Source organism: Agelaius phoeniceus, chromosome 3, assembly GCF_051311805.1.
Source record: "Agelaius phoeniceus isolate bAgePho1 chromosome 3, bAgePho1.hap1, whole genome shotgun sequence".
Taxonomy (NCBI): domain Eukaryota; kingdom Metazoa; phylum Chordata; class Aves; order Passeriformes; family Icteridae; genus Agelaius; species Agelaius phoeniceus.
In genome coordinates this window covers 73308828-73369775 of record NC_135267.1, presented here as the reverse complement: position 1 = coordinate 73369775, position 60948 = coordinate 73308828, and the positions used below count along the sequence as shown (strand labels likewise).

Here is a 60948-nt window from a genome sequence, read left to right as displayed (position 1 = left end):
CGTGTCCCACAGGGGCAGATTCGCCGCGATGCCCTAAATACGGTGTGTGAGAGAAGGAAACATCCAGAAATCGCTGAAGACTCGAGGGTGCGTGTCCGTGTGCGGGCTGGCAGGAGGGCGAGGGCGGCTGCAGAGGCCGCCCCGGTTTCTGCATTTGTCTCTAAAGCGTTTCGTATCCCCAGAGACGGCGGCCGCCCGGCGCAGGGCTGGATTACGAGAATCCTGTTCTGGTGACGGGTTTTTTAAGCAGATTAGGGGAAAATGGAGAGAGGTCCGTGTTGTTGCAGAGGCGTTCGCCTCCCTCCGGCCGGCCCCGGCTGCTGCGCATCCTTTGCTCTCACAGCAGCAGCACGGGAGGCAGCGGCTGCCCCGAGGCCCGGGGCGCCGCACGCAGAGGCGCTGCCGCTGCTGCCGCTGCTGCTGCATCACTTCTGACGCACTGCACGGACTCGCAGGGTTTCAATGGGCCCCGACAGGCGCCGAGCTGCCCCTCAGCCGGGCGGAGGGGAGGCTTTCCCGGAGCCTCACCCGGGCCCCAGCACGCCTACTGCTGGACCCAGGGCTGCGGTGCTTTGGTGTGTTTATGATCTATTTCATATTTGATCTAATTTTCACTCTATCTCATCCCGTTCTCTGCGCCTCACGGCCCCGTCCCCCCCCTCCAGGCATCCCTCCCCGCTCGGGGCGGGGCCGGACGCCGCTGTTTGGATTTAAACGTAGCAGCGGGAGGGGGCGGGCTCGGCCGGTGGTTCCCGGCTCCCGGCTGCGGCTCCCGGCTCCGCCATGGTGGTGCCGGCGCGGCGCGTGAAGACGGAGTACATGAAGCGCTTCAAGGAGCCCAAGTGGGAATCGTGCGGCGCCTGCTACCTGGAGCTGCTGCACTACCGCCTCAGCCGCCGGCTCCTGGAGCAGGCGCACCGGCCCTGGCTCTGGGACGGCTGGGAGCAGGACAGCGGCAGCGGCGGCGGCAGCACCGCCGGGTCCCCTTCGCCGCCGGGCGCCGGCAGCCCCGCGAACGCAAGGGAGGAGGAGGAGGCGGCCGGAGCGGGAGCGGCGGCGCCGAGCGAGGCGGGACGGGCCAGCCCCGGTAGGGAGCGCGGCGGTGGCGGGGGGGGACACGTGTGCCCGGGCGGCCCCAGCGCCCTCCCCGCGGCGGGGCCGTGCTGCCCTGCCCTTCTCCGGGGTCGGCACAGGTGGCTCTGCCCGGGCCGCCCCGCCGCGGCTTGGGGCCGATCCTCGATCCCGGGGTGACCGTGCGGGGGCACCCGGCCCGTCTTACCCGCCCCCAGGACACGGCCCGGGGGTGGCAGGGCCCGTCAGCCGGGCCCCGCTGCCTCCAGCCGGACCCTGGCTGGGCCCGGGGAGAAGCCATGGCTGCGGCGTCGGAGGTGTCTCTTTAAAGAGCCAAGTGGTGGCAACTCTCATCCTGAGTCACAGCCACTTATGTAAACTGTTGCCATGGGAGCCAAGCATCTCTACAATTATATAAGCGGGTTCTCCGGCAAAAGCAGCGGCAAGTTGGACTGTGTGCCAGTGGCTGGCTCTTAACGCAATTGCTTTCCTGGACCTGCACACGCAATCTGTCTCGGCTGAACGCTTGGTTCTTAATGCCGCCTGAGGTTTGATCTTGGGTGCGCAGCTGAGTGGGGTCAACTAAGTAGCTTGAACAGGTGCTGAGCTGGTAACATTTTGTTCTCTTCTAGCACAGAGTAATTCCCTTCTGTTGTCTCACGGCCTAAGAGAGTGGTTAGGCAGATAATAACACGGTCAAGCTTCTCAAGCTGGTATTTTTTTAAAACCATAAGATACAGTTTCTTACCTGCAGTGAAAGAATATCTGGCAGCCATTGATTGGTGTTTTGAAATGCCTTTGAATCAGCTGTCTCCCTGTTGTACAGCAGCAGGGAAAATCCTTGAGAACTGTTCAGTTAAGCCTCATGCTGCCTGGCTGTTGTTGTTGTGTGTTTTTTTTTTTTCTTCCCTCCCCGGAGTTAGATGTGCTTGTCTGGAGTGGGGAAACAAATCCGATCCAATGCCCTTTGGGACCTGAGCTTTCCAGAATGATCTGTGTTCTGAGATTCAAGACTAAACTGCATTCATTGACCTTAAGAATTCCACATTATACAAAAGCTTTAGCTTCTGTTCCAAAGGCTTGGTGTTTCAGGGCATACTAGTGATGTGGCGTCCTGCAGTCAGCTGGGTGGGCCTGTGGTACCCTGGTCTCACATGGGGTGCCCACAGCTGCTGGGGTAATACATTCCACCTCCCCAAAGCTGTTGTCCTCATTTCAGTTGGGATAATTTTGTGCCTGGTAGCTGGTACAGTGCTGTGTGTTGGATTCAGTATGAAAATAACACTGATAACACAGCTGATGTTTTTAGTAGTTGCTCAGCAGTACTTAGCCTAAATCAAGGATTTCTCAGTTCCCCATGGTCTGCCAGCCAGCAGGTGCACCAGAAGCTGTGAGGAAGCACAGCTAGGACAGCTGACCCAAATGGCCAAAGGGATATTCCATAGCCAGAACGTCCTGCCCAGTCTATAAACTGGGTGGAGTTGCCCAGGAGCCACTGACTGCATCACTGGTTTCTCTTGGGTTTTATTCTTCCCTTCTCATTATTATTATTATATTTCACTTTATTTCAATTACTAAGCTGTTCTTATCTCAACCCATGAGTTTTTCTGATTCTTTTTCCATCCCCCTGTAGAAGGAGGGAGTGTGTGGCCATGTGATTCTTCATTGCTGGCTGAGGTTGAACCACAATAGCTGTGCAGTGATGGAAGCACCCCAGCTCACCAGTATGAAACAGAGTATTAGTGGCCTAGTTTTGCTTTCCTCAATCAGGCCTTGAGGAAGCTAGACTGGGAGCATGTGTGGAAGAGCTCCACAGTATCTCAGTGAGAAGAACTAAGGAATTGCAAAAGATTAGGGAGTGGTTGCATGGGAAAAGGCGATGCTCTCTAAAGGCTTGGCTTTTAGTGAGAGGAGGTGGAAGCTGTTGAAGCTGCACTCAGAACCTGGCATTCCCAGCTTTTCTGATGCACTTTAAATATGTACAAGTCTGGGGCAGTTGTTGTAGGGACCTGAATTTATTTTCATTCTTGTTGAGCCTATGGGTAGAGCACATAAACCTGCCACAATCTAATGGCACAGGCAGTTGCCAAGGCTAGAGACTGCTGGCCAGGGTGCTCTGCTCACTCATTAGCCTGCTGCTTGATTCCTTCCCTGACTCCTCCCTAGGGAAAGGTCCAGCTGGAGTTACTTGGTAGTCTGATTCTGGCTGGGATTTGGCAGGGAATAACAGCTGGCTAGCTGTGTCTGTGGTCAGTGATGGTGCAGTAACATCCAGTGCATCCAGTTGTGTCCTCAGTCCTGCAGCGGTGCCAAAGGGACTGTGCAGCACCAGTGGCCTGCCAGGCTGCAGGGTTTTGGGCAACCATGCTTCTGTAACTGATACACCTTCGCCATGGATGCTGTAAGGGAATGCCTAAGGTTTTGCTAGGTCCTTGCTATTTTATAGTGGGAGAAAAATCTGTACTTCACATTCACTTTTTTGCCAAATGGCTTAGAATAAACATTTCTTAACTTCTGTGAGTATTTAAGAGCTTTGTTAAGTGTTTAGCAGAAGGACTGAAAACAACTCTGGTTAGGCAGCTGGATTTAGTGGATATTTATTGTATCCTAATGCACATATAAGGAGGTGACCCATTTAGTATTGGACAATCATAAGGATACACTTTTCTTCTCCTTAGTGGCTGGCTAATTAAGGCGTGTGGAAGAGATCACATAGAAACTACCACTCTGAAGCTTCTACTATTAAACTGCCTTTTTTTTTCCTTTACTCTGAAAGAACTTAATTACACTGAAGTGCTGTGGGGGTAGCTGAGTGTGCTCATGTTGATGACATCTTTTGTCTTCTGAATCTGACATCCACCCACATGCTGGAACATCCTAGCTGTTACCTGGCTACTGCTGCTTCCTGCTGTTTTGTGGGGAACCTGATTCTGCCTGAGTGGTATTGACAGTGCTTGTTGCCAATATGGCAACAAGCTGGTCAGCACTAATGTTGTTTAATATCTGAGGTAAACACAATTCATAATGGCACATGCTGCCCTGGTTTCCTCTTTCCTCTCATTGAAATGAGCCTGTGTGTGTTTGTAAAGGTTGTGAATGCTCCTGGTGTGTGAAGAGGAAGTGGATGTAGGCAGCTTGGCTTTAATGTTCAGTGGTGTTGGTCTAAAGCACTGCCAGTGCGAACCCCTGGGGCAGCACGTGGGACAAAGGTGCTTTGTCCCTTTTGCACTGAAGCTATGGCTGAGTGATACCAAGGTGTGCTCAGAGGCAACTTTGGGGTAATTCCTTCTGGCCCTCCACTTGTGGCAGCTGTTTGTGGGATTGTTCTGTGGAACATGCCCAGGCACAGATGTGCTTTAAACATAATCCCACAAAATCTTGACCTAAATGAACTGGTGTAGTTGTGGTGTAGACACATCCTCAAAGCTGTCAACAGAACCCAGTGGGCTGGTAAGTAGAAGACAGAAGCTCTTGGCAGCAGTGCTGCTGTCAGACCTGTTGCTTGTGAAATAATACTGCTGCACACACATGCAGGATGAAGGCATCTTTCAATCCTCATTGCCATTTTGCCTTCAGCATTTTTGTGCAGTGGTTTTAAGTGACAGCAGTGACAAGCTGCCATTGAAGAAGTTGCCTCAAAAGTATTTGGAAAGCGACTGATGTGGATTAGTGGAACTAAACAGAAGATCCAGTTTCAAACTTGTTTCCTGATCTTGTCTGTCATCATGTTGCAGGGGCATTTGCTGGCCCATGTATGTGGGAAGAAGCAGTTTGTAGTGGGGGAAGAAGGCAAGGGCATCAATTCAGGGGCTTACAGTACTGTTATTTAAAGTTGCTCCCATTTTTTTTTCCTTTGGAAACGAGCTTTGCTATCAAGCCAAACCAGTAATTACTTTCCAAACTGCTGCAAATGAAGCTTTCGTGAATCTAATCAGCTCTGAGCTGCTGTGCTGCTGCTAGCTCCATTATTGCCTCACACAAGAGCTGCCTTGAAATTATGTTGCAATCTGCTTCATCTGTAGTCATCTGCTTCATCTGTAGTAACTTACTTTCTACCCAGCTGTGGTTTGTTGATACCCACAACAAACCCACAGGGTTATATGGCTCCTTGAAGAGGTGTAGGAGACCTGCCCCACTGGGGAGGTGTCGGTACAAAAGCAGGAGACTTGCAGTTCTGCCTGCAGCAGTGCAAGCACCAAGTGCCTCTCCTGGTGCTGAGGTATTGCTGTAAGGAGGCCAGCACCTCAATGCAGAGATAACACTGCTGATGACCCTGTGACCTTGGGTCTGATCAGAAGGCTGTTGATATCTGCAGTAAGTCATCAGGGCCTTTGGAATGGGGGTCCTGTGTGGCAGTGCTGTGTGTGACAGCAGCTCCCCTGGGCTCTTCCCGCCTGAGCCAGGAGCGGAGCTGTTACGCAAGCGGGGCGATGCAGCAGCGTTTAAGTGACCTCTTCTGGGCAGGAGGCTTTCAGTAGCCGTGTTGGGTGGGCCTGTTCTGCCTGTTAAGCACTTAATCCCCTCCTGCTGTCCATCCAGTGTGCTCTGCTTAGCATCCATGATGCAGTTTTAAACGTTTCTAGCTTTTCCCCTCTCCTGTCTAATCCCTGTCATGCTGCAAGCTGGTCAGCTCTGAGTTTCCTGTGTCTGCTGGAGCTGGTGCTCTGCATGGGAAGGAGATGGGTAGGGGTTGCTGGTGCCTGGACTTCCTCCTGAACAGCTGGGTCTAAGTCCTGCTTCAACTGCTGCTCTTCTGACTTCGTGTGAAAAGTGATGCCTAAGATAATAGCCTGGATATAAACTGTAGTTTAAAATAAAAGGCTTAAATAACTGTTAGACATCTTGTGCCTTCACCAGCTGAGTTCTGTGTAAATGGCACTGTAGCAGTGGGTTCATGGAGAGCCCTGCTCTAATAGCAGGTGCTCATAAGTGCTACAGTACACTCTGGCATATAGCATTTACTGTAAGGCTGTGCACAGGACTCTGCGTGCCATTTCCCATATGCTTTTATTGCTATTTTGGGACAAGCTGGCTCAATCATTTCTGGACCAGCTGGAGCTGTATCCTGGTGAGTAGCATCCCCAGGCATGGCTGTTGCCTTGTTTTTTAAAGCTGAACTATCTATGTAATTGCAGTGCCCCCACTTTCCTGTATTTTTAAGTCTCTAAATGCCACTTCTGCTGTTTATGAAGTCAGTGTTGCTCCATCCCCCTTTGCAGAGAAGGAAGATGACATTTTCCCTTGAATGGAGGATGGAACAGCTTTCCAAAAGGAAAAGCAGTCTTGTTGCAGAATTGACAGCAATATGTTCCCTTTCAGAGTTTAATTTTCTCAAAAGAGTGCTTCCTTCTGATAATGGACCTAGGCAGTCCCTCCTTTGGAGTGGCTGTGCAGGGAGATGCTCAGATAATATTTTGTAAGGGGATAACTCTGTGCTGCCTAGCTCTGTTTGCAGCCATGATGAATGAGCTGCCTTGTTTCAGAGTGAAGCTGTGTGTCCCAGAGCACAGGGAAAACAAGCATAACAAGTCTAATACTACACTGAGCTCACTGCTGCTGTCTTTTACCAGCCTTGTCTATAGTAACTGAAACTACACCCAGCCAATATTTAGGTATGTAAAATTCATCTAGCCATTACTCTCAATGTGCCACTACTTTGGTCTTGACTAATTAATTTTTGGTTGTTTTGTGATGTCATTCAACTGAGCTCTCAACAAATACAGCTCTAAATACTTTAACATTGCTGGCCACTCTTTACCAAATACTCAGCTGCACTGCAGTATCACCTGTAGATGAATGCTCACCTGCACATCTTGGAAGATGGTAACAGGCAAGTCTGAACAGGGCCCAGCACCAGGGCCTCTGTGCTGCTTGGCAGCACACAGAAATTGTGCTGGCTAGGCTAACAGCTAGCAAGGGAGCATAAGGCTTGCCTTAGAGGAATTCTAGGGCATGGAACAAGCCTTTGTATCTTTACCCTGCAAATGTGAACTGAGTGCTAGAGTAAATGGATGCTTAATCAGTGTGCCAGGCAGGTAACTTCTATTTCATCAGAACTGGATGGATATAGAACTGACATTAAAGCAGTGTTGGATTGGGCATGCACATGCTTGAAATCACAGCAATTATCAGGAATGGTTGCTATTATGTCACAGGATTGGCAAGCCCTTCTGCTTTTAATGATGAAAGCACTTGGGTAAAAACTGCACTGCTTGTCTGTGGTCAACATGTCACTATGTGAGCAAGCCCTAAACCAGAAGAACTCCCTATGACAGTGAAGGATTCCTTCTGTCCATACCAGTGTATGCTGGTGATGGCTGAATGTGCTGAGACTTGGAACAGAGGTGGTGTGGAGCTGGTCCCCACTAGAAGCAGAAATAAACTGGCAAGTTTGGTGTGTTTATGTCAGCAGAGTTTGAGTGATCACTGTGTGAGTCTAGCAGAAGACAGCATCTAATGATCAGACTTGAAAGGAATTGGTTACTAGTGGACTCCTATACTCATAGGTGAATGAAAGGCACGTGTCTTGTAGGTGATCACACACTATGGGGCAAGAAGATTGGCTCTTATGGAACAGCTAGCTGTTCCTCTGTGATTTTATTAATTAATATTTTATATAATGCTGATTCAGTCTTCAGTGATGATCTAAAATTGCAGTGATTCAGCCTTTAAATTCTACTTTCTACTTACACAAACCCTACTTTCCATACCCAGTGCCTGGAGGACTATTGCTGACCCCTTGCTATGGAAGGCTTAAATGTGTGGGATAAAGGAGCCTTGGGGAGTAATGCCTGCAGAGTGTGGCACTTTAAATGCACCACATAATTCGCAGATCAGGTAGCAAAGGTGATGTCTACTACTTTGTGGGGTCTTGCTTCATACTCTCCTCTCCTTCCTAAGCAGAAAACCATAACAGAGATAGGTGTATAAACAGAGCTTGAAAATGAATCACTTTTTTCAGAGGAAGCTGATAATATGAAGGATTTAATATTGCACACAGTCTTCATCTCTGACTGCCTAGCAGCATCTATGGGGCATTCAGCACTCCATCTGTTTGCTGTCTGAGAGATGCAAGGATGAAACAGTGAAGACAGAAGATCACTGGAAACACTAAGTTCTTCCTGGGGCTGTTGGTTATCTGTAACCTCACCAGTGAAAGGCATTTTTAAGTATGGGAAAGCTGTATTGTAGTCACTAAAGAAAGAATGAAGACATTTAAGCAAGGTATATGTCTGTTGCTAAGGGAGCAATGACTTCTCGAATTTCTAAAAAAAGCACAGCTTCAGTGATGTATTTGAGAGGCTGTGCAAATCAGACATTAATATGTTGTTATTGGGAGCTTAAAGCATAATTTTTCTTTTCTTCTTCAGAGAAAGAAAAAGAAGATCAAGAAAAGCAGGAGAAGGAAGAGCAAGAGAAAACTGTAGAACATACTTCTGTAAAGGAAGCAGACAAAACCAGCCGTACAGGACGACGTCCAAGTCGAAGTGCCTTGTCCAGTCGTAATGATCGAAAATCAGCCAAAAGTCCCCAAAGGACAGATGCACCAAAGGAGAATAAACATCCATTTGCTCTGTATGGGTGGGGAGAAAGACAGACGGATACTGGGAGCCAGAAAACTCACAATGTCTGTGCTTCTGCTTCCGTGAATGAAGTAAGTAAGAGCTTCTGTTTCATGAAAAGGCAGTGACTCCTTAGTGCCTACAGATGTCTCAATAGCTCAGTAAAACTTCTCAGGGGTCCCTTTATTTGAATATATGGAGATTCCAGCAGTAGGTTCTAGCAATAAACCTGAAGAGTCTCGAGATGTCCAAATAAGAACTCTTTACTCTTTGTTTGGAAGCTTCTCAGGTTTGACTAACACTTGCAATTTCTAATTAAAACTACCTGTCCTGTTTGTGGCTGTTACAGTGTTACCAGCAAAACTGGCTGTTCTAAAAGTATTTCTGCACTCTGAACTTCATGAGAACAGGGGAAGAGCAGGCAGTTAGCACCAGGCACCCCACAGCAGGCAGGCAAATAAACACTGGGGCAGTGCTTGAGCTGTGAAAGAGAGACTTTTGCTGGGGCACTTCCTAGACTAGGAGCCTCACTGAGATGGTACGAGTGCTCTTCTGCTAAGATGTCTTGTCTAGCAGCCTGGTTTGGTGGCTTGCCAGTAGGAAATGTTGCTTGCAGCAGAATGGTCTATCAGATGGCTGATGGATTACAGGGCTGGTGTAAATATTACCAAAATAGCACAAATTAAATTCATGTGGCATGGGCAGCACCAGCATTCTGCTGTACTGGGGCTCTGTTTCCTAGCTTAGAAACAGCAAGGGAGTGTTTTAACAGATCCATTTCTGTCTTCTCTATAAACTCACCTAGGCTGCAAAACCACAATCATTAATGCATCCCTGCCAGTGTCTTGTCCATATCCAGATGGAGCTGGCCTTTGAGTGGCTGTTTTGGAAGGGATTTGAAGCCCAGGCTTTTCCTTCCTGAACAGCTCAAACCTTTGAGCAAAAGGAGGAACTTGGGCCTTACAGCTTTGGAAAGAAGCGGCCTTTCCTGATAATGGACACTAATGCTAAATTGATAAACTTTGGTCAATGCTCAAAATAGTTGACTGGTGCTTTATGTTGAAGCCTAGAAGAGGCTGAAGCCTGACATGAGCAGTTATTTATAGTGTATCTTAGATATCTAATACTTCTTACACTAGAAACAGTAATGGAACATCTCAGCTTGGATCTTGAGGTTGGACTGAACAGGAAGAACATTTCTGAAACATTCCCAATTATGTGGTGTTTTGTCACTGAGGGTGTTTCTTTATGTAGGAACCAACTATTTCTTGCCTGCTGAGGTTACTTTTTCTTGCATGTTTGAAAGGTGTTACTTACCCCTTATTGAGATGGGAGATAGGATTTTCAATATGATGATAGACACACACAAACATAGAAACTGGCTCTTCATATTAAATTTTGGGGGAAATATGATAATTTATTAATATAAAAATACATGTAACGGTGTGTTCATTGGTCAAAATGAAGATCTTTAGTCTCTAAGGGATCCCTAGGGTTTGGTCTTACGATTATGGCTTAGGGATATTAGCCTTAAGGGATGCTTAGGCATACTGAGGACCATTTTTAAATGATAGAAACAGAGAACTGAAGTTTTTAGAATTCATCTGAGTAAGACTATGAAACATTCAAGATTTTTGCAATCATTTAATAGTTGGAAGTGTGGAAGATAATGCAGAACAGAATTTAAAGCACTTCTCATGGAAAAAAAAAATCTATGTTCAGTTAATAGTACAAATTAGAGAAGAAAATATGACCTTGCTCACAATCCCTGTTCCTTCAGGATAGGGACTGGGGCAAATAAAAAGTGATCCTTGTCATTCCTGAGGGATTCCTAGGCTGTTCTCCTTCCATAATACTAACTCTGGTCTTTTAGATTCACGAATCTGCCCTACGAGCAAAGAACAGGAGGCAAGTGGAGAAAAGGAAGCTTTCTCAGAGGCGAGTGCGATCAGCAGAGGCAGAGAACACCTGGCGAGCAAAGCCCTCCCCAGCAGACAACCCCTGGATGACAGAGTACATGAGATGCTACTCAGCAAGAGCTCTCTGAACCTGGATTCCCTTAGGCATCCTCAGAAGAAGTCGCGCATATCAGGACACTGGTGCAAGGAACCAAACCACTTATGCAAGGTTTTTATAGGGAGTTTCCAGCTGTTAAAGTATTTGTTACAATGTTTTTATCTTGGCTACCTACCTCACAGTGGGGTGTATCCTTGGAGCCATAACATTTGAAGAGGCTTTTAGCTATAACTACCCAAACTTTTAAACAATTCCCCTTTTGGGAATTTTTCTAATGCTTCAATGTTTTGAGGGTGGGAGGAGAAACCTTAGCATACAGGGAGTCAAAGCAAACACTTTTTTGATGATCATGGTTACAAATAATCTGTTTTCCCCCTATTTAAAGTTCAAGTCATGGGGAGATGGTATTGGGGAAAGACTTTAAAGGAGTGATGGAGGTGCCTTTGTATTTATAAAACTATTTAACACTTTTATGACAATAAACATATGAAGACAGGCAACAGGAAGCCAGTGTGTCTGGTAACTAGCACTAATAAATGTAGATGCTTTAGGCAGGCAAATACCAAGTATTGTCTGTACACAGAAACTTTAAAGACGACAACAACAAAAAACCCCAAACAAAACCAACCTTGTTTGATTAGTGAATCAGCTGATGCTAACTTTTATCACTGTTTCTAAGGTCATTAGAATAAACCACTCATTTTCAGGGCAAGAAACAGCTACAGGATCATTTTGCTGTAGCTGTTCCTGTTGTACCAAATAACTAATGTAGACAATCATTATCTGATAGCTGCCACTCAATAAGCAGTTACTTGTTCTACAAATATAGAGCTGTACCACTGTACTAACCTTGTGGTCACACTTAGTCTGTACTTAATCATGTAAATGCATTTATTGAAGGAGAGGGCTGGCTCCTTTCTGGTGAGGTCTATTTTTAACACTTCAGAGTATCTATTATGCTCAGTAGGGGTCAGAGTGCAATATGCATTCTTCTTGGAGGTATTGTACAGGTATATTGTTAAAGGATTTAAACTTGAAAATTGTATTGATAAGACTCGTAGATGATGTCCTGAGAAACTTGCTGCCTCTCGAAATTGGTGCAGAACCCTTCACTTATGGGGGGATGGGGAGGGGGTAAGGGCTAGGGAAAGGAGGGGTGTATCCTTTAGTAAACAAGAACATATAATGAAGTTTGAACATTTTTGTTTTGTAGGTCCTACTTCTACATAGTAAGACAGTCATTGTGACTTCCTTGGTGGTTTTGTTTCCCTCAGGTGGCTGTAAATTATCTTTTTTTCAGTTTGCTAACTACGCTTTAGGCAGATGATTGCTGTAGTTGTGAGCTTTGAAGTTTTGTTCAGATGTGTTGTGTTAGTTACTTATGTTGGTTATCTCAGTTTAATTGTTTTAAAGCTTGTGTTTTACAGGCTGGACACATTCCCACAGGAAGCATACTTGCACCTCTAGAGCAGAAACCTGCACTAGTTTTAGCTTCATTCCACAATCTCAGTGATTAAGGAGGACTCTGGAATTACTATTGCAACAGAGCATGCTTAGTGAAAAGTCTGATTGTGTTCTTGAAGAAAGCGATTGTGCAAAGGGTCCAAGCACTGCTGCCTCCTAGTGTCTTACATCACTAAAGGTTTTGTTACTCACAATTTTAATTTTGTTAAATTAAATCCTAGAATCCATGAAACTACAAACTGTTTTTTGTTTAACCTGCCTTTTAAGCACAAAACTATAGAAATACAGACCACTCTTGTTGAAGGCTACCTATTTAAGATCTTACAGCTTTTAAGTCTGGGAAAGCACAGCATGATTAAGAATGTTTTATATACAGCAAAATCCCTGTAGGGGATTTTGACTGCTAAGTAAACCATAGGCTAGAACTTCCTGAAACTTTAGAACAGTGCCCAAATCTGGGGAAAACTACTCCAGAGAATGCCTTTATTCCATATGAGATTCTTTTCATTTCCTTTCATGCTGTGTTTTCCTCTTTAAATAACTGCTGTAAATATGCTTAGCTTGCTTCTGATGCTGTTGCAGTTCCAGAAGCCACCCAAGCTTTACACAACAGTGTCAAAGCACCAACTCAGTAGTGTTTAACAGCCTTATTCAATAAAACTTGCCTGTTCCTGTTGCCCACACACTTTCTAGGCTTTATGTAATCACAGCAGATGGATTGTGCCCTCAGTGCATTTTGTCACATTCAACAGTTTCCTTGACTGTGTAGGGCAGGACTCATCTTGCCATGCTTTTGAAGATAGCTTCTACAGTTCTCTCTTCCCACAGGGAAATGGAAGAGCCAGGATGATTCTGTGCCTGCCTTAATACTTGTGTTTGGATAAGAAGTATCTCCCATTAGGTGTTGGTGTTTTCAATAATTATAGGAGGCCTAAGTGTCTTCTGCCTTGGATACTGGGAACTAAAAACATCTCCAAAAGGCCTGTTCAGGTCTTCAAATCAGAATTTTCAACAGCATCAGGGTTGCTGTATACTGAGGAAATTGTCTAGTCCTAAAATCCTTGTCAGGTCAGGAGCCGTTCCCCACAAAGACGACTTACTAAAAGACAGCAGATAAGGTCTAATAAAGTCTTGTGAGTTGTTGTTGTGCTTTTTCAAATGGTCTGTAGCCAAAACTATCCTGGGTGCTATGTTAGTACTATCTGGGTTTAAGTAATACAATACCTGAAGTGAGGGGTAAATTATTCTGCAAATCAGGTAGCCTTCCTGCATTTGGGTAGTAATTGGCTATAAAGGTACTATTTTGCTTAGACTATATGAAATACTGTAGTTCTGATCACTGCGAGCTCTGTGTGAAGTATTTGGTCTGGAAAACTGCTAGTGCTTTGATATTAACAAATGAAAAGCCAATAGCATTGTAAAGCAGAACTTTCCAGATGTGAAAGCTTTAAGTGTATTCCATAGATTCCTACAGGAGGTGGCCATTTGCTTCAAATTGGACTCACTGAAAAGTAGAAAACCTAGTGAATGTCTCCCTATCAATTAAGGAATTTCTAAACATTGTCTTGCATGGACTCTTGAATTTAGCAAAGTGGTGAACACTTCTCACTCCTGTTTTAGAAGTAAAACTTTTTGGTAAGAACACAGTAAATACTCAATTGTCCAAAGTTTTCATTAAAATGACTGTTTATTCCTTTGTTTCTGGAAGTACTTAGCTAAGTGAAGCAAGAGTTTTACAATGTGTAATGCTGCAGTTTAACTATAGTGTTGTGAAGATAGTGTTTACAGTGTAAAATGTTACCATGAAAACTGCATAAGAATGTCCTGTAAAATACAGTAGCATGCCTGTTCAGTCACTGATGTCACATCTTTGCAACTATGAAATAACAGACTTTTTCACAGGAAGCTGAGATAGTAGTCAAGGTGATAGCTAAACTTAGAGAGCCAACCTTAACAAAACTGAGGAACAGCTTCTGGTATGAATTTTATCCAGGTAGCACATGCAAATTTAAATTGAATTTTTAACACATAGGGAAGTGTATCTGTTCTCATTTTTTATGGTATAATGTAGTGCCACTGAACTATAAAGGCCTCTCTGACTTTTTTTTTTTACTGTGATAGGGACCAAATGCTAGCAATCTGAGGGCCTAATGTTTGGTAACCTGGATGTTCCAGTTTCTTTTCCAGCTCAGTTAGTGCACTCAGCAGCAAAGCCATAAATGGAGCCTGACTCAACACCTTGACAAGTAACCCCATGAAATTAGGGGTACAAGTGACCGGGAAGCTGCCTCAGCTATTGTTAGCACTGAATTCACTTTAAAAACAATAGGGAAATACCATCTAAGCTTGAAGCAATATGTGTTTTTTAAAGTTTTTAAACAGTATTTGTTTTTAATGCTTCTGTATTGTCTATTTTAATAGTGTAGTCTCAACCTGTACATGTGAATAAAATCAGTGACACAAAGTGCCTGGACTGCTTGTACTGTGCTTTTTGGGATCTCATTTTTTTTTTCCCCCCTTACAGGGTACTTTAGTCCCTGCATACAAACTGTGGCTTCTGCTTGTCCCAGATATTCTCTCCTGGAATGTGACAGGCTTCTGTAATGACTAAGGTTCACTATGAAGTTACATTACAGTTACCATTCCAGCCTCTTATGTTCCTCCTGTAACTCTCCCAGAGATTCTTAACATCCTTTCCCAACCTGAATCACTGTTTTCCCCTTACTATGATAAGAAAAAACCCCAGCTGTACTAGCTATCTTAAATGCTATGCCTTTGAGAATATAAATGTAAAGCTTTGGAGGAAAAATACAGCTTCCTGTTTTCTCTCTCTTATCCTATGAACAGGTATACTCATGCCAACAGGAAAAATTAAGCTTTTAAAAGCTGGCTACACTAAAGTTCTCTATGTCAAGATTCTTCAGTAAATGAATGAGACTATTTTCATGGAGGATTTACAATGTATTTCTTGAGATTTTTATAGTGTCAATTCTTCCAGCATATAAAACATAATGGAAATGAGGTGTACAGACTAATGAGGCTTTTCTATGGCATTTGCTTTTTATAGGTCTTAAGGGAACTCATGAGCCACACTGCGCTACCTATTTGAATACAAAGAAAGGATAAGATGAGGCAACTGTGAATCCTATGTGAGTTGCCCAACAGTCATGTTATTGAGACTTCACTTAGACAAAGCTTGTACAAGTACACAGGATTTGCTGGAAGAAAATCAAGGAAGATTCTTTATTTGGTGCTAGATACAAGCATTAAATGAAATAGTGTAGGCCAACAGACTCATTAAAAGGCAAGACACAGGCTTTAATAAGACATTTAAATCTCTTAATGGGCTGAACAGCTAAAGCTCCACATCCAATGAAACCTCAGATATGGGTACCTGGTGGTATTTCATGTAAAACTCCCACCCATCCTGCTTTGTAAGAATTTTACCCTGAAAACATATGTAGCCTATTTATGACTTACTGTTCAGGTGAGCTAGGTGTCAACTATAATGCTAAAACTTGAAATATATTCCAGGGCTGATATTGGCATGATGTTTATTTTTAGAAATAAAAGACTCTCAGAGGAGCAATAGTAAACAATAGAGTTTGCACTGCTGAGAGCTATTGCTTCCAACAGTATTTCTCTAAGGAGCTGCAATTTTAGAAAATTTCTTTTTAGAATGTCAGCAAGATATGCAGCATAAAAGGCTGAGATACTACAAAACATGCACATTAACCAGGTTAATGTGTATACAGTGAGAATATACATTAAAAATGGTAAAAACATGTCCAAACTCATTATAATGACACTAGACTTTCCTTCCAGGGAGGAAGGGGACAGCTTTAAGACAGTTACTGAAAGAATAAAAACTGCTTACTGCTTTGTAAACCAGAGACACTTGACCAAAATGATCATAAGAACCAAGTATAAAAGAGGCTTTCTATGTAAAAGGGACAGAAAGAAGTAGAAGAAAATCCCTGTGAAACCCCTGAAATTTCTATATATAAGCAACAGTCCTCTGCTCCTTTCCACTGCTACTGTAATAAGGGAAAGAGGTTTTGATGAGTAGCCAACAGCCCTTCCACCACTCTTAACAGTGACAGCAGAACAACCTCCAGCTCTGCTTGTGCTGTGTCAATGCCCAGCTTTAGTCAGTGTGCCAAGAAACCTGATTGGGTTGTGGGATGGTGTGTGGTGGACTAGCCCACCCAGGACCTCATCTTTCCAGAACTGTTTGGGGCTTTGGAGCCAACACCCTCCTCAGCTCTGGGGGACAACACATCCCAATTAATAACTGGCTATTTGGACTGGTGGAGGAGACAGCTCCATCCAACTTCCTGCTCCAGAGGACTTGCTTTTGGTAAGTATTTGCAGTTCTGAAAGCCAAACTGAACTGAACAAGGATTAAGACAGGTAAGCTTCTTTGGAGTTCTCTGATGTTCTTGAAAATGCAGTTATGCTGCTTCAAAAAATACTTCACACTCTTACCAGCAAGAGAATACCATTAGGAATAATTGTTATCAGTTTTGTAACAAATCCAATCCTAAATACAAGAATCAGAGGAGTGACACAACATGAAAGTTTTTGGACCCAACAGCCTTTTTAAACCTAAACCCAGGCTTTTCAAGTACAAAGCATGCTTAACTCCATTTAATTCAGAAACAACTCAAGGTGCATACTTTTCAGATAAGCATCTATTTGAACCAAAAATGTCAGGACAAAGGGAATAAACAGAACTGTAATTTCATGAAAGATGGTATAGCTCAGTGTAGCATTCTTGCTCTGTTCTTGTGCTTTAACTTGCCTTTTCCAACTTGACTATCAGGATACAGAAGTATGGGTCATAACCACACGTTAAGAATTGATCCTGTCAAGAGCTTGTTAGAATGTGGCAAACTGAGTAGGAAAAAATAAACCAACAACCTCTCACTGACAGTTGCCAGTGGTTTTATAATTCAGGTTGTAAATACAAACTATTGTGCAACAAACAAACGTGACAAAGCCTACCTCCGTTAAATTTGTTTATATGATAAAAAAATAAAATATTAAACTGCTTATAGTGCAACATTCTAATAGCATACATAAGTATACCATGCTTTGTAAATTTACTGTTACATTATTTACAGTACATTGCAATGCTTTAAACTAGAGGTGAAAGAACAAAAACAGATAATGGAAAACATTTACATACAGGTATGAGCCTTAATATTGTCCACCAAACTAACCAGTTCGCTTTACAGACTTGTGTGTTGTGCACATTCCTGCCCCCTACCACAGGACACCTTTCTGTCAGTGGTCTGCTCTGTTTGTAGATAGTGGAAAGATGTTTTTAAAAACTGCATAGCCTTCAAGCTTTTCTGTTTCTTCAAACACCATTTGCAAGGACAGCTATAAAATACATAAGAACTCTATTAATTACCCATATCTGATCAATCTGAAAACTGAGCTCTTGAAATAAGATCAATAAATTTTCATTTCTGTAGGGCCATACCAAAGCTGAACTTTAAAGCCCTTTTCTAGCAGTCTCTTAGTTGAAGAATGGAATTGTATAAGATGAAAGCAGTTCAAGGATACATTATTTAAAATTCTGGGCTTTAACTGGGAGCTAAGCTCCCAGAACACAAGAAAAAAAAAAAAAAAAAGAGAATGTAGAATTATGTGCTGCCTTATTTAATGTTCCATAAAGCTTCTGCTGTGTGCACTGTTCAAGCTGATGAATGAATACAGTAAAAGCGATGCACGAGCTATGCCTACAGTACTTATTTGATATCACTGTCCTTGTACTAGAGAAATAATGATTAATTATAGCAGAATAATTAACTACACAGGGAGAAAGGACTGTCCTAAGAGCCACTGCATACTGTAAGGAGTTATGTAAAATCCAGTGACTATTGAGAAGTGTCTCAAGGACAACTGTCTTCTAAACATAAGCAAGACTAACCATAGAGCTGTTTTAGGAGTTTGTGACTTATGTCTCTTCTCCTACAACTGCTAAAGGGAAAAATTCTTTCCTCACTTTCTCTGAACAACATCTTTGGAAGAACTTTAGAACACTGCACACATTTCCCAGGCTGTAACAGCCCCAGAAGAACTACTTTAGATGACAACACTGCTTAAGCAGCAAATAACTACTATTCTCTACTATTCTCTTGTTTACATTTCTGCTTAGAGCAGACCGGAATCAGAATAACTTTAGGATGCTTTTAGGTAGGGGCAGAAAAGTCAGTGGAAGTTTGAAATTTAGTGTTATCTTTAATTTTTGAGTCTCAGTGTTTAAGCCTCATTTTCAGAAAGACTTTATAATACCTTAGGACAAGATACTGTACCATACATTTTGTGAATGCTTACTTGTTTGTTCCCAATGCAAGAGAACGGAATCACTTTCTCTACAGTGCATTAGGCAGCTATTAGGCCTATAATGCATTTCAGGAATAGAGAATTTTAAAATGCTTTCCCCAGCATTACTCAGATTAAGCTAAGATTTGGAAACACTTCAGTAAGAGCTCTAGTCTTCCCAGCAGATGAAAGATGAAAAATCAAAGTATAAAAATACCAATCCATTCCACTGTGCATTATTTCAATAGATTCTCTGTAACTTACGGGCTAATTGTGAAAAAGACTAGCACCCAATACAGCACATTTATGAAATATGCAGATTTGCCCATCACCCCAAGATTTTTGTAGCCTTACCTTCTGTATCTAAAGTAAGTATTTGGGATTTTGTGTTTTGTTTCTCTAACATCCACATTCTTGAGCACTTTGTGCTTGTGCTCTGCGTGGTGATCTCAGCTGTCTCAAGGCAGCATCTCCATACTGAATACCTGAGCCCATTCTTTCTGGATCCAATTCTCCTGATGAGAAAGAAAATGGTCACAAGAATATAGATTATGTGCAAATAATACATTCTAAATTAACCATTAACATTAAAGAAAAAACATAATTATATTCTGATCTATTTATGGAGAGATTATCTCAGTTCTATCTGCTTTTAGGCAATTTCAAACCTGAATCATTTTCTCCTTTAATTTAACCATATGCCCTTGATCATGATGACAAAGCAATCTCAGAGTTAGGCTACAAACAAGAAATGCATTTGCACTACCTTGAGCAAAAGAAAGGTCTAAAATGTTTTCTGTGAATACAGTTAAAAACTTCCTGCTTTCAGAGGCTCACAAGCAAAGAAAATAGGACTGTAGATACCAAGCCAAACAAAAATGGATCAATCTGATAAAAGGATTCTGAAAGGAACTGCTCCCCAGGGAAAATGATCAACCTTTACAGCTTCTGGTATCCCCTTCTGCCTACTTCATACCCTCTTCAGAACTGTTCTTATGGCTGTATGGTGGTGTGGCCAAGAGAGATCCTTATAGTCTCCATTTTTGCATGTTTCAATGGATGTGTGCTGGCACAAAAAAAGCCAGAAGCAGTTCACAGAAAATAAGACTTAATTCTGTGGTGGCAGTGCCTCTTTAAAGCAGTCATCAAACTACAGTATCGTGAAAAACTAGCTATACTTTCTTTTTTCATTTGGGTTTGGGGTTTGTTTAGGTTCTTTTTGTTTGTTTGTTTAAAATGAAAGCTGCTGTCTGGCACTGATTTGATGCAGTAATCAGAAAATTCATTTGAACATATAATATCGTATTATTTTAATCTAAAAACTTGCATTTGGCATTGGAAACGTGTAATTAGAATCCAAGACAGACTTTCCGATATGGCCAATACTTAAAACTTTAAAGATATCAAGCAGCTAGAAAAAAGAAAAACTGGAATGCAAATTAGCTGTAATGATATCTAGCACACAGGAGCCTGTCTCCAGCAGAAACCTGCCCACTTGTGTTGAGAAGCTTCTGGTATATTTCTAGATCTGCAAAAGTAAAAATGATTTCAATTGAGAGGCAGAGAGGTCACTTCAGAGAAACAGTTGCTAGGAAACATCCCTGAAATTTTTAGTATTACTGTTCATACTCTCTTGACTGTATTTCCTGTTACATATGAGAAGCAGAATTTAAGTTATGACTGCCCTGATATTAGGTTTTTATTCTGGACTACAAAAACTGTCTAATGTCAGGCTTGGTATTTATAGGGATGCAGCAAACCACAGAACACAGAACCAACACTCAGACCTGACTTAAGATAAAGAGGTCTAACCTACACTCAGACCTGATTTCAAGGTAAACATCACCCACAATTCACACCACCACCCCTTTTTGGATATACAGATCTCACTTAGACATCCATTCCTATTAAAGCATATGAGAAGCAGCTAGAAAACAAGTAGGTTATTTTACCAAAATGAAATTTTGGGTTTTTTTGGTTTAATTCTATTAGAGGACTTTGAATAATGATATTTCCAAGTGCACTTTTATTAATTTTCAGATAAATGAAAAGATTTTATAAATATAAAGCTTAATTTACCTGATTCAATTTTATTGAGTATTTTCCTTGCACACTGTACAAAGGCCTCTTCAACATTTTCCCCCGTTAGAGCACTTGTTTCCAAGAACATCAGCTCTGCATTTGACACCAAAAAAAATCCTCAAAACAAGTCTGGAATAGCAGGCATAGTAATTCAAAGCATGAAAGCCAGGAACAATAAAAATATTTTTACAGTCATCTACAATCAAAAAACATGGTCCAGAAAACTAACTTTTGATGACAAAACCACAAAAAACATCCTCTAAAATTTTAGGCACCCTAGAAAGCTGGTATCCAAAGATAACCTGGGCTGTGCATGCAAAACTGCACTTGAAACCAAACTTCATACAGTTTCCCATAAATGGAGGTTATATGCAAAAGCATAGCCAGTAACCAGAGTTGGTAGAAAAGACTTTGATTGATAAAAGCAAAGCCAGATTTTGCTGATGGGAAGACTGCAGCACAGAAGCTCAGACCAAGACTGGCTTTAGCTGACACAGAATCATGTCCTCAGACTTGAAATCCTGAATACTACAGACCAGGTAATAGTTGTCTGGATCCATGCCCTGCACTAAACTCAGTTTTCAATGAATAAAACTCATTGCTTCAAACTGCAGCACACCCCATACAACTTTGTTATCTACAGAGTCTTTAAGATGCTGAAAAATGGGAATTCATGTCCTTCATTTTCTCTTCAGCTACTTGGAGGCAAGGCAACACCTGAAATTGTATGACATTTCCTACAAAATTTATCTCCACATAGAGGGTATTCTTAAAGGAGCAGCTGTGAGTGAAGAACCACTGCAAATGAGACTTAAGTAGTACATGTAGTTTTCACTGCAGGCACCACCTCTCTGGGCCTCAGGTACTGACAGAACTCTTTTCTGTAGACAGGATACAAAGTACAGCCTAACTGCACAAAAATGTAAATGATCTGAAGGATTATGCATCTTTGAATGCTATATGAAGGTTTTGTACTTACCATTTTCCTGTGCAAACCGGGATGCTTCTAAAAAAGTGACTTCACGATCTGCATCAAGATCCTTTTTGTTTCCACACAGTATTATCACAATATTTTGACTTGCTAACATTCTTGCATCCGTCAACCAATTAGTAAGTGCATTGTAGGTTTCCCGGCTGTGCAGGAAATGAAATCCTTTATTAGGACACACTCACTTCTTGTGAACAGATCACCGAACCAAAACTCAGACAGCAAATCTGTGTTTGCGGCAAACAAAATGCTGGTAGTCAGGCAAGGCACCTACACATCTCAGTGTGCCAGTGATGAACTGGGAAGAACATCAAATTCCTTCATGAAACTATTTAAAAGCTTGAGTTTTTAGAAATCAAAATAAAATTAATCACAATATATAAACACGCAATAATAAAATAGTCACAATTATAAACACAATTATAAATTGTAAAAATGTGTTAATGTGAAAAGCTAAAATTTTAAGCTCATTATCTAGTTTTAACCTTTTGTGCATGACATTTTGGGATAACAGAATGAGATATTGTTCCACTTGGAATCCAACTGATACTTAAATTACCAGTGGGATTGTAAGAATTTACAAGGCTTGTGTAGATGTGCTTGCCTGAATTTTCACAGCAGTGTCAGGACCTACACTGCAGGCAGCCACCCTGCTGTTGTAGCAGTGGTCAGGGAGAAAGCTTTCAAGCACTAACACTGACAGATGATTCCAGCTGCCCTTAAGCACAGAACACAGATTTCAAAGCCTGCTGAGAGAACCCTTCACTCACAGAACAACAAGCAACAACCCAGTGAACCACCCAAAACACATCTGACAAATATCAGTCAATGGTGGCAGGAAGAATGTGAACACGTGCAATGGTAAGGACTTTTATTGGCTGCCTGTAATATTAAAACTTTGTAAGATGCAGAGATGAACAGAATTTTGGCCTACAGTTAAAGAATGTGTAGGCAGAGCTAGATTCTCCAGAGGATGAGCTTCTATCCCAGCACACTGATCAGAAGTTTCCACAAGAAAGGGTGCACCACCTTGGTTAAGGGTGGCTGAAGTCTGCTCTTGTTTCTGTGGCAAGGCTTGCTGAGCCAGTGGCTGCATGTGGTCCAGCATTACTAGATCAGCAACTGGGGGGCCAATCCCCACAAATTTGTGTAACCTTATAGGATTGTTCCCATCTGACATTCACAATATCTCATGTAAGCAAGCTCCAAAGCCTAAATATGCACTGAAACAGAAGTACCTCTTATAGTTACTTTCTTTCCTTCCTGCCCAATCTTGATTAGAGCATTGAGTACTTGGGGAGGAATCACTGTGCATTAATTGGATCTGGCAGTCTATGAGGAAAGGAAATGCTGGCTTTCTTACCTGGTTATATCATAGACAAGCAAAGCACCTGCAGCCCCTCTGTAGTAACTCCTTGTTACAGACCTGAAATAGAATCACAAATACACATTTTTGTAGTGTCTTCACTGTTTAAAATCTGGGTTAACATAACACAATCTTTATTATGAAACAGAATTCTTATTTACATATTTAAAACAAAACATGTTTTTAGACAATGTTATCAGCTGTGCAGCAGCAGACTAATTACAACCAGGATTTTGATGAAGCACTTTGATTAAATATAACTGTATGAGGAGTCTCAGAGTCCATTATGACCCACATGGTGCTGAAGGTATACAAATCATCATAATACATGACCAGATACAGAACTGGAGGCTGATATCTGGCCAACACACTGAAGAGACCTCGTTAATGAAGACTATATATCACAGCCCAGGTTTATTTAGTCAGAAGTATATCCAAATGACTTGTCTGATAGAAGACATTTACCTGGATTGCTGCCCAAAACTCAGACTTCCACCATCATTCTCACCTTTGTTTATCAACCCTTCTCCCAAAACAAAGAGACATCAGACACACACTCCATCCCCCCAAAATATATTTAAAAAATTGATGTCCTATTTGATGGTGAATGTACCCATGAATCTATTAGATTTTTACTGAGTTTTATCTATGCCTTAGATGTAGAACACTTAAAATACAGCATTAAAAGTACACTGATTGTTACAAGCTGATAAATTGATTGTTTTTTCTCTAAGAAACTTTAGACATCTCACTCTTTCTATAAATGTATTTACCCCAATGGATTTGACTGATTTTTTTCTTCTTTAATAAAACAATATATAATTATACTGTGCAATTGCTTTCACGCAGATTTTGAACAGCTTACATCTTCCTGACATTTACTTATTCCAACCAATAGAAGGTCTCCTAAACATAGAGTTAAGTGCATACTCTTAGTTAAAATAGTTAATTATGAATTTGGCTGGTGAGCAAGATTTTAGGCACCTATTCCACTCATATACCTTAACAGAAAATACCCAATGAAAGACAGGGCAGAAACTCAGACCCTGCAAGGCAGCATTGCTCTACGAAAATCCATGGATCTGTGTCACTGTGTCCAGGTTGGAAGGTGAATATGAAAGCAGACAAACAATTCCACTGACCAAAAAGCTTTGCCTCTTACAGGCAGAGATAAATAATATCCACCACTCACAGCAGCAATTGTACTAACACTTAATAAAATGGCCGAAAGTCATACCTGAACCGCTCTTGTCCTGCTGTATCCCATATCTGCAATTTGACATATTTACCACCAACATTTATGATCTTTGAACCGAATTCCACTCCTATAGTATGATTTGAGTCATCTTTGACTATGAAAAAAGAAAGAAAACAAAACTTATTTGAAGAATATTTAGAGTGAATAGTTTTTACAAAAACCAATTTGGATATTATCAAAAATTCCTCAGCGTTCAAATTACAAACTTCCTGAACCATCAAATTCAGTGCAGCTCATAAGCTCACTGCCACCACACAGAAATGAATGTTCTTACAATTTTTGACAGTTTAGTACTAAAAAGGCCTGCTTTAAATAATTTCCAGTTCACTTTAATAGGTAGCAAGATACTTTTTGTACACTTTTTTCCAACTGTGTTTTTTAATACTTTGATGCCATTTATAAATACAATGAATGAGAATGCACACAGTCTTGACCATGAATATACAAGAGCCAATTCTTCTTTAATGCACAAAGTTAAGATACTTGCTCTATGTATGCTCTTGATATCACAGAATCTCAGCAATTTACAGCTGCCCTTACTGGAAGCAAGGGCTTGTTTCAAGTTCACTCAGAATCAAGCCATGTTCCTTAGTGCTTACACATCATTATTCTTAAGTATTCCTCAAGAGATAAGGTGAATTACTGTTTGATTGAAAAAGACAAAGTCACCTTAGATTTACAAAGGTTTCTAAATGCATATTTTTTTTTACTAAATCTTGATGCCAAATGTACAATCCAACAGAAATTTTTCTTTTATGTTCATCTCTGAATAACATTCCCTATTGAATCTCTATCAGTATTTATCATAGACCACAGTCCTTAACAAAGAAAACAAAGTTACTATTTATCTCAAAAGATGCTACAGGCTTTCTATATCTACTTAAGCAATTCAGCTTTTCTTTAATTATTTTTTCTAAAGATCCAAGTCTCTACTATATATCCAGGGAATCTTGCAGCTGCAAATTATACCTCTCACAGAAAGTAAGTCTGTATTTTCACTAACATCTTGTTATATTTATTTGAGAATAACAGAGAGTAATGCTCCATATTAGGCTTTAGATTAAAGTCAAACAGTGAGAAATAAGAATTTACAGCATGGTTCTGAACATAATTCTTTACTAAAATCCTCACCTACACAAATAAGGGAATTAGGGAAGCTTCCCTACCAATGACAGGTACTCATATAGGCAGAGCCTTTACCTCTGGTACAAGGCAGTGGAAAACTCTTACTATCCTTCATATGTACTTACATTTCTTTTCAATGAATTGGTGTAGCAAACAGGATTTTCCAGTTCCAGCATTTCCTATCACCAAGAACTTAAACAGGAAATCTGAAGATTGAAAGAAAAAAAAATTGCTAAATTTTAGTGTGGATACACATTTTTGTTACAAGCCCAAACCCACAAGCCAGCTATTCTCTTGTAGCTGTTATTTCAAAGAGAAGGGAATAGATGACAAAATTAGCAAAATAGCAATAAATCTGAAGAATTATCCAGTCTCTGCCATAGTGATGTTACACAGCAAGAACTAAGAACTCTTCTTTATGGAGTGTCAAGAAAGACAAAGCAGAAATAGCTGAATCTGAGTTCAGTTAAAATAGGCTGAACCACAGGTAAATGGTTAGCTTGTATTCCAGTAATGTGTTTTAAGAGCATGTAAGGTATTAACTATCATCAACACAAATATATAATGCTATAATTTCTCAAAATCTAAAACTCCAGAGAGGAGTGGTTGTGGTTGTTTTGGGTTTGTTTGGTTTTTTTGTTTTTTTTTTTTTGGTGTGGTTTTCTTTTGTTTTTAATTTACATTAATTTGAAATTCTCTATTAAACAGTTTAATACTCATACTTTGTTTTTAATCCCCACACAGCTGGAACAACCACAGTATTTCTCTGCAAAATTTAGAGGGAAGAAATAAAAATTTTATTCTGGGATGCCTAGTTTTCACATTGCTTCCACATGTTAAATTAATATACATGTATTTCTGTTACCTATTTATGAGCCATTTATGTCAATGTTCATTGGTAATACACGTTCAAGATTTATGGCCCATTTCTATTGTTTCAACAGTTACATAAAATGCTTTAATGCTACCACCACAAATCTGCTTTCAGTTTTGCTAAAGACTGAAGAAAGCTTCTCTGTCTTACAGCTCTCAAAACTTATAAACTGATTAGAAAGCTTACAACTGCTTCCCCTAATATACTGCCATCAAGAAAACCTTTACAGCTCATGCAAGATTCCCTATTTATTTTTCTACTAGCAGCAGAATTCTCACTCTTTATTGCACTGTTTCTCTAAGAAATAGAAGGAAATGCAAGGAAAATTACTTAGTTTGCAAAATCAACAAAAGTAAAAACATTCATTTTGTTAAGAGTGTTCAAAGCTGTCAAATGGGCTACATGGGTATTGGCCCAGGGGATAGCAAAATAAAAAGAAAAATTATGCTAACTAAGTCAAAGAACTGATAAAATCCTCTATCAGGACCTCATTTGAGTACTTAGTTTCAAAAATCAAATTCAAGATGCACACAGATCTATGTGCTCATTCCATTTAATGAAGGAGCTACTTGTTATGGTATATCAAACACTCCCTAGCAATTGTAACAAGAACAAGCAAGTTTCTCAAAGGCTAAGAAGATTCCCACTCTTAAAAAGACAGGGCTGTGAGTCCTGGAAATGTCTACTGTTCTTCACCTTCACCTGTCTTCTGGATCTTATTCATATTTAAAATGAAGTAATGTTTTACTAAGGATTTTTGCTTTTTTTACATTTTGTCTCTCTTGTTTCAAATCCTGTAACAGGCTTGGAATAGATTCTGAATTTTACCCTTCTCAGAAGATGGCTGTTTCTTGCTCACAAATATGACCATTTACATGCTCAAGACTTTCTGTTCCAAAATCCTTTCATTTGTCACGCCCCCACCCAGCTGCTCATGCTTTCTGGATTAAAAAAAAAAGTTACAAAAAGGATTTTCCTTCAAGTTGTGAAAATTTTGTTAACTCCTCTAAAGAAGGGCCCTTCATGTCATCTCAACAGCAAAACACGCTGAAGCTGAGAAGCCTTCACTCTATCAAGTCTTCACTGTTAGCATGAAATGTAGATATCATAAATAGCCCAATGTGTTAGGTTAAGAAAAAAAACAATCTCAAAGAAAGCCAAGTTTCAATTTTTATGGATCAAGTATCACTGGTTAGCTGCCTTTTACACCATTTTGTATATTTAAACTACTGTGTGTGTGTGTGTGTAATCTCACTGGTTTTATCACTTTCAGAGTACCTCAAAATGCAAGATATTCTGAGACACAGACATTTTAAATAATGTTTCTGATTCTGTCATTTTTCCAAACATAAATCTGAAATCCAATTAAAACTGGTCCTACTTTGTATCTGGTGAATGTCAGATTTCCAGACAAATCTGCTGTTTGTCAGATTTTCTCCTTAAAAACAATTATAAAATTTATGTTTACCTTCCTTTTTCTCAAATGAAAGACTCTTGTTATTGACAGTAGTACAACAGCTACTGCAAACCTAAAACAGGGAAAGGCTAAAACCAAAACTCTACTCCCCCATTAATTTGCACTGTAACTGCAAGCACTGGATGTCAGGTGTGGCTCAGGAAGGTGAATTTGTGCAGCCCACAAACCCACAGTGAGCAGCAAATGGAACACACTGCTCCCTTCTGCACAGACAGGCTGCAGGCCACTCAGGCCTTGGCACAGCCATGTCTCTGCTCTGGAGGAGCATCACAACAGCAGGGTATTTTCCCCTGAGGTGTTTCAAGTTGAGGTGCTTTATATTTTGCTCTGAAAGCAACAGTGCTATTTGGGGATTTTATATGAATGCCTTTAAATTCATAATATCTTTTAGCAGCACTTCATAACAGACTCCTAATTTCTATGCAGATTCTACTGTGCCAGATAAATTTAAAAGAGATTCTCTCCTACAAATAAATCGCTTAGATGCCAGTTCCATGCCTGCTTACTTAGTAGACAAAAAATAAATTTCTACCTGACAAAATAGCAAATGGGCTTTTTAAGATGAAACTTGAAACTAGTCACAATTAACTTTTTCCACAGGATGAAAATAAGAGAAATGTGTTTTATTCCACCAAACTAAGAGAAATGTGTTTTAGTCCACTTCATAAAATGAACATGTCAGCTTTCTAACAAAAGATTTAAAACCTTTCTGCACCAAAGGCAGCAATGTTTCCAAACACATGTAGACTTTAAGACACTGTTACCTTCACAAATATAACCATGCTTCTGTCCTTTAAAACTCCAATTTGATGTTAATTATTCAAACTAACAAAAAGCTTTTAGACTTATGTTATCAGTTTATCCATAAGCACTGGAAAAACATGGCTCAGGAAATATGGAATACTCTGCACATTTAATAAACTGCAAAGAAGGACAAGAAAAAGGCTTTGCCAATACCAAATGTTAAAAATACCAAGATTTACCAAACTTTTAAGTTCACAGCCCAGCCTATTAACAAATAAGGTAATACCGGGTAAGAACAGAGAGAACATTTTTCATCTTGTTATTCTGCAACTTCTTTCTTATAACGTCATTGTGTATGACAACTGGTACCATATCAACTACATTTGTATTACTTATTTTAGCACATGATTTAGGATATGAAATGTTTTCATTTAGGATATGAAATGTTTTCATTTAGGATATGAAATCTTTTCTCTTAATCTGTTCTCTTTAAGATGTATGTAAAATTTAGCACAGTTTGGAAGCACAGAAATCAAATGAGATTGGGCAGACAGCTTCTTTCAGACCATCACTGTGGACTCAAATTTATATATTCATTCTTGGCAATTTCAGCAAATGCAACTCACATTCTAGTGTTTGCACTACTGCTTAATTGCTCTAGCTTTCCTTTTTTGTGTCCTCTTCCCAGAGGAGTTCATTCACTTCATTTCATAGCTTTTTTTCATCTCCTTTTTTTCCCCTATTGACAAAGCAGCTCAGAGCTCCAGCATTCCAGTCAGCTGCCAACGCTGTCACCCTAGAGAAACTTTTCTTTTGAATTCTGTTGTTCCTCCTTCATAGAAAAGCTGAAAAGCAACATCATTCAGATGTTACAAATGCTTGCTGCCATGCTGGCTACTGAAAAGGTCTAGAAAAGTTAAAGCACTTTGCCTTTAAATAAGATCGTCTTTATACAGAAGGGATTTAGGATCAAAACTGAACTCTGTGCTAAAGGGAAGAAAGGTTACAAAACATGCACTACAGAAATCATAAGGAGATGAAAAACAGCATAGCATGGCTGTTTAAGGAAATAAAGCATTATAAAGAATCAGCTTACTTCCCTCTGAGAGCTACATGCATCACCTGATCCCAAACAGGGTAGGGGGTTCAGGAAATAAAACATTTTCTAGCACAGGCAAAAAGGAATAAAATTGTGGCTTCACCCTAAAGATACACCAGCAGCACAAGCTGCTGAACTACATAAATGACATAATATCTTTTGTGTTTGTTTTTTTCTTTTGGGGGTGGTGGTGCAGTGTGAGCTGAGGGGAAAGGAGAAGAGAGACAATTGTGGGCTTTGACTCAAGCACCAGCAAAAACAGATGGTTGATGTGGCAACCACCCCCAGACATCCAACCTCCTCCTTTGACTGAAGTCTGCTCCAGCAGAAGAAACAGTCAAACTGCTTCTGAGATACTGTAGCTTCATCCTCAACATGCAATGAGAATTAAATTGTTTCCTTCACACTGCTAATCCTCCCAACTCCTTGCTATAGAGTAGAATTTATATTCACTCATGCTGACCCTTTGGAAACTCTCCCACTCATGGCATAGGGCAGGAGGAAAGAGTGCTCTGAAGCATTCCTGCTGGCACATGTTGCCTCTAAATGAAAGGAGGAGCTATTCCCATTCCTTTCTCTAGCAGAAAGTTAACAAGATAAACAGGTAGAACCTGGCTCAATTCCAATCTGCAAAAAGAATGCTCCAGAGAGGGAAGTTCTGCTTTCTTATAAGCAAAAGAGCTATGCTCTCTAAGGAATAAAATCAGATTTGAAACAAACTGAAGACCAGGGTGATAAATGCAAATACCATGGGGTAAATGGTGTGGGATGGGAAGGTGAGAAAAGGACAAATCAAATTGTCCAGACCAAACAGAATTATTTTCAAATGGATGGAAAGACTATACATTCTCTGCCAATGACAGAGATGGTAAACTTATGTGACCAGATTGGGATTTTTAGATGCTGGTGGAAAAAACACAAGGAACTAAGGAGTGAAGAGATTTGACTTGAATTTTACACATTGCATTTATTCAATGCTAGTACAACTTCCATCCTTCTACCATCTAAAATCCAAAGGTTGCTTTGCATTTATTTATTAAGGATAAGCAACTTTCTGTCAGGCTGTCTTTACCACAAAAACATGTATATTTTGCACTGGGAAGCGAGCTAAAACATGCATGTGTTGTTATATGGCAATTATCTACAGAAAGGCCATTACATCTCAGAAAACTTCAGTTAAAAGAGTTTTCCTATGAATAAGAGATCTGTTTCCAATGTTAAATGTCAAACTTCTAGAAGAATGACCCTTTTCTCCCAAAAGCAGCAGGAAAATGTTCTTTCTAAACCCAGTCTCAAAATTAATGGAACTATCTTGTATTCAAAGTTTGGTTTTGGCACTTTGTATGGGAATAAATTGAACACATAAGAATTATTGTGAATAGATACTGAATTGAACACATAAATAATTGAACAGATAAGAAAACTAAGAACAGAAGATACACAATTGATGTAATAGATCTGCAGGAGTGAAAATATGAATTGTAAGCAAAATTTAGTGTCAAGACTGAGAAGCTGCAGAACTCTGAAAAGAAGGAAGAGACAAGAAACTCAATAATTGACAGAATGAGTTGTGAAAAGTGAGTGAACAGAAAACCTTCAAAGAAGAGAGAATTTGACACAGGGGAAGAAACTAAGGGAGGAAAAAACCCAGGAGACATGAAATTAACAGTGGTTGCCAGTGGAAAGACTCTTTATTCCCTATGGATTGAGAAAAATATTGAAAAAAATAACCCCCCTTTCAACAGAAAGAGAAGTTGAAACCTCACAGCAAAATTAAAGTCATATAAAAGACAGACAGCAAAATGACATTGGGAAGAAAAACACCAACCCAACCACCAACCAGTTTCCTGAGCCTATCTGTATGGGATAAAAAGCTTGAGGTTACATAATTAAAATGATAATAATTCAGGTGACAAGAAAAATCTGATTCATGACTAAGGATTTACAAGCTACAAGGATTCCAGGAGGGGGATACAGTGACCCCTCGTCTCAGTCACCAGGAGGAAACTGACCTAATACTTCTCCCATCCTCCATGGCCATTGTAACAGCTGGTCAGCAACAAACCGCTCTTTGTTAGGACAGTGAGCACATGAAATCCAGAGAGATCATCAAGAACAGAAGATCCATAATTTAATCACATGGTACTGCTAACTTTGATTTGTCAATGGGGCTGCTACATATGTGGCCAGGACACTGCAGAATTAGTTACTGACTACTGTTATGGTCAGAGATTGTAGAGCCACTAGTTAAACTTTATGCTATAACTTAGCTTTTCTTCTTCTGTGTTCTCTAGAAACTGATGCTCTCAAGCCTTCTAGCTCTGAATTTTTTGTAGTCTTTGTGTGCACAGGACAAACATGGAAACTCCAAAAGGTAATAATCAAACAAGAATTAAACAAATAACAGGAACAACTACAAAGCTTCCATTTAAGGGCTTGCTTTCTCAGATACCAAAATAATATGAAAGTAACCACAGTTCCAGTGGGCTTAGTATCCCTATTCTGCATCACTGGAACAATGCAAAAAATGTTTCAATGTTCTGGTTTAAGATATCTATCATCTATGTGGCTTACCCAGTATTATTACAGCATGAAAGGAGGAGCACCATTGAAATGCTGTCATTTCTGGTTTTCTACCAACTCTTTTGGTAGAGACTACCATAAGCATGGCCAAAGTGATCCCAGTTCTAGATCACAGGAGTACAAAGCATGAAGAACTTGTTTAAACTCAGATCTAGGTGGACAAAGCACTGCCCTCTGGTTGCTACATGTAACTTTTACATGTTTCTAGAACAGATGGAGAAAAGAAGCAGGGTTTGAGTATCCTAATGTTGGCACTTCAAGGGCTGCCCCACACTCTTGCCTCATTCTGCCCCTTAGTTCAGTGCATTTGCTGTACACCAAAGCACTGACCAGTAGGACAGAACATCAAGCACTGATGACTACAGTATTGAAAATAAAATGACAATCAGGTCACTTGGCCTACTCCTGATGGACACCCCAGCCTCTAAAAATGGTTTCCAGAGTTGTTGTGTCCAGTTTTGCTTTGATTACTCAATTATTTCCTATTCAATTCTGATCCGACTCTCATGGACTAGGAATATGAAATTACCACATGGCTTTAGAAAATATTTATATATACACAACAGCATCTTTATACTGGAAAATATCACAGAACTGTATGTATTGAAAGGGTAGAAAAGAAATCTATTCAAAGCAGAGATTCAAGTAAAATTATAAAGAAAATAAATTAATACTATTCAGTTGCTTCTCATCTCCTCCACCTAGCCAGCAATACCAGCTCTGCTTGCCTCTTTCCCACTTCTCTTTGATGCTCCCAGCGACGCACTGGACACACCCTGCCAGTGCCTGCACTCCGACTTACTCCATCGGATGTTCTCCTACCAGCAGTGGTCAGACACCCATTCCAACACAGGGACAGACGAACATACCCACTGATCTTCTTCCCCCCAACACACTCTCACAATCAACTCCTCCTGACGCCTGCACGTCTAAGACAACAGGACCGAATCCTTAACTTGACGGCAGAAGCACCGGCCGTCTCCAGGTAAAGGCAGGGGCAGCTTTTCCCAGCGGACAAACACGGCAGGTTTCCTGCTGGACTCCCCGGGCCACCACAAGCAGCGCCCAAGCCGCTCCCTGCAAGATAACTCCGAGCGCTCCTGCCGGGCCGGCCACGGGCGGGGCAGGCGCTGGGGGCTCAGGGCAGCGGCGGGCAGAGGGGCCCGCCCGAGCCCGGGGAGCCCTCACGCCACACCGGCTCCTTCCCTGCTCCTCAGGGGGCCCTGCCCGGCCCCGGGCCCGCTCCCCCGCAGGGGAGGAGGGAGACGGAGAGGGGGATCCCCTCACCCCGCCCCAGGATCCTACCGTAGGTCTCGGACATGGCACTCTGCGACATCCCGGGAGGGGTGACCCCCGCCGCCGCTGCTCGCTGCCCGCCCCGCCCGGGGTCGGCGCTGCCGGCGGAGGGAACCGAACAGGCCCCGCCGCCCGGGCCCGGCTCAGCCCCGCCCAGCCCCGCCCCGCCCGCGCCGCTGCCGCCGCCGCGCAGGCGCACCCGGCCCCGCGCGCGCCCCGCCTCTCCGCGCAGGCGCGGCAGCGGCCCCGCCCCCAAACACGGCGCACGTGCCCGGGATGCTCCCGCCCGCTCCCCTCACCGGGAAGGCGGTGTCGGGAATGTGCTCCCTCAGCGCCCTCTGGAATGTACCCCCTCAGCGCCGTGGGGATGGCTCCTTATCCGTGCGCAACACCGAGTCACACACCGAGACGCTATTCCCGCGGTTCTCCGCCTTTTATTCCAGTTGGCGCCAAGCAGGGAGCCGGGCGGTGGCCTGCGAGAGTCTGATTCCTCGGTCATCGAAACCTTACGCTATTTATACATTTTAACAAAGGTGCCAGCGTTCCTTGGTTACAAGTTACATAGCTTTTTTAAAAATTAGCTCTCAAACCCCTATTTGCTCGTCATTCCTCTCCTTTCTCGCGGTAATTTTTCCTCAGGGGCGGTTCTGCTCTCGCTCCGAGCCTGGGGTGGGTTTTGGCTAGGTGTTCAGTGAGTCGTGATCTCCCACTGCCGGAATTGCCTTTCCCCCAGGCACTGCTCGGCCCTGACTTCACTCCTGGCTGGAGTGCAGACAGCCCATTCGTCCTGGGCTTGTCTTCCCTTTTCCTCGTAACAAAAGATTGGCCGAGCATATAATGTTCACAGTGCAATTGCTTAATTGTAACTGAGCATTAGCTACTGATAACAACAACAAAAAGTTGCAAAGTTTGGTTCAAATCTTCAGGGGCAAGACGCCAGCAGTGCCTGACCTGCATTACTCTTTACTGGGTTTTTTTACTCCCCTGCCAGCTCTGGTTAGTCTGGCAGCAAAGGGCAACGCAGCTCCCACCACAACAGCTTTTCCATCCTAAATGATACTTCCTGTGTATCCTCCACGTTTTCCTTTCTTCCAGTCCTTAAAAAAATCCCACTTCTCTTATTTCCTCTTCTGTTATTTCTGGCTTTTTTTTTATCTTGCTCACAATTTCCTATCCTTTTCACTTCTCCTTCATCTCCCAAACTGTAGGAAAAACTGCCTCTGCCTATCCCAGCCACCTCGTTGCCAAGTCCTTAGCTGGTCAGAGGTCAGCTTTGAAGCTCCCGTCTCTAATCAGTGGAACAACATGTGCTGAGCCAGCACCAAGAGCCCCTCAGAGAATTTGTTGATTGTTCTTGTTGTTGTGGGTACATACAGACAAAGAAACTCACCACAGTTTTCAAAGAACCAACTCCTTAATGAGTTCATACTGTTAACAGTAATTGGAGGTTGTATAGACAGGTCCCCAAAGTCAGCACAGCCCTGATGCACAGAGGATATTGAGGCCTAAGATGTCACATGTGAATGTTTCTCTGGGGCATCTGCTCTCCAAAATCCCGTGGAAACCTGAAGAGCCTTCAGATGAGCTGCACAGACCCCAGTATGCCACAGATGTGAGCTTTGTGTCTGAAAGCTGTCCCCCAAAATGGTACATTCTGGGGCTCAGGTTGAGCTTTAAAGAAGTTTGGTCTAATATCACCAAATCCCTGATAGATGTTGGTTATTTTTGCTCAAACCCCCTGTCCCCAGCCCAGAAAACAAACCCAACAAATCTAAAAAATCCCCACCAAACCCAAAAAGCAAACTGAATGTCTTAACCAAAAAAAATCCCCAAAGATATTGAAGTAAACAGATTTTACTAGATTACCAAAAATATGTCATGTTATATCCATGTTATATGTGAGAACAAGGAGATTTAGACCTCTTGCACTGTATAAACTTTAGGTTAAGGGGTAAATTAGTCTTGGTTTTTTTTTTTTTTATTCTGTGTATCTTGCAAGGTGACTTTGTTTTATGGAGTTTATATTTCATAAATGTGTCATTGTGTTAATACCACATTCCTTTGCTTCCAATCACTCCTAATGATGCACCTATCAATAAAACACATCAAAATTATAAAGGTTTCCATAAAAGCTATTAGTTTAATATTGAAGAGGAAAGTGAAGGTTGGGAGAATGTTAAAGCAAAGACCAGAGAACATGAGAGATGAATAGGATTTGATGGCTTAGAAATTTTGCCTTGAAGAATAAATTAGAACAAACAGTAACATTCAGAAATAATAAAGACTGCACTAGGCTAGAAAATATATAGCTGATACCTCAGTAATTCGAGAATGTTGTGCCTGTATATTAATAAAACCATTCTTGCTGAGTAATAAGCAATAAGTAGCTAGAATTTGCCTTGTCTGTGTCTATCTTAAGTACAAAGGTAAAAAACAACAAAACCCAAAGCCAAATGTTTATTTCACATGATTTCTGTTGATTACATCTGCTAGAAAATTTTGGCTTATGTAAAAAGATGTCTATTATGTCAAATTGGATCCGCACATGATGTACTTTCTCAGATTACTGTCACCGCAGTTACTGTGCCTAAAAGTGGTTGTGGTTGTAAAATTGCTGCTCAGGAGGTCATGTTAAGGTTTCCCTGAAAGTCCTAATCTCATTTTTTGCTAGTGTTTACTGACCAGTGTACCATAATAGGACTGGAAGAGGACCCACAAGATCTCACGGGAACCAGACTCAGAGCGGGGTATGCTGTGAAGTCTCTGCCAAAATAAAATTATATGACTCAGGGCTTTGCAGATTTGGACAAAGCTTTTGATGACCTAGCACTGCAAGGGGCCAGATCCTTTTGTTTTCTTTTGCCTTTCCTTTCCTTTTTTGTGTAAGGGAGCAAAGTTCAGTTTGTAACTAAAGCTGGGCTGTGTTTTTGACTCAGCGTCACCGTAGGCTGCAGTCTGGGACTGGAGATGGGCTGGGCTTTTCCTTGGGGGAGTGGCAGGGATGCCTCGTTCTGTCTGAAGGTGGCGCTACAAGGCTGTGTGGAAGGCACTGCAACAGCCGGACGCTGCTGTTGTCTCTGTCAGTTGTGGCTGTGTGGCTCGCAGTCCTGCCTGGCATGCTCAGGTAAAATGGGAATGATGTATTCTGCTGCTCTTCCCTGTTCCTTGCACGCTGAATACGGAAAGCAATCCAGCATATGTGGAAGCTGCTCGATCTGAAGCAGCAATGAATGTGACTCCAGCAGCCCAAATGCAATCTGAAGTTGAGTGATTGATACTCTGAGGAGCCTCTGAGATTGCCATGACCTCCTTGCACGCAGTGCCCTTGGCCATCTGACTCCATCTGAACAGCTGGGGTCATCTGAACATCGTCATCTTCAGCTCCCGCTGGAACTTCCCTTCATCTGTGAACACTTTTGTTAATGTGAGTGCATGCAGCTCACACATATCAACTACTAGCACTGAAATCAGCACTAGGCAGACATTGCATCACTCTCGTTCAAGTACAAAGTGACTTCTATGTATTTCAAATAACAAGAAATGTAGCAGTCTTTCTCACTAGATTAGAACCTTGCTTTTAGAAGAACCTCAACACGCTTCACATGGTGTGTAGGTAGTCTGATGTCCTGATCCTGAGGGATCCAAGGAGAATCTGAGGGTCCTCAAGGGACTGAGCACCTAGGAGGTGTAAACTGGTTCAGTCCCATTTGCCACAGCAGTGCTGAGGGTGTTTACGCTGACACCTCACCAGGGAGAAGGTGACCTCCCATTGTACCAAGGCTGTCACCTGCTCATGGCCATCCCGAGGCACAACAAGAGAGTGATCAAACCAGTCTGATCCCAGGGAATCACCCTGTTGGGGTTACCAGGGCAGCCTATAAAGACTTATATGCACTCTGTGTTACACCACTAGAAATATCACAGACGAAGAAATATGATATATAATTGTAATTATGTATGGAAATTTATGGGTTGGGTGCTTCTAAAATCATGGGCTCATCCCTCCACTGCTAGCCCAGAGTGATGAGAGCTGATGAAGGAGTCTGCAAAGGTACACTGGAGCTGTAATTGAACTCCTTTATCTTGCCCCATGGTGAACTCTTCCAAGAACAAATATGAAGACCACAAGCTATGCTACTGAAAGCTGGTGACAGCTCTAGAATGCCATGATGTGTGCTAAACATCTGCTTTATTCCTTCACCATGCTCTCTCCACCAGTAGGTGTAGGTAGTAGGAGGCACACTGTGTAGCCTGATATTGTGAAAAATTACCACAAGATGGGGTAAACTCATTTTAGGATAGCTTTATGCTATAGCTCAGAGATACAAATTTGCCCTGATGTTGGAATGTATACTATGTCTTTTCTTTTCATGCAGAGCCCTGTTTTAGGTGTTGTGTCCAGGGAGGCACTTTTACTAACATAAAGCTGTATAGATATGGTATATCTAGAAAAGAAATGCACAGAATAGAAAAAAAAAATAAAGTAAATCAAAATACAGGCCACAGCTTTTACAAACAGTTGGTGATTTAATTTTTCAGGAATCACAGAAATGGAGTGAAGGGGCCCAAATATTTATTTCAGCATGTCAAGGGATGCACAGGAAAATGAGAATAACAGAAATTTGGGACATGTTATTAGCATACATACCATGTTGCCAGTGTCTAGAATACAGGCAGATTGATTTGACACCCTTGTTTTATGAAGTTAGCCTCATGGTGTCACCAATTAACTTCTCTCTCTTGGTGAAATGATGATAATGGGGTGTAATTGGCTGCATATGTTCACTTTTAGCAATAGGAAATGGCTGAGGGGTTTGATATTTTTAATACCATACAATTGAACTAGAAGATTTGTAAAAAGATTTCTCAGGAACACATGAGGTCATGTTCATGTTCTCCCTTTCATGCTTAAATCGGCTCTCCCTGTTCAGAAGTACTCCTATATAAGGAAAAGGTATCTCATTTGGGTCCTTTTTCACAAGTGAATATCCTTGAAGACACAACATAGCAGTCTGGATTCAATTCTGATTCTTTGGTTTCATGGGATGCAGCACCAGGAAGCAGTTAAAGCTTTCTGGGATTTGTCTGTATCAGTGTAGAATGGGAGGTACTTCTGGAGAGGTCTTCAGCCCATGGATCACCATTGCCTGTCTGAGGGCAGATTGGATTACCTTCTCTCCACTGGCCCTTTTTTAGGTGGGAGCCCAATGCAAGCCTTGAAAAACTAACACAGACACCTAAGAGTAGGAACTGTCAAACCCTACCCCAGGGAGTTTGGTTTCCTCTTCCTTTCTTGAGGCCTTGCTTGTGCTGATGGAGAAAGCCCAGTGATGGGGCACCAGACTGGTAGAGAAAACCCATGGAATTCCCTGAGCCTGTGCCCTTTGTCTGTCCCCTGCCTTTCTGTCTCTCCAGTGGCCCATTGCTGCCAGCATGCTCTCAGCATCTTCTGCTTGCACCTAGTTTTGGAAGCAGTCAGGAAATGTGGGTTTTTTTGGCTGATGTTACATCATTTTGAGCTTTTAGGCTTGCTGCTGGCAGTTCATCATTCCATTGGAATTAAAATGGACAACATTTTGTTCAGGTTTGATGAGTAAAGCCAAATTTCAACATGCTTATCTTCCTCTCTTATCTGTTGCATTTCATGATACACACAGCCTGTAGTGGCATCCTTGCCTGTAAAAGCTGTTTTCATTAAACAACCTAAACAGACTTTAAAACTCTTGGAATACATTTGTTTTGTTTCCTGCACAGATGTGGTTAGAGGGAGACCTGGTGGGACACACGCTGGCAGTGCTAAGCTGTGCTCAGTGGAGAGAGCTCTCTGACCAGCAAAAGAGTTTTCTGGTCACAAGTTTCTGTGCTTTTCAGCCTCAGAGTTGTTAAAATAAGTTGCAACTGCATGTAATGTATTCCTGATACTGCTCTCCCTCTGGAAGGGAGTGATGTGCAGCCACGAAAGCAGCCATGCATCCTGGGAAAGGCCAGCTCCCATGTAAGAGGCCAAAGCATGTCACACTGCACATCTGTCATGGATCTAAGGAGAGCGCAGCAGCTGGAAAAGGGCTGGGAGAAGAGAAGGCAGTCATGTGTGAGGGGATGCCCCTATGGCTAAAATCTTGCTGTGGTTTTTTCTGAGCCTGGAGATGTGATCTGTGCCAAGATGGTTTAAGAAGACTAGTCTGCAGTGCAGTGTTAAGGCTTTCATTGCTAAATATGTGATAAATTTCTCCAAAGCCACAGAATGTTTCTGTTCTAAAAGCTGCAAGATCAGAATTTTCCAAGTTGCTATTATATACTTAGAAAGAATTCCACAAAAGAAAATCTCTTAGTAACTGACACGTTTTATTGGATCAGACTTTGGGTTATTTCTTTTTTAGGCACACATGAAATTCAGAATACCAGAAGTCTAAAGTGGATTTTTATACAGAACAATTTTTGCATAAAAATAAATGTATTCACCTTGCATTTGCTAGGACAGAGGTAATTGAGCTGCTCCATGTGCATGAAGTGTGCAAGCTCCCTTGTGCTGCAAAAAGGACCACCACACACGTTCACGAGTGTTTTAAGGAAGAGTTTGTGCCTAAATATAGTGGTATCTGTGTAGGAAGTGTATCAATTCCCAAAATGCAATTCTGTCTCTGGTAATGAATGCCATTTTTCATAACTGTGCTTCTGCCTGGCTCACTTTCACCTGTAGATAACCTTGTAGCTAGTTTTGCCTTATAGCTATCCTTTTCCATAGCATTTTTATGAAAAGAAACTTTTGAAAATACTTGCAGCTTATGGAGAAACTTCCTTGATTTCTTGTTTTTTTTTTTTAAAAAGAAATTCTGACATGTTGATTGAAATGAATGGGCACGAATTTCCACCAGTCTATGGTGCTAGTGGCTGAGTATTGCTATTGATGGCTTACATAAAATGTGTTTTATGATCTTATCTAGCTTCCAGGTTGTCACTGCCACACAAAACCCACACAGATCTGTTATCACCAGTTAGAGCAGAGTTTGAAGACAAATGAGGTAGATATTTTGCAGCAGATGTTACAGAATTTGTAAGTCTGTCTTGAGACTTGACCCTCACTGTGTTTCTCTTTCAAAGTCAGCTCAGTGTTTTTGTTCCTTGTAGTCTTTCAAGTGCGTTTTCTCTACAGCAGTGCCTACAAATGGGTACATCAGAGGCACCAGCTCCTCACAAATGACTCTTGCTGCTACAAGTGCCCCAGAAGGCCTGTACTAGTTTTTGCTGGGGTAGAGTTAATTTCCTTCACAGTGGCTGTGTTTTATATTTGTGCTGAATGCAGGGTTGATAATATCGAGATGTTTTTGTTATTGCTGAGCAGGGCTTACACAGAGCCAAGTTTTCTACTTCTTGTACTGCAACACCGGTGAGGGAGCTGGGGGTGCCTGAGAGGCTGGGACGATTCATGTCCAGGGCAGGTGACCCCAAATAACCAAAGTGATATTCCCAACCATATGACATCCTGTTCAGTATATAAGGTGAGGGGAAGAAGAGGAAGGTGGGGGGGATCTTTGGATTGATGGCATTTACCTTCCCACATAACTGTTATGTGTGCTGGGGCCCTGCTCTCCTGGGGATGGCTGAACACCTGCCTGCCCATGAGAAATGGACTTAATTTGTTGTTTTGTTTTGCTTGTGTGATTTTGTGCTTTTTGCTTTCCCTATTCAACTGCCTTTATCTCAACCCATGAGTTTTCCAGCTTTTCCCCTTCCTGTTCTCTCCCCAGTCTCACTGGTTGGGGAATGAATGAGTGGCTGTGTGGTGCTTGGTGTTTGGCTGGGACCAAAGCACAGCAAGAGCAATTGCCTTTCTCAGCCATGAGGTCAGGTATATTCTGCAGTTCCTCCTTCTGCTTAAAATCACGTGTTTAAGAGTGATTCTTTTGTATTAAGGTCCCTTTGGATCACTCTGGAAATCTAATTATCCTGGAAGCAGATATAAGTGGACGACTCAGAGTCCAGAATAGAGCTTGTGGCTTTTCTGCAGCTGTACACCATGTGGGATCAGGGATAGTGCTTTTGTTCAGTCAGAGGCAAAGAAAATCAGAGCACATTCCCATTAAGGCATTCCAAAACAGACACCTGCCTACACCTACTTGGATACTTGCACGTGTCCATCTGTCAGGACAGCAGTGAGCCCAGAACAGTTGAATCCTCTTCATAGGCACTGCTGCTGTGCCAGACATGGTGTTTGGTACCTGACCTCTGTAACCAGAGGTGACCAAGTGACTCCTCAAAGAGCTACCACACATCTATCTGAACAATATCTTTGCACTCCTGACCACACTTTCCCCTGATACATGGATTGCCCTGCAGTAGGCAGCTTGAAAACTCTCACAGGCCTTCCCCTTTTAAGGGACAGGTAGCATTTGCCAGTAAAGCTCTTGGGCCTTTCCAAGGAAGGTCAGTCCATGGCAATAGGAAAACAATGACTTTAAAACACAAAGAAGAAAATCATGCAGAGTTCAAAGCACAAATGGAGCTCTTTGATTGCTGTGTGGATGAATTGTTGCCCGAGAATATAGATGTTTCTTGTCCAGAAGCAAAAGAACAGAAGAGGTTTTCTGTGCTCGAAAGTAAAGCGAAAAAGAAATGGAATGGAACAAAATTTTAGTCACACCTGAAAATACCAATTGCAATTGATTGTCTACAGGAACACCATCATCCTTTAAAGCTTTATGTATTTGCAGGCTTGTGTCTATTAGGCCATGAAAGCTCTGTGTGTTGGTTTCAACAGTGTCTAGATGGACAAAGTCAATTAAAACAATCCAATGTAACAGAAGCAAGGTAGGTCAGCTTCTTCTGGGAGACCAAAGAGGATAATTTTGTAACATCACTTTGCTGATGGGGGGATTCCCATGTTCTACATATCACTGACTTTGCATAATGTTTTGGCTCAGTATTAAATTTTACTGCTGCTGAGACTTAAAATCCCTCTCTCAGTTCCAGAAATCAGATTTATGTCTGCATAAGGTCCTTAAATATAAAGCTAATGTAAACAGTGTAGGACTTAATGGAAATCCTATAAATGTACCAATGGATTTCTTTCCTGAAGCAGCAACAAGGGTTAGTTGTGCAAAAGGTACAATTGATCCAGCATACCTCTATATTTTGTAATGTGTCTTTTACAGCAGTGTTTAAGCACCTTGTCATCAATGGGATTCACACTGCTTAAGACAGAAGACTGGTTTCAATCCCTCTTCTAAAGACCAAAGCAAAGTTGTTTAGGATGATCTCCTAGGTGGTTTCTGCTGCATACTTATAAGAATGATGCATGATGGGATAAGGGTATATAGTACAAGCCTGAATTGTTTCTCATGGGAGAAAACTCCACAGCTGGGATGCTTTATACTGTGTTCTTCTTTCATCTTCTGCATCTTGTGCACAATTAGGTACCTTTCCTCTGCAGAAGGGCTCAGAATATTTTCATCAGTAGTAGTTAAAATGTCACTCCATCTGATATTGCAAAAGATTTTGGGAGATTTGCCTTAGCTTGTCAATGCTAAAATTATATTGAAAGGCTTCTGTCAAGATTGAAGTTCTTAGACTGGACTTCCAGTTGTGATCTAATAGGATAACTCAAAGGATGCTCGTGGGTCATAGTGATAGGAAAAGGTCCTGCATCTGAATAAACTATTTGTATAAACTTTAAAAATTCCAGACACAAATCAGGCAGAAATCCAGAGCCAGGATACTGAAGTGTTCTCTGTTGGAGACATTAGCAAAACTTGCACTGGATCCTCCTCAGATTAAAAACCCAACCAATTAACACCTCTTGCCTTTGCCAGCTTCATTTCTGATTCATCATTGGAAAATTATTAGAGAAACCTCGAGGATTCATTAAAATGTAAATATAGAGTTCTTTATGTTCTTTATTGCTATCAGCAAAATGGTGTTTGCCTGGGCTATTCCAACACAGCCAGGCAGTGCTGAGCAGTTCAGAAGTGTCATCATTTAGGAGGGTGTACTGCTTCTAAATATACTGTTTAGGCCCTGCTTTCTAGATTTTACACTGCCCCTTTCAAATTAACATCAGTCAAGGTGATTAATGTCTTGTCGCTCTACAAATGGTTTCCACAAAATATAAATCATGACCACATTTTCATATTATCTTGTCTTTGTGACTAACCAAAAGGAATTCTAGTAAACTTACAAGACCAGCACATATTTATTTTCCTTCTTAGCCAGGAAAATGGTTTATTTTGACTTTTTTGAGTAACATACCTGCACACTTTGCATTAAAATTCACTGAGATTAGATGAATGTCTCAATTCTAAATATTACCAACCTGTATTTCTAAAAAATTAGAATATTCCTTCAGGGTTGGAAGAATCCTGGCTGGGCTAATACTAAGATTACACACTGATAGGCAGCCTTTCTTTGGAATTAAATTTTAGTACATCTTCAGTGTTTGATACTGTTGGTAACAACTTCAGTCCTGTAATAGTAATCAGATTTTCTAGTGGCATATCACTATTAATTTCTGTTATTAAAGTATTTCTATTCAACCTGTGGTTAATATTCCAGTTTAAATCATAACTTCTGCAGCCACAATATCCTTAGGGGTTACTAAAAATTTTGGTGAAAACTTATAGTATTTGTTGAACCTTTCTGTTGGGCTTTGTTTTATTTTAAACAAGTATGCCAATGGTGCCTTTACTTGGGTCTTTTTCCTTGCCAGCTTTTTTTGGGGGGTGTATCACACACCATTGACCAGAACTTTTCTGATTAAATTTTCTTATAATTGGTTTGCACAGCTTGTCTTTTAGTTGCCCTCTAAACCCAGCAGATTTTATATAAAATTCAAGCTGGAGAACAATGCTTGTATCTTCCTGCTAGTCACTGAAAAGAGAGGCTTTGAATTAGTCCTTGTTCTTAAATATGCTGGTTTTAAAATGACCATAAATGGATGATCATGCAAAAATATTAGTGTCTCATGAACAGGTAGAAACTCCACAATGTCACAGACAGGATCTTGTCCCAACAACAAGAATCATGTATAAAGCAGAGAGGTTGCCAAAATGCAAATAATTCTTAAATTATGAGCTGCAACAACATGGCAGATAATAAAACTGTGTAATTATATTTTAAATTATTTAAATAAGTAATAAAATTAGAAAGCGAGCTTTCATTCTTAAGTTGTAAAACTTTAATATATTATCTTAGCTATTGTCAACTAAGTAAGTGATTTATTTCCCTGTCCATTTATATTTGCCTGAATAATTATTCTAATCCCCTTTCATTATTCAGATGGTGTATTATAAACTGAATCCATTACAACTTTGTCTTTTGTGACAAAGTATGTAAGTGTGAAGTATTTTACATATTTATGTGAAGTATTTTATACATAAAACTTTGCTGAATAATTTTCAGAAAAGGTTCTTCTTAAACAGAAATTTATACAACAGGTTCTCCTATCTAAAAATATTTTTTAAAAAGTGGATTGTATAACTCAAAACCAATCTAAAATGAGAGTTTTGTTCAAAGAGCACCTACTGGATGTCTTGGTGGTTTTGCCTCAAACCTTTTGTAGGGTTAAAAGAAAACCTGCCCCTCAGGTTTTCCAATAATGAGGATCTTTTTCATGTTTCAGGCTCTTTCAAGTATTTCACAATGTATAGGCTCTTAATACATGTTCTTTGTATTTGGCAAAATGTAGGAAGCCCCTCCCTTGCCCCAGCTCATGCTGAACATGTACATTCCAAAGTCTAGATTCTTTTTTCCCCCCCCTTGGTGACTTTGATCTTCACAGCAACCATTGAACAAGGCAGTTGGACTAGATGATATTCAAAAGTCCCTTCCAACCCAAGCTATTCTATGATTCAATGAAATTAAATAAACTTAGGCTACCCACTGATTGCTTCAAGTAATCATCACAGAAATCCTTTGGGCTTCAATTTGCAACTCCTTACAACATTCTAAACCCACATCATTAAAAGAATATTATTTCTTTATTTCATTCCTAACAAATTGTATAAAATTATAATCTAATTTCACTGCTGAAGAATAAGTTTGCAGCAGTAATTCACTCTTCAGAATTTCCACACCTCCAGGCCAAGTGGCTGTAAATCACAGTGTGTAGGGACTAGGCTGGCTGAGGCAGCTTCTGAGAGGGGCATTCTCCAAATGATACTATTTCAATTAATTAACACTGGAAACTGCATCCACAGCACTTGCTTTTAATAGCCCTAATTGGATATGTCTCACATGTATGTCTCACATATTAACAACTCAGTGAAATTCAATAATTTGTGGACATTTCATACTTCAAACTACACAAACTGGTAATGTTACAAATCCTTAGCTTTCCAAGCATTCTCCCACAAAAATGTGTCAAAATAAATATTGCTTTGGCTTCTTGGGTTTAGCAGGTGTGCTCAAGTCAGATTATAGCAACTGCAATTAATTATCTCACTCTCCCTGGACCAATACCCTGTGCTTGCAGTCATTGGTTTCCTCACTGCTGTTTGAATAGTATGATTAATTTGATCCATCCTTCTGAAAAATAAGGTTAATAGAAAACAAGTAATTTATGCTGGTCTTCCAGGCATCTGGCCCCTATAGTTGGAATTAGGAATCATTATTGTTATTGTTATTACCTCTAAAGAAAAGTTCCTCAAATACCCCTGAAAATTCTCCCAAAGTTTTGTTCCAACAATGCCTCAGCTATGGCCAGAAGCTGCTTTTAAAGGACAGGCTTGCCTTGTCTATTTACAAACCATACAGAACTCCCTGTGTGGATGCATATAATTACATACATATCTCTTCTAACAGCACTTCATTTTCAAGTAGAAAAATTGTAAGTATATTATCAACTTAGTACTCCCTCGTTAGCATCCTAATGAACTGAAAATTGTCTAATGACATTGTATTTATTAAGGACAAAAAGGCTGCTACCTCAATCCCTCTTGTTAAATGTAAGTGTCCTAAACAGAATGTCCTTCACAAATCTTCTGGGTCTTGCTTTCTGAAATGTAAAGATATTTTTTGATTGTACATAATTAATAACTTCTTTATGTGCAAATGGAGAAAAACCTTGAACCACAACCTACCTCTTCTTTCATGCAATTTTACTAATTAAGAGAAAGTTTGAAAATCCGAGTAGTAAATTTTTCTAGGCTTTGTGAAAGCATATACAACACATGTGTCTGTGAAATCCACAAAGTGGTTGTATTTAGTCAATGTTAGTAATTCCTCAGAAGTGAGGCTGTGGGAAAGCACATGAAACCTGCTCCTCTAGGGTCTCCCACTCCTTGGCTGGCCAGAAATCAGACTTGGAAAAAGAAAAGAAGGGGCAGCTGCCACAGTGCAGGACATAAAAAACACCTTCCACAAATAACTCAGCAATTGTCTTGAATCAGCTGTAGTGGGAAGTGTTACTTGGTAAAAGAAAAGGCTTTGATTTTCTAGTGGGTTATTTTTCTACTCCGCTGTATGAGAGATGTGTTCTTGACAGCCCAGGAGCACAGCTTTTCTCTTTGGGGACTGAGCGACGACTTGCTCTCACATGAGCCTGCAAGAGGTATTGCAGGGGGCCAGCTTTGGGATACTGGGCACTCTTGGGCACTGCGAGGGATCTGAATAATCCAGGCAGATACTTGGGGCAAAGGATGGGTTATTTACAGCAAGTAGAGGAAGAAGTGCGGTGGCTTTTGACAGATAACTGTTCCAAAGTCTGGGTGTGGGTCAGATGGGCAGAGAGGGCAAGCTTCTCACTTTACAAAGTTGTTTTCTGGTGGAAGTTGTATTTTCTTGACCACGGCACATGCTGAGCATCCCACCTGCTGGAAGAACTCAGCACCTTAGTGCATCCACTACACAGACATCACCTGACACCTGCAGATCCTGCTGGCTTTAGGCCACCAGCACACCTCTGGAATGTGGGTGTTTCTGTAGCAGGACCTTTTACAGAAAAAAAGTAGCCAGTGATTTCTTGTCTTCTTTCTTAGGGGAGAAGACTGTTCCTAGTTAGTGTTATTGTAACAGCTCTGGTGTGTCTTGCAGATTTTGGTTCTTAGAGCAACTACATCTGTTCAACTGGCAACATGTAACTGCTCTACCATTTTTCATCCTCCCTGAAGTTACTGGTCTGTGATAACTTCTTGCTGTGAGTACATAATAATTTTTAATGAAGTCTATTTTTGTTTCTATTCATTTCTATCTGACATTTCTGTTGTTGTGTGTATTCTTATTTCTCAAGCAAAGAAACAGAAAACATCATAGAATCTTGCAAGGAAAAATAAGTTGTCTGAGTAAAGTCCACAACAAATGTAAATGACAGGTGTGTGCTGGGGGAGGACGTGGACATGTTAGGAATGACATAAATTATCTATTTCTTCTATTTTGACCCAGGATTTCCTGTGAGGTTTCAGTTATATCAAAGCACAAGTGCTTGAGGATTTGAGCCACAGTTTTCAGCTTTCTCTCATTCATTGTAATAAGAATCCTGATTCTTTCCCACACTGATTTTAATTCACTCCACCTGCCTTGTGCCTGAATTATACACCTGAACATCTGGCTTTCCAAGCTTGGAGTTCCTAAAGATGAGTGGAGGAAGTTTGGTAAAGCTTACTGTTCCAAATGTCTTTGCACCATATGAAGATAGACTGTATTTGTATTATCCCACCTTCTAGTGATGTAATACAAGGAATGGAGCCAGCTGCAGGTGGAAATTCACTGTGTAAAGTCAGAGAGGCAAGAAGAAGCTACCTTTTTTTTTTTTTTTCTCCTAATGAGGGCCTGGGAAGTCATAGATACTGAAGAGAGAAGAGGCAAAGCCAGAATATGGGGTCACAAACACATGTCCTGGAGCAGAGCTTGTGCTGGAGTCCTGAGCCTTCCTGAGGACTCTCATCTTGAGCAGGAGGAGCATGAGTGTCTGGGAGTGACTCTTCCTCAGAGGTAGAGAGTGATACCAAAAGCCGGAATAGGTATTTGTTCCATGTGGTGTGATGCTTTGCATGGCAGAGCTCCAGCTGCAAGTCAGGCCTCAGGGCACAGTGGCATTTTTCAGATAAAAGCTAAGAATAATTTTTTCCATGTCCTGTTCAATGTAGAGATTTCCATGGAAAACTTCCCTGTGGTGTGAGGAAGAAACAGAACAATGCACTGTGGTAGCCCAGGAGGACTCTCTCAAAGAGTGTGAGGGACACATTGGCATTTGTGTCCAGCCACATTTGCCAATGCAGAGCCAGTGGACCACATCCACACACACATTCACTAGAGTGCACCCTGTATTTGGATTCGTGTCCAAGGAAACAGTGTTTGACCTCTAACTGCTCCAAAGGGATTTCTTCATATTCTTCCATGCCTCTTAATCATGCCTTTTGTATTTAGTATGGCCGTGCACTAAAGAAAAAAGCTTTTTCAGTCACATAAATCTCCTCCCTCCCAGTCCTCTCCCTCCTCCTGGAGTATGCTGGGCCACATATTTGGGTGAACTCTGTGGAAGGGTTTTCTGTGTTTGCTTTCTGACATTCTCTGAATATAAATCCATGGATTTGTAAAATGTGCTTTTTGAATATGCACACATGCTCCTGACACCATTGTTTTGGCCAGCAGCCCTTTTCCCATGACAACATTAGGGAGCTCTCCCTCTTTGTATCTCCACTTGAACTTTGTTCACTACCCTACGTGTCAAAAGCAGGATTATTCACTTCTGGGATGAAAGGAATGAGCTAAGACACAAGCCAGGGTAAGTACGATGATCTGCATGAGGACACACTCTTGTGTAATTTAGGGAGAGGACAAATACTTCATTGACCTTTACTCTGATATCTGCTTATTTATCTGGATTAGATAAACAGCCAATGGCTATACCTCAGCCTTGGCAAACAGCAAGTTCTGTCAGCACTGCAGATACCATTTGTTCCTTTATTTTATGGGAAGGAAGAAAGGAAGGAAGGAAGGAAGATTACCTTTTTATTATTGTTTTCAGGGAGGCCTCACCGCAAAGCCTGCTTTCCTCTGCCCTGGATGTTTGGAGCTCTTATACTCAGATTTTACCCTATGGCAACATTCTGCCCTGGACAAGTTCTTGAGCATGTTGCACATTTAATGAGACTGACAGCAATCAGCTCTAGGCTTAAAGACAGAAATAGGAGATCCTTATCTGAACTCCTATGAACCGGGTGGGGGAAAAGCATTTTGGTCTGGGTTGTAGATGGAGCCTCCAACAAGTTCCAGCTTGGTTTCTATAAGGCTAACTTAGTCCTAGCATAAAAAGAGAAAGACATTCTTCAGCTACAGCTTTGGGAATTTTACCTCTGTCATTATCTCAAATGCTGCTATAGCTAGGCCTTTATTCTATTAGTTGCAGGGAGTACAAAGCAAACCTGTCCTGTGCAACCAGTTTCTCCTATCATCAGTACCAGCCTGGCATGAGAAGGGTGTCTTATTTGAATTTCTTGGCTCAGTTAATGTAGTTTATTTCACATTTGGAAGACCTGGATGCTAAAACTTAGCATGGGAGAAATTTAATTTCAAGCTTGAACACAAAATGTGTATCTGGTTCAAATTTGCAGTTTGCTTTAACTTGTGCTCAGCACCACTGACTAGACTACTGAAAGGACCCTTTCTCTCAGTACTCCCCTTCCTTCTGCTTAGGATGAATGTGAGACAGGATCCTACAAGCAAATGTCTCACAAATGTTGAGGTAAGTTGGACCTGCCCCCAAAGTTTTTAGAGTCTTTTTGTCAAAGAATAAAAAACTTCTCTTCAACCTACATTTTGGAGAACTTTGCACCCAATTTAGCTCGATTGACCTATTATCCTGCCCTGGTGGGGTTTAATTTCTCTACTGAGTTCTGCAGTCTTTTTTCCAATCAGTACTTCATATGGGTTTTGTATCCAAGCCAAAGACCACAAACACCTTATGAGGATGTCTTCATGGACTTCAGGGACAGCTCACAGTGAGGTACAACATGTGTTTCCATGTACCTTCAATCAGGGGTTTTGGCAAAGTTGTGAAGAAATTTGGTTCTCTCTTACTAAAACCAAGAAATCCTGGATTGGATTTGAGTCACTCTTTGCTTCCTTCTTCCTGTGCTGAAATGTTTGATAACTTATGGATGTCCTTCCAAGCAGCAATACCATTTCATTCAGAAACCTTTGGTAACCTGCTGATTGATATACAGACACTGGCTAAAAAAAAGGCCACACTTTTCCTGGACTCACTCCAATAGCTTTGATCTAGAAACTTAAGAAATTCACAAATGTTTTGTAATAGGAAGGAAAAAGATATTTCACAGGATCTTTAGGAAATGTTGCCCAAAATGAACTGTTACACACTAAGGTGGAGAGGATATATGCAAATACACAGCAAAGGTGAGCAGAATTGCAATTCAAGAGGTAAATATACAGCACCTCTGCTTGGCAAGGGCTGGTGTCTACCAAGTGACTGCTGGGTATAGATTTTCAATATCAGTGCAGGGCTGCACAGGTGTATTTTCATGGTCAAATCTGTAATCCCTTGGTTCCTTGAGGTGCTGGATGTAATTCTGAACATTTTCCCATCACAGGGTGTGCCTGAGTGTGCTTGTTGTGTCCTTGTGTGTGCATGGTGCACATGCATGTGTATGCATAGCCTAAAGAGCACCAGGGCTTGCCTTGAAGCTGGGATTGTCACTCTTCTCCTGTCTTTGAAAATGGGATGGCACCACAATGAGTTAATAGAGAAGTTATGGTCTGATGTGAGCTATTTCCATCTCAAAACTGGTACACATAATACTCGAACTCATCTGTATGTATTGTCTCTCCCCCTCTGCCATGGCTTCTGTTTTCTCTTCTTTGTGACAATCCAAACAAACAGTTTCACCCCCTCTCCTCCCACTTCAGCTTGCACAGTAACAGCTCTCTGGGCCTAATTGCTGGCTTTACTTCCTTCCTATCCTTGTCTCCTTCCTCTCCTCCCAGCTCAGGTTCTGCTTTAATTAATACACCTACTACCAGATGTTTCCACTGTGCAAAAGGAACTTCTGCACACCTGCACAGGAGGCCTGTCTCCTTGCAGCAGGGAAACCTATTTGTCCAGGCAAGGTATTAACTACACTTAAATATATATGCAGCCACAGGATTTCAAACATGAGTATCTGCAAGCTGCCATTCTGGAAATTAGGTTTTTGTTCTTGTTCTGCTTTTTCTGATAATCTACTGTCAAAAAGACAGCAGAGAATTATCTTCAACCACACTTACTGTTGATGCAGGAGTCTCCATCAGTCTGAGAATGAGGGAGTTCCATCCATGGGGACTCTCTGAAAAGTGTGTGGTGACTGGAAAATGCAGCCTTCCAGGAGATGAGGCTGTCCAACACCTGATCTGTATAATCATCTCCCTAATTTAAGGCAGATTTTAAACACCTCCATTCAGCATTAAGATGCTGCTTTCTCCTTAATGCCCACCTTCAGGCTGTTGACAACACTTCCAAGGCTGTTTATGTACACTTTTATTCTGGATTTGTTGCCTAGCTGGGGATGTTAGGCGTGGGACAGAGCCTGAGGTTGTTTTTTTTAAGTACATCCTAATCTGCCAACTTTTCTGTGTGCTGTGCAGCTCCCCAGAGCTGTCTCATGGCTCCTGCAGGTTTTATTTACCTACACTCAGCCCATTTCTCTTTGGATGGATTTCTCCGTTCCTGTATCCCACAAGCCACTTACTGGTTATGCACAACCAGCTGGCACTTGGGTATGGCTGCAGTCCCCAGGGCAGGGAATGAGCCAGCCAGCCAAAGGAGTTGTCCCCACTACTACTCACAGGAGCCACAGGAGCACTTCAAGGCTCACTGGGGTCCTTGCACGTCACATTTGGAGGATTGCAGGTGCCAGGCTGTCTCAGGGAGCCTGAAGAGTGGACCAAGCAGGTGACTACACAAGGTGAAGAGAGAATTATACCTCCTAAAGTGAGCATAAACTGACGTTGCCCCTAGTGTTAAGAACATAAAGTGAATTTTCAATTAAAAAATAACAACAATAATGTGGACAACAGTGCCCCTGGGAGTGAGGCTGCTCTGCTGTATGCTGCCAGGCGAACAGCAGGGGGAAAGTACTGGGAAGCTGGCCTAGGTTCTAGCATCTTGCTAAACTGACATGAGGTGGCAGTGTTTCAAAATTCAACTGCAGCACCAGCACTGCTTAAACTCTCTACTTGTATCCTCCTAACCGGTAGAGATCATCAGTAACAATCTTCTGTAAAGGGTCATCTGCCTTCTGGTTTTCTTTAGAGTTTATTTAATAAGCCTCTTTGTGAGAATATAAATAAAATCTAAAAATATTTGATTTTGGAGTCTTCCTTTAATGCAAATACATTTGCTATAATTTCAGGTGTAAGTTTATGGCAATCTAGTAATGTAAGCTATTTTAATATGAGAAGCCCTATGCTGTTTCTTGTCATGTCAAATTTAGAGGGACTTAAGCTAAAATAAATGAAGCCACTCCTACAGCACTACGATTGCTCAGTTGGAAGGCTCCAGTACAATAAAACATTGATATAATTGGCAACTTGTCTTATGATGACAATTTTCTCATATCTGCACACTAGCACATTCTCAGCGAGCTGCTGTAACACATTTGTGTTGAGCATCCCCCTCGGTGCTGTGCGTGGGGCATCACAGTGGGGGATGCATCAGACAGCTCCGGTTCAAAGGGCCAATAGCCCTTGGTGGCCCCTTGGGGGCAGGCTGGCTTGTAGGGTGATTTTCAGGATGACTCGTAGGATAATTTATGGGGCAGTTCTTGCAATTGCAAGGCAGCATCCCTGCCAGTGTCTCCCTTGGTGACTGTACAGGAGGGACACCAGGCGCTGGCAGGCCAGGTCAGCACAGCGTGACAGTAGAGCCCTGCAGCAGGGGACAGGCTGTGTCACAGCATGCTGAGTGTACAAGCTGTGCTCCCAGCCCCAGGCAGGTGTGAGGCTGGAGTCCACAGCACAAACTTCAACTGCTGGAACTCAAGCCTGTGTGTGCTCAGGGTTGAATATTTGTCACCACACGTAACAGGGTCATGCTAGAGTACTACATATGGCACAGCTTGCAATGAGCAGGAGCCTTAGGTGTTGAAGGACTGGCCCCCACCTTAATTTTAATTTTAAAGACCTCAGCATCAGGTGAGCCTTAATTTTAAAAACCTCAGCATCAGGGACATTTTCTCGAGTAACTTATTTTAGAGTAGAAACCTCCTGTTGAGAAGGACATATATGCTGACTCTGCAGAAGTTCTTTGCTGGGTAACCTAAGTAAAGGAGGGGCAAAAAGTCAGGGTACTATAGGATCTCTTCTAAAATGGTCTAGGGTTGCAAATTTGAATCAAGTCTTGCTGGCTAAGGAGGCTGTTTGACTTGTAAATCAGTTTCTGTTTACAGCTGCTGGTGACAGATCCCATGCTATTAAAGATGATGTCATTTCATAGTGAAGTGTCTGTTTTTCCCATGGTAAAGATGGATCTGTCACCCCAGATCAGACTTTTGGCTCATCACATCTTGTTTTCTGCCTCCAGGGATGGACAGAGGATAGTGCTGTAAAAAACAGCAGTTCACTGGCTCCTTTAAAATTCATGTATCCTGTGAAACAAGGATATTTGTCTCACCACCTGCACATGCTCAATTAATGCCCTAACACATTAAGCTTCACTGCACTTCTGGTGTCTTGCATCAAGTCAGATCTTGCTGACAGTACAAAACATACTGAATTTGTATTCATTTCCATGGAGCTGCACCACCAAAGATTTAAGAGCCTGGTTCCCTACTGGTCTCCAGTGCATATGCAGGGCTCCCCAGGAAACAGCAGCTAGGAGATTTTTATTAGAAGCCTTTGTAAGAATCACTTCTTGAAAGGTCATGAGAGTTTTCTCATAAGCATGCTGAAAAATGAGGGAAAAACAAGAATAGCCACACATGATTTAGTCTATGGTTAATGAAACATATTTCATTGACTCAAATATGAAATTAATGCCTATTAATTTCATATTAATGGACTATTAATGCCCTCACACACCCCCAAAGATTCAGAGGGAAAAGACTTTTTTTACTTCTTGTCCTTCAGACTTCAGAGACACAACAGTTACATCCATATCCAACCACTGCACTGAGAATTTGGGCCCTGAGAGTTCTGCTACTGTTAAAGTATTTGAATCTAACCCATGTTTCAGTATACATCTAGGCTCACTGTTGCTCCTGTCTGTATTGAAACCAATGTTCCAGCTGGTTCTAGCCATGATTAGTTACTATCCCAGTCACAAAGTGACTTACACCTAGTGCTGTGCATAAAAGACACACAGAACACCTTAGATAACTTTGAACCAAAGCCCTTAGCTCCAGCAAAAGAGCAGAGAAAACCCAGATCACAACAAATTGTACAACAGTATGCAAATAAGAGAAGAAGCAAATTGAAAAAAGGGAAATGGAAGTGGCACTTCAAGGCAAAATCCTTTCAACGAGACAGCTGATATCAACACTCCATGTCTTGTGGATGTAGCCAGCTGATAAGATTATGCACTGCTGAGAAATATCATTACTCTGGAAAAGAAATAAAGATTAATGCTCAGAAATGAGGAAAAGGCTGGAAGTCTCTGGTGACTGAAAAATGAAAAACAGCATCATTTAGGCTTTGCTCGTTGTGGTTGTTAACTCTCCAGGGAGACCCGGGCTGTGCTTTGTAAGCTTTATTGCAATTGCATTGGCATTAATTATATGCCTGAAGGCAGCATGGCATGTTGTTTGGCAAATGATGTTGTGTGATATGATGGGAAGGAAGAATTTTTTTAAGTTCTTCCTCCTTTAATAATGTTCACCACGCACAGACTCGATTCTGATCTCACACTGGTTTTATATAGTGATTTCGCTGATTTATGCTGTCATGTAACAAAAAGCAAGGGCAAGATGTTGGATGATACAACCAGTCATCACTCATTTGAGAGCATTCTGTGCATTGCATTTTAATAATGCTAATGATTTTTGCTAATTGCAAAACTGAAAAAAAATGGTGGGAAATCAAAATGAAATAAAAATATTTTTCCTGAAGAAGACAAACTTGCTTGTGTCACAGGAGAACAAGGCTTTATTCATTGTTTCCTGTGCTCATGCTCTATGGTATCAGCTTACACCATTATGAAAGGAGATTTAGATCCAAGAGCTTTGTTAGAAAAAAGGAGGCATAATTAAATGCTGTCTGTCCCAGGTCATTCCCAACAGGAAATTTGGAGGCAGCTCTTCTGGTGTCCTAGAAAGGGGAGTTTGGCCAGGCTAGTGTGGGCTGCACTGGGCCCTTGTCCTCAGTGCCAGAGAGCAGTCCTTGATCTCTTTGTTTACTTATCTGAATATGGACCTGATGACCATAACTTTGGAACACAGCACTATCTAAACAGGAGTCACAGTGTTTTCTCTCCTTCCCCACTGTTGATGTCTTTACAAAACAAGCTGGGAAGCCCATGGATAACACAGGACAAGACTGTATTTCAGTTCTGTAGAGGCAGGATGCTGTGGTACAAGCCCAGGGATGGAGACAGCCTAATTAACTTGAAAATTTTGATTATTCAAGGCTCATTAACACCAACTGAGTAATACACTGCTATGGATTTTTTTTTCTGGATGGCAATCATTGGCATCAGCCAGCAGTTCAACAGGTAATGGCTACAGGCTAAGTGGTGTTACTACAATTCCTGCTCCCAAACTTTCCAGTCCAACAGCTGGAGTGGGACTCCACTGCTTTTTGCCATTGCTGTTCACCAGCAGCAGATGATGTGTTTTGGCAAACCTCACTCTGCTGAGGAGACTAAGGCCTCTGGGACCTGCATTATGTGCAGACTCCAGAATTTTTCAGGTATTAATGTATTGTCCTTAAGACAATTCCTTAGTCCTTGAGTGCAGACATAGTTCTAACTCACAATGCAAAATTCTGCTGGTCCTGCAAAGTGACAGAGCACAGTTCTCTGCTCTTAGATGTCTAACTGCCTTAAATAATAATTTTCCAAGCAGTGGGATATGATGCCACCAAGGAAGAATAATTAAATGTTCCTGATAATTACCCAGGGAAGCTGTCATGAACCCTGCCCAAAGGACTAGGAGACAGAGCTGGGCCCATTCTCATGGTCCTTGAGGAAAGCACAGCCTCCCTTGGCATGAAAGACCTAGGAAAAGAATAAGTTTTTTGATGAGACTGTGCAAACCAGTGTGTCAAAATCCCCATTTTTTAGTATATCCAGATTTCCAGAACACCAGGAGCCATCATCACGGGGCACCAAAGACTGTTGCTGTACTAAGCTCACTCCCAGCATACAAAAATCTTTCTAGAATGTGTAGTAGTGCTTTTGTGCTTTTTTGAGAGCACCTTTATTCTACACAAAATAACTAGCGCATGAAAATAAGATAATAAATTTGTGAAGTCTGGAGTCCCTTTGGTCCTACAGTATGACCAAAGAAATGGAGGAATGTTTCTATCATGTTTTAGCGAACCTTGAAGAAGTTAAAAGGCACACAGCGGTGACATCCATAGTGTCCCTCCATCAGATGCTTTGGTTACCTGAAGTTCAATAGTGCAGGACATTTTTAAAGATGCCAATCAGAGCAGTAGGTGTTCTGTGCCTGAGAGGAGTGAATCTAGGCCCCTTGGCATTTTGTCCTTGTTTGTTGCTCTGCCAGGCTTGGCACTTCTCTTTCAGCTTTCCCTCTCTTGGAGAGGACCATCCTTGGGCATGGCTGCCAGTACATCCAGCTGGGAGACAGCAGCAGGAGCAGTACCAGAACAGCAAGGGGGAGAACCAGGCTGCTGCAGGTCAGCACCAGGGACACCTTAGCAGGCTGGAGGGGAGGTGCAGGAGACAAAACCTCAAACTGCACCTAGATGTTCAATGGCAAAATGGGCTGAGGTGAGACAAAGGTTTGGAGTCATCTTTTCAACAAATTGAGATAGTTTTTGCTATTCTGAACCAGAGTGACTGTGATGTGCAGATTAGAGCTCCATCAGTTCCTTCATACAGACAAAAAGGTGTGTGTATACAGCTTCAGCCTTGTGAGGAAAGGATTATTGGATTTTACTTGATTTGTTTTGTGCACTTGTTTGGGTTTTGTTTGGTTGGGGGTTTTTAGCTTATGGGTTATCTTTTAAAGATTTCCCCTGTAAAACATGAGACCTGTGAACTTCCTCCTTGCAAGAAAGGATAGCCCTGACTGATACATTCACAGGACTTCAAGTGAATGGGTTTTAAGTGAAGGGAAGAAACCCCTGAATATTGTAAGATTCAGAGCTAAATTATGAGCACTGAAAACTTTGGAACGAATATTTTTCTCTAGCTCAGTAAACAATAAACCTCTGCTTGTCTCTTCCAAGTAGTATCAGTAAATCCCTGGGAATCACAAAGAATACAGCCTGCTCCTATGAGTCAGGATGTCTGCTAGGCACTTCTCAGGAACATTTACCTTGCAAGCTCTTTCCAAGGAGGTGATTAACATTGATTTCAATGTGCACAGTGGCATTGCTCTTGCTCTTTATTGTTTGACACTTTGCTCACACAGATTTTCTGCTTACATGCATTTGTCCTAACAGCAAGCTGCAGACACAACAGGGGGGAGCAGCCTTCCCCTTTTTCAGCTCTCTCTGTGTGTATACTGAATGAAACATAATATTCTTGATAAATAAATCATGCAGTGCAAGATATGTGGGGAGCAGGAACAAAGGAAGAAAAAGGCCTGACTGAGATTGGCTGGCAAACTTCAGAGCATGCTGACCTAATGTCTTTTATAATTCAAGATTCATACAGCTACTTCTCAACCCTTCATACATATGCAGGCTTGTATTTGTGGAGGTTGCAAAGAAAATCCTTTCAAGTGTAAACAGCATATAAACTGCTTGCTGTCTAAGAATGTCTCTCAGAGGTGCAAGCTGTCTCTGTGCTCACTGCCAGAATAACAGCTCTGAATATTAGCACTTACACATGGCCAGAAGTATGGCTATCTCTAACAAGTGCATGCTAGCTGTACCTCTCAGTTCTGGTGCTGTCACAAAGTGTCACATCTACGGGACCTGAAACATCCATAGGCCCTGTCTGAGGGGAAAAACCACTTGAAAAACAGTGTAGGTACTTTGCTGGCTGTGTATTTGTTTTTCAGAAGTGCTGAACGTCCACAATGCAGAGAGCCTTCCCTTCTGGGTGCAGCAAACTGCTCAGAAGGTTTTTGCTTCCACACTGACAGCAGCCAAATGCAGAATGTGCTGCAGGCCAGGGGACAGGGAGCAGCTGTGCCATGGCTCACTGCCCTCTCAGTGCCACTGTCACTGCCCAGAGCCCCTTGGAGCGAGCTCCAGCTGGAGCAGCAGGTTCTCAGCACCCCCAGGTGTCCTGGCAGCTCCGTGGGTGTGAGTAGCACTTGCTGCTAAAGTGGTGCCAGGCATCATTTCAGAACAGGTCTTTCACAGAGGCACTTTTGACATTTTCATGCTGCAGCTTTCACCATGTGCAGCAGTCAAGCCTGAGAGTATGATTTTGGAAAAAGGATCAATATGATCTAAAAAGCAAGAAAACAAAACCTTTAGGACAGCTGATTGTTGTTCTGCTGATGTGCAATTTCATCAACTAGTGACAGCAAAATACTGTTCCACATTAAATGTGGATGGCTTGGAGAAGGTTATGCTCTGATTGCCCCACAGAAACCAATAATAAAATTCCTGATCCTTTTTCTCCGAAGAGATTGTTTTGGGCTAGAACCAAAATTGTTCTGCCTTTTTTCATGTCTCAAACTCTCCTGCTGCTGGTTATTGAACATGAAGGTGAGGCTGGTGTTTGTAGTGTTTTCTTGTGAGCTCTGCACTGATATCCAAAGTGTTTCTCTGTCCAGACTTCCCATGCTGTTATTTCACAATTGTCCACCTGCTCCTGGTGGGTTAAACAATGTTCTTCCTATCATTCCTCCAAGTGTTTGGGATTTCTGATGAAAGAGGGAGCAGCAATGTCCATTACTGTTACAAGAGTGACATTTTTACATTTGCTGGCATTTCCTTCTCTTTGCCAGTATCCCAGAGCCAAGTCAAACAGCCCCACCTCCTCCTGCCATTCTTGCTGCTGACAGCTCTTCCCAGTTCACCTTGTGGTCATGCATTTCCAGGCAGTGCTGTGCCTCAGCTTTATGGGACAGTCTCACTCTCAGTCCCTGACACAGGAGCCAGCTCCCCTGCCCCAAGCCCAGGCTGTGTGGACCCTACACTCCCCTTTCTCGTGGTGGCTATGTCTGCCTGCACTGAGACTTCACCCCTGCAGTGGAAGGAGCAGCCAGAGGATGTTTGTACCACCACAGCCACGTTTTTCAAAACATGCTGGAGAGAACAGGGTCCCTGGGTAGGATAGTGCAGGAAAGCTGTTCTGAGAGGCCCTTCAATGATGTCTGCTTCTCCTTCCCTGCAACATCTGAGCTGCCAACCCTTTCTCCCATCACAGTGATGGGAGCAGGCCTCACCAGCCACATGTTGAAGCCTCTGCAGCATAACCTGGGGATTTGCACCGTGGCTTCCAATGACCCAGCTGGGTAAATCTGGAACATGCACTTCTGAAACCATTCTGAAATGGTTTCACAGCCTCACCAAAATGGGTATGTTGCACAGAGGGAAAACTCCCAAATGCCCTAAGTCTCCCAGCTTCCTCAGCTTCCTTCACCATCCATCTGCTCTTTTTTTTTTTTTTTTGCAAGAAATGAGAATGTTTGCTATAAATGAGAATGTAGCCTTTGAAGCTGAATGTAAAAGAGCAATTTCCTATTGGATCCTGTAAGAATTTTGCATGGGAGGAACAAAAAGCCACTGTATAAGATGTGTAAATAGTTATATGACTCTGATTTATGTTGAAAATGCACTTACTTATAGCTACAGGAACTATAAAAGACAGTCTGAAATACTTTCCTATCTTTCATGAGAGGAAGTGTTTCAATACAAAAATAAAATATATGTACTTGCTTGTATTTCATTGCTCATTTTCTAGAGATGGAGGAAGGTGATGTAAGACGTTGTGCAAAAGAATCAAATGTATGCAGATCTGGTGGTTGCCCAGAATTGTATCTTGTGCAAAAATAACATGAAGGGTTATTTTCTTCAGGGCAGAATTTTTCTTCTTAAATTTAAAAATATTGTACTGTAAGAAACATCTATAGAAATGTATATCTGTATAGGGCATTTTACCTCCATTGAAGCTCACAGAAATGTCTGAGGACTGACAGTGACTGTTGATCATGACCTGTTCTTCCTCCAGCTCTTTTTCTCCAGGCTTTCACCAAGTCCTCACTGTCAGGCCTAAATTTGACTCAGCTGAACGATGGACAGGTTATCTGCAAAAGGAAACTAACCCTTCAGTAATGTTATTATACACCCATCACATGATCAGGATAGATGGAGAGGGCTGAAGGAGCTGAGGCAATAAGGGCAAAGTGCAGAAATGAATGATGGATAAAGAGAACATGAGGCAGCAAGGTAAAATGCAAGAGAGAAATGAGTCCAGGAGAACAGCGCTCCTTGGGCACCTGAATGCATGAGGGGAATGCATTGTAGTGATTTTCTTGCAAGCTACTGACTGTGCCATGAGAGAAATGGTGCTGAGAAGAGTCAGAAGTGATTGAGAGTC

The 60948-nt window shown here is 41.7% G+C and overlaps 2 protein-coding genes across 2 annotated transcripts; one reads left to right on the top strand and one right to left on the bottom strand.

The window, feature by feature from the left end:
• Positions 1-710: 710 nt before the first annotated feature.
• CCSAP (centriole, cilia and spindle associated protein) lies at positions 711-14586 on the top strand. The gene is made up of 3 exons (XM_054628860.2): positions 711-1087; positions 8442-8725; positions 10507-14586. The coding sequence occupies exons 1-3, from the start codon at positions 784-786 to the stop codon at positions 10678-10680; spliced, it is 762 nt and encodes a 253-aa protein (XP_054484835.1). The 5' UTR covers positions 711-783; the 3' UTR covers positions 10681-14586.
• Positions 14587-15327: 741 nt separating this feature from the next.
• Positions 15328-33508, bottom strand: RAB4A (RAB4A, member RAS oncogene family). The gene is made up of 8 exons (XM_054628861.2): positions 33351-33508; positions 25394-25474; positions 24123-24237; positions 22883-22945; positions 21511-21665; positions 20529-20624; positions 18804-18964; positions 15328-17501 (listed from the first exon to the last, which is right to left on the bottom strand). The coding sequence occupies exons 1-7, from the start codon at positions 33379-33381 to the stop codon at positions 18849-18851; spliced, it is 657 nt and encodes a 218-aa protein (XP_054484836.1). The 5' UTR covers positions 33382-33508; the 3' UTR covers positions 15328-17501; positions 18804-18848.
• Positions 33509-60948: the final 27440 nt, after the last annotated feature.

What these genes read in the sequence shown, in the direction of transcription:
- CCSAP (XM_054628860.2), top strand. Translation starts at nt 784, where the DNA reads ATGGTGGTGCCGGCGCGGCGCGTGAAGACGGAGTACATGAAGCGCTTC. An exon ending in GGCGGGACGGGCCAGCCCCG is followed by an intron (nt 1,088 to 8,441) that starts GTAGGGAGCGCG and finishes TTTCTTCTTCAG; the next exon opens with AGAAAGAAAAAGAAGATCAA. An exon ending in CTTCTGCTTCCGTGAATGAA is followed by an intron (nt 8,726 to 10,506) that starts GTAAGTAAGAGC and finishes CTGGTCTTTTAG; the next exon opens with ATTCACGAATCTGCCCTACG.
- RAB4A (XM_054628861.2), bottom strand. Translation starts at nt 33,381, where the DNA reads ATGTCGCAGAGTGCCATGTCCGAGACCTACG. An exon ending in GCAGGACAAGAGCGGTTCAG is followed by an intron (nt 22,946 to 24,122) that starts GTATGACTTTCG and finishes ATTCTATTTCAG; the next exon opens with GTCTGTAACAAGGAGTTACT. An exon ending in CCGGTTTGCACAGGAAAATG is followed by an intron (nt 20,625 to 21,510) that starts GTAAGTACAAAA and finishes TGTCAAATGCAG; the next exon opens with AGCTGATGTTCTTGGAAACA.